A 72,089-nucleotide genomic window follows, 5' to 3' on the forward strand; every position below is an offset into this window, starting at 1 on the left:
CACTTCTTAACATATCCTGGTCCTAGCCCATTAGGGGTTTTAGAAATTGGCAATAGCACTTCAGATTAGGGATAGATGTATCTTTCAATTTGGATTTATCTCATTTTCTCATGTTTATCACCTTCAGTTTGTTTGCCCCAGATTGTGAGGTATTTAATATTTTCCCCTGATATTTGTCTGAAAATCCATATATATATATTTGTGTGCATTTCTCCTGATGCATGCGTTTTTGTTAGGGATGTCAGAGAATTCCGCCATGGATCTCGGTGAGGCCAAATGCCAGTGCATTCGGCCCCCCAAACTCTGTGGCGGAATGGCCTGCCCCCCCCACGGATCCCCCCTGGGACGAGACTTACCTGGGGTGGATGTTCCAAGCGGTGGCGGCGGCGGTTCCAGCGGCAGCTTCGGTGGCAGCTTCGGTGGCGGCGGCTGGTCTTCCGACTGGCTGCCACTGCTGCCATTTGCAGTCTTGTCTTTTTTTTTTACAGAGACGTGATAGGCTACATAAGTTTTTACATAGCATATCACGTCTCTGTAAAAAAAAAAAAAAGACAAAGAAAAATAAGGAACGCAAATGACAGCGGCCGTAGCCACCGCCATTTGTGTACGCATTTTTTTTTTTTTTTACCCAGACGTGATAGGCTGCGTAAGTTCTTATGTAGCCTAAAACATCTGGGTAAAAAAAAAAGGCATACGCAAATGGTGGTGGCTGTAGTTGCGTACGTGTGTTTTTTTCCTTACCCAGAGCCCTCTGCAACTGGAAATGCGGCTGCAGACGGCCCTGGCCTGGGCCTGGCCGGCTGCTCCGTGGAGCCGCTGCAGAGCACAGCTGGCTTTCGAGGATTCTGGGGGGGAGGACCGGATCGCCTCCCCCCCTGGTGAGGATTCCGGGGGGAGGGACGGAGCACCTTCCCCCCCAGCGGAACCCAGTGGAGCCAGGTAAGCGGGGTTTTGTACACCCCTAGTTTTTGTATGCAATTTTGCCTAATATACACGTTTGTGCAAGCAGTTTTTGTAATATACTGAATTTCCAGTGTTATTTTCACCAATCTATACATTTGTGTTTGTGTTTTTCCACAGTGTACTTTTTTTTTTGTACACACTTTTTGATTAGACAATGTCATTGCAAAATTCGGGAAAGTGTGTATTTTGAAGGATAACTGAGTTTCGGTTTGTGCATTGGTTCAAAAGCATGGCATTGTGTAAGTTTGCCTTAAGATGCAAAACAAACAAATTTCTCCTCCCACCACCACCCCTAATTTGAAGTGAGCCTGGAAACAATGTGGGAGCCAATGGAAATGGTGTAAAACCTGAGTTATGTGATATGATCCACAAGCCCTGGTTAAAACTCTGGCAGCTGCATTTTGAAGGATTTGAAGTTTCCAGATGCCAGTATTCAAACTGAATGATGCAGTAATGGTTATATTAAAGGATGCGGCCAGAGGCGTGTGGGAGTATGAGAATCTCACCAGCTCTCAGATGTGTGTGTGTGTGTGTGTGTGTGTGTGTGTAAGACCGACAGAGAGAGAAGATGAAATTCTAGCCACCAAGCAGCACAATTTGTTCTGCCCCCTACAATGCTTTACACATATTGTCAACAGCCTGGACATGAATTGGAGGTGCCTTTCTTTGCATTATATGATGCATGGCCTTCATTCTGTACCTCTGCCCCCACCCTACTCTGCCATATCCCATAACCACATAGCAGAGATATGCATTTGCTCAAAGTATGTCTGGCTGTGCTTCTATTACAATCATGATCAAAAGGCGGGTGATATATTGGAATATTTGCTCTACACAAATACATCTGTTATCAGAAGGGCCCCTTAACATAAATGGCGTATTTCCCCTAATGTTCTCTGCCTAATAAATGGTTCAATGGGAGCGTGAGAGCCAAAGTATGTGGGGAGGATGCAGTAATTTCTCTTTAAAATGCAGGAATTCTGAATGCAAGTAAACACGTGCCAAATTTTATGGCGTCTAAATCGGAATAATTGTATTTCTGCACCATGCATCTGGGAAGATAATAAAGCCACAAAACAATTTAATGGAATATATATAAAAAAATCAAATGACATTGCTAAATATTATAATATGCAGAAAATATATTTTGCATATTGTCACCTAATCTTTCATCCTGTGTGCTAACAAATAAGGGAGCCATAATTGAAAGTCTTATTATCCATCTTACTAAATTGAGCACAAATTTACCTTGTTTCCTTTTTCTTTGTGTGTGGGCAAATGTAAAAAGGGAAATTTATTTTATTGTTTTATGTTGGTGGCATATTTTCCTCATAATAATGAAGGTGACCAACATAACTCTTTCCCTCGTCAAATTATTCCTTATGCCACACTACGATTATGCTCCCCGGCTTGACACTTAATGAGAGGTAAGTCTCAGATGTGATGCATAACCTTCACTTTGCAAGATGAAAAGAGGTAATTCAAGATCACATATGAACAAGGTTTCAAATTTTTAACCCTTTTGAGAATAGCAAAATAGCACAGTAATAGACTGTGTCAGATACAACACAGTCTATTACTGGAGTGCCACTAAGAAAAGGTGGCGGCGGACGATGGGTGTGAGTGTGGATTTTAGACTACACTGCGTGATTCCTAAGGATGGGTGAGAATTTTGTTTCAGATTGTTTTTGATAATAATTTACCAACATCCATAGCTGCTGCTGCTGCTGCTGCTGCTGGTATTCAGGACAGAAAAAACTTGAGATGGGCGAAGAAAAAAAAAACACATGTAGAAGAAACCAAATCTGACAGATTTGTAAGGATGGACAAAAGTCCCTTACCTGGTCCCGCAGCTTGCTTCGCAGTGGGGGGGAGGCGTTCCATTTCTCCCCCTGAAATTCTTGGCAGAGGGAAGGCGCCCCTCCCCTCCCAGCCGAAATTTAGGCTGGGGGGGAGGTGCCCCATCCCTCGCCGCCGAAATTCAGGCCAGGGGGGAGCGCCCTGTCTCCCCGGCCGCAAAATAAAAAAGTAAATTGAAAAAAACAAAACATGATAGGCTACGTAACGATTTACGTAGCCTATCATGGTTAGATTTTCAAAGTCAGCCATGATAGGCTACGTATATCGTTATGTAGCCTATCACGGCTGACTTTGAAAGAAAAAAAAAGCACGTATGCAAATGGCGGCGCCCATGGACACCGCCATTTGCATTTCTTATTTGGGCACGGGTAGTCTACATAAAGATTTACGTAGACTATGGCGAAAATAAGGGCAACGCAAATAGCATTGCCCTTATTTTCATCGTAGTCTACGTAAATGTTTACGTAGACTACCCGTGCCCAAATAAGGAACGCAAATGGAGGTGCCCATGGGCGCCGCCATTTGTGTACGTGCTTCCCCCCCCCAAAGTCAGCCGTGATAGGCTACATAAGGATTTACATAGCCTATCACGGCTGACTGCAGGGATGCAAACGGCGGTGGCTACGGCTGCCACCAGTTGCGTCCCGGCCGGCCAGGAGGATTCAGGCTGGAGGGACGGGGCACCTCCCCCCCGGCCAGAATTTCGGCTGGGAGGAATGGAGTGCCTCCCCACCACCACGAAGCAAGCTGCGGGACCAGGTAAGTGACTTTCGTCCATCCCTAGTTTCTGGCCAGCCTACTGGTTCTATATACTGGAACAATTAAGTGGGTCTTCACACTAAGCATCCTATTGCTTAAAAAAGGGGGTGGGGAACCATAAATTACTTGGAAGTGTTTTTTTTAAAAAAGGAACCATGGCAACTGCTCTTAAAATTCTTGACTATACCGAAGAGTGAGCCATTGAACCTTACTTGTATCCTTGCCCTTCATCTCCTACAAAATCGGGCATGGTTCTTCTGCCTATTCCTATGCATTGTTTGGACCCAGCAGCACACCATCAAGATGATTCATCATGAATTGCTGAAAATGCATGGATGGACTCTCAAAGTGGTTTCATTTCTTTTAAATTAATTCATTTCAATACTTCATGGTCGGGAATAAACACAAACCTCTTTTGTTCCAGCTTGTTTGTTATTTCTCAAGGGCTGGAACTGAATACTATTGCTTTTTCTCCCTGCACCCCCTAGAAGAAAATCTCAGCTTTCTGCTGGTGGCTGACAGGTTGTCTGACTCATTCAGCATAAACAGAATCCACCATTTTGCACATGACCACAAGCTGCAGATCTAAGCAACTGCACACTGCTTGCTCCCATCTGAACCTGCCTAGTCATTGAGATCCTCATCAGGGGCCTTTCTGCAGGTGCCTTTTGGAGGTCAAAAACATTCCATATGGAGGTTGGGCCTTCTCCCTGGTGGTGCCCCACTTTTGGAACTCCCTCCCCAGAGAAGTTCATTTGACAGGCACCAACACCTTTAGTATCAGGTTAAAATCATGGCTACTAGTCAACATTTCTATGAGTGCACTTTTACACACATGTTCCCTAAGGTTTTCAGTTTTGTACACATCTTTCCAAATGTGTGCTTGTGTATGTATTTTCATGCTGGCTTTTTACGCCCAAATTATTGTACAGTATTTAATTACAATCTTATGATTATCACTCAGAAATTTATATTGAAGTAAGTGATTCATAAATATAATTCATTCATTCATTCATTCATTCATTCATGAAATCACAAACTGTTGCAGAAATGGGGATGGAATGAGCTTGTGCTTCAAAAAGTTTGAATGTTGTAGAACCTGAAAGAGACCATCCCTATGCAGTGCTCACAACATCCCTAATTCCATGTTCCTCAAACCTAGTCTATTACTTTCACCCCCCTCTCAGATTTCACATGGTTGTTTCCTACCCAGACTAGCAAAACAGTCCAAGGAGAGAAAGCAGAGTAACAGATTTGGTGAACATAGATTTCTGACCAATGGATTTGCCCGGGGGGGGGGGTAGTTCCCATCTATTGGTAGGCAAAGCAGGTCTGTCTGATGTGGCTGGGAACTGAGAGATATGTGGCATGCATTATATAACACTGAAGAGAGTGGGAGGGGAATCATTCAGGAATGAATGAATGAATGAATGAATGAATAAATAAATAAATAAATTGGAGTGCAAACTTTATTGTCAAGCACGGCTGTCACTTCATGAAACCACAGCCATATATAAGAAATATGTGACATTCTAATAGGAAGTAATTTACCCAAGGATGTGTTTGTGCCTTGAAGTGCATTCAACATTTTGGCTCGGAAAACTTTGCATGAGTGTCTGCAGCTGAGTTGTAGCTGTTTGGCTTTTATCGTGCCATTATACTTCATCTCATGGAAATAGGGATGTCAGAGAATTCTGCCACGGATCTTGGTGAGGCCAAATGCCAGTGCATTCGGCCCCCCGAACTCCATGGTGGAATGGCCTGCCACAGCCCCGCCCCCACGCGAATCCCTCCCGGGATGAAACTTACCTGGGGCAGATGTTCCGGATGGCGGCGGCTCCAGTGGCGGCTCCGGTGGCGGTGGCTGGTCTTCTGACCGGCTGCCGCCACCATTTGCAGTCTGTTTCCCCCCCCCATTCATGATAGGCTACGTAAAGACTTATGTAGCCTATCATGTCTGGGTTAAAAAAAAAAATGCATACGCAAATGGCAGCAGCTACGGCCGCCGCCATTTGCGTTCCTTATTTTTGGCCGCCTTAGTCTACGTAAATATTTACGTAGACTAAGATGGTGAAAATAAAGGGGAATGCAAATAGCTCCCACTACGCCATTTGCGTTCCCCCTTATTTTTGCTGTCTTAGTCTACGTAAATATTTACGTAGACTAAGACGGCCAAAAATAAGGAATGCAAATGGTGGCGGCCATAGCCGCCGCCATTTGCTTATGCATTTTTTTTTTTTAAACCCAGACATGATAGGCTATGTAAATCTTTACATAGCCTATCACGGCTGAATACAGGGACGCAAATGGCGGCGGCTATGGCAGCCGCCATTTGCGTCCCTGCTAGCCAGCAGCCGGATGTCCGGCTGCTGGTGGAGCCGGCTGGCGGCTCTGCAGAATCCCCGTGGAGTGGAGCCGGCCGGCGAGGATTCCTGGGGGGAGGGACAGAGAGCCTCCCCCCCATCGAGGATTCTGGGGGGAGGGATGGAGCGCCTCCCCCCCTACGCGAAAGATTCCACGAAATGGTAAGTAGGAGAAATCCTCCACAGACCCTAATGAGGCCAGATTTTATTGAATCCGGTCCCCAGAGTCCATGGAGATTGGATCTCCTACCTCCGCCTCCCTGCAAAGTCCCTCGCTGGCTGGATCCTGCCTGCCACTAGCTCCAAAGCCCCAGCGATATGGTCGCCATTGCCATATCGCTGGCTGGACTGACGGACTGTGGATGCAAATGGTGTCCGCTACACCATTTGCATCCCTGCTCTTTGACGTGATAGGCTACGTAAATCTTTACGTAGCTTATTATGTGAAAAAACAGGGACGCAAATGGCATATTTGCATCCCTGTTCCTTTGCATGATAGGCTACGTAAAGATTTACATAGCCTATCATGTCAAAGAACAGGGACACAAATGGCATCTGCTGCACCAGACACCATTTGCATCCACAGTATGTCAGTCCAGCCAGCGATACGGCAATGGCGGATGTATCACTGCTGCTTCGGGGCTGGCTGGCGGCTCCACGGAATTGCTATGGAGTGGAGTTGGCCAGCCAGGATTCCAGGGGGGAGGGACGGATCACCTCCCCCCTACCAGTGGACACCACAAAACAAAACGGGGTGAGTATTTCATACACCCCTATAGTGAGCAAGTCATACACTTAAGAGTCTCACAAAGGAAGTGTGTGGAAGGTAGGTATGGCTGTGATTATTTGGGCCTCCCCCACCCCCAAATAGAACGGCAATAGTTTAAAAGTAGGTTTCTGGCTTCTGTGAGATTTCAGCTCCTTTCTCTCTGAGATGCCAAGAGAGGATCTTTTCTTTCACTTGCCTCAGTGTCTCTTTATCTCTGGTCACCCAGAGATTTGTTGATTAAGAAGAGCCCTTTTGGATTAGACCAAAGGTCTGTCTACCCCAGAATGCTCTTTCCAACAGCATCCAGCTAGAAGTCTCTGAAAGCTCACATGTAGGCCATGAAGATGACAGATTTCCTTCTGTTTTTGGTCTCAGACTTCAAAAGTGTACCGCTGCTGTCCATGGAAGTTCCTTTCAGTTTTACAGCCTTATCTAAACTCTTCCTGCTGCCCTCTAAACTCCATTGATGTTTTCCTCAGAAGGAACCCCCCAATTCACCTGAACGTTTTGACTGGGCTGTAAGTGATGGTGTGTGTGATTGTCCTGTCTTTCATTGTACAATAATCTCTGTGGCACCCTGTAGCCTCTACAGCTTCCCACAATTCAGTTAGAGCTATTTTGAGAAAGACATAATTAATTAATTCCTCCCATGCCTTTTTTTTTTCCCTTTAGGAATGGCAGATGGCCTGGGGGGCTGCAGAGCAATGGAAAGATGTGTAATACAGAGAGAAAACACATACAGCCCCCTCGGCCACCTTGCAGTGATTGGGTAAGCTCAAAACCCCAAAGAAATTCAAAATTCTGTCTCAGAAAAGTGGAAGCCTCCACATAGCTGCTATTGCCACTTGCAGAAGAAGTGCAATAAACCAAAAACCAAAGGGGAAAAGAAAGAACAGGTGCGACAACCCCTACCAATAGTGAGCCCTATCTGTGAGAGACTGGTGGAGAATGTCTTGTCCCCTAGGAGAAATTCGGTGAAATTGCCCTGCCAATTTCTTTGCCCACAAATACAGTGGAAAATTTTGAGAGGCCATTTGTGCACAGCTCTAATACAAATCACAACTGAAAAGAAGAAGGTCTGTACTATTCTTTAATCTATTCCAGTTTAATTATGAAAGTTATATAAGTATGGATCTCTCTCTTGCTATATTTCCACGCCAAGAAGCTGTGGTTGAAATGTGTCCATCTAACAGACTGCCTATTACATCTACTTGTACTTTTTTAATTTTATAGTTACCTCTTAAAAAAAAAAAAGTTTACTGCCATTCTGCTACTCCAGTTGTTGATCTCTTAAAATTGACATATAAATTGAAATCTGAATCCCAATTAAACCTCATCCAGAATTAATATAATTGCCCTGGGCTTGCAGGATGCAAGGGTTTGGATCTAGATTTGGTCATAATTAAAGTAGACCCACTGAAATCAATGGGTTAGTTGTGACTAACTTAAGTGCCATGGATTGCGATGGGTCTCCTCTAGGTATGATGAAATCTGGATCCATCCAACACAATGAAAACACATGCTGGTCCATTCATCAGCCATGGGGCCAAAGGCCACTGATAAACTTATGTCCTGCTTCCTAGGGAAAACATCACAGGAAGAGGAAGGCCAGTGTGACCCCATGCATCAGCAAGAGAAGGAGCGGTGGCAGGGATCTGGGCTCCCTCTTCCCTGCCAGAAAGAATGTGTGGCTCCTAGGGATGTACGAAAATTCTTCCATGGATCTCGGGGAGGCCGAATGCCAGCACATTCGGCCCCCCGAAATCGGTGGTGGAACGGCCTGCCCCCCCGCCCCCCCGGATGAGACTTACCTTAGGTGGATCTTCCTGGCGGTGGTGGCTCCGGCGGTGGCTCTGGTGGCGATTCAGCGGCGGCGGCCGGTATTCCGACCGGCTGCCACCGCTGTCATTTCCAATAATAATTAAAAAAAAGTGATAGGCTACGTAAAGATTTACGTAGCCTATCACAGCTAGGTTTTTTTTAAAAAAGTAATAGGCTACGTAAATGTTTACATAGCCTATTACGGCTGACCTTTTTTTAACAACAACAACAACAACGCTTATACAGAAATGGCGGCGGCCATGGCCGCCGCCATTTGCGTTCCTTATTTTGGAACGTCTTAGTCTACGTAAACATTTACGTAGACTAAGACGGCGAAAATAAGGGGAACGCAAATAGCGTAGAATAGCGTTTTTTTTTTTTTAAGTCAGCCGTGATAGGCTACGTAAACATTTACGTAGCCTATCATGGCTGACTGCAGGGATGCAATTTTGCATCCCTGCTAGCCAGGGATTTGCATCCCTGCTAGCCAGCGGTCGGATGTCTGGCTGCCGGCGGAGCCGGACGGTTGCTCCGCAGAATCTCTGCGGAGCACAGCTGGCTGGCCAGGATTCCAGGGGGGGGAGAGGAACGGAGCGCCTCCCTCCCCGGTGAGGATTTCGGGGGGAGGGATGGAACGCCTTCCCCCCAACCATAAACATAATCCGCAAAAGGAAAATACCTTTCGTATATCCCTAGTGGCTCCCAGCTAGGGATGTATGAAAGTCACTTACCATTTTGCGGATCTGCTTCATGGTGGGGGGGAGGTGCTCCGTCCCTCCCCCCGGAATCCTGCCCAGCTGGCTCCGCTCTGCGGGGATTCTGTGGAGCTGCTGGCTGACTCTGCTGGCAGCCGGACATCCGGCCGCTTGGCAGCAGGGAAGCAAATGGTGGCGGCTGTACACGCCGCCATTTGCGTCCCTGTACTTCACTGTGATAGGCTATGTAAATAATATTTACGTAGCCTATCATGGCAAAGTAAAAAAAAAACACAAACACAAATGGCGGCGGCTACGGCAGCCGCCATTTGTGTTCACTATTTTTCGCCATTCTAGCCTACGTAAATATTACATAGGCTAGAATGGCTAAAAATAGCGAACACAAATAGCGGCCGCCGTAGCCGCTGCCATTTGCGTAGGCTGCGCCCAGCCACGGCAGGCCAGGAGACAAGCCGCCCGTGCTCCCGCCCCCACTGCCCCCGCCGCCCCCACCTCCACTGCCCCCGCAGCAAGTGCCACCCCTGCTGCTGCACCCACCACCGCCGCCCCTGCCACCGCACCTTCCGCCGCCACCAACGCCCCTGCCGCACCTGCCACCCCCGCCGCCCTGCTGCCCCCACCGCTGCCCCACCACCACCCCCGCCACCCCCGCCGCTGCCGCCCCCGCCGCTGCACCCACTGCTGCCGCACATGCTGCCCCTGCCACCACATCTTCCACCACTGCCAACGCCCCCGCCACCACTGCACCTGCCGCCTCCCCCGCAGCTGCCCCCACCACCACCGCACCTACCACCCCTCACCTTCCGCTGCCGCCCCTGCTGCCCCTGCCGCCACCGCCGCCACCCCTTCCGCCTCTGCCTCTACCACCGCCCCTTCCGCCACTGCACCTTCCACCGCCGCTGCCGCACTGCTCCCACTGCTGCCCTGCCACCAAAGCACTGCCGCTGCATCCGCTGCCGCATCTGCCGCATCGGCCCCAGGTAAGTGCTGTCCCAGGGCGTTCCGCAGGGCAGGCGGGGGGCAGGAGGCCATTCCGCCACAGATTCTGGGGGGCTGACTGCCAGTGCATTCGGCCTCACTGGAATCCGTGGCAGAATTCTCCGCCATCCCTACTCCCAGCTGCCACTTGCCCTGGGACTGCACTGCTAAGAGGAAGCCCACTCTGGTGACTGGGTGTGTTCTGTTTTGTGTTATTTCAATCTGTAGGAAGCTGCTGTGAGGATCTTCCAGTCAACAGAAGGAGTATTAATCTTCTAAATCAATCACTCAATGTAATGATGTGTGTGGTCCATGTCAACAGTGGTTTCAGGCCACACCACATCTGAGGTGGCAGATACATGGTTGAAAAAAGGGATGTATGAGCAATTCATTTTAGTTTGCAAATCACCCCAAAATGCCCTGTTCACAATCCTGAACAAGGATGGGAGGAGGGCATGTTCTCCAAAAAATATTTGCGAATTCCCAAACTTGCCATTTGCATTTACAAAATGTGCTCTTGACAAATGCAGAACTTCCTCAAAATGTGCAACTTCCCCATTTGAGAACACCAAAAATAGAATTAGAATAGGAGTGAACCAAACCGAGTTCTGAGGATTTCAGTTCGCTTGCACATCCCTGGTTCTCCCATCCCTAGTTAAAACTCCTTTAAGTTCATTTGGTTTTGGTTTTAAAAAACAACTGTACAGTAGAGATAGATCATTTCCCTCTAGCTTGCATTGAATTTGGCCCAGAAAATGTCAGGAAATAGCTCAGCTAATTTCGGCACCAAAGCTGACTCGATTGATCCTTTCCCCCACCCTTTGGTGGGTTGACCAATGGCAGCGAGTGGCCACAAGGAGAGGGAAGACAGTTCTTTTGCAAACATATGCAGGAGACAAGGCCCCAGTGGTTTCTGGGAAGGAGCCTGGACTGAAATTCTTCTCTGGCTTGGAGTTTGGCTGCAAGGCTCAAAGCAGCTTAAGCCTCTGCCCCCATCTTTCTCTCCTTGATTTAGATCTGGAAAATAGCTCCAGTTAAAAGCAAAATGTGAACCCTTGTGGCTGCATTAAAGTAACAATCACAATAAGAACTGGAATTCCAATCATACGTCTCCTATGTCACTCTCATATTGTCAGCCCTCAATTTGAGCGGACCTGGGTTTAAATCCCAATTCTATTTTCAACCTGCTGTGCAGCCTCGGGCAATCCACTAGTCACCCACTTCCATTCACCATCTATAAAATGAGCACAGTATTAATCATAGTGGCATTTGAATTAAATCTGGCAACCTCACCCTGTGCATCTTCACTTGGAAGGAAGCCCCACTGATACCAGTGGGCCTTGTTTCCCAGCAAGTGGTATTGGACTGCAGCCTAGCTAGAATATACTGGATTTAAATTCACAGGGCCCCCAAAATATCCAGTGCAAAACGCCAGACTGAAGTTTTCAAAAATGAACATCAATCAATCAATCAATCAATCAAATGGAGATCCCAGCTTTCCACCACAAATAGTGCTCAAGGCTTCCCTTTTCAAATGTTGGTAGAAGTCATGGAAGGCTGCAATAAGTAGCGGAAGGATACTGCAGCAATTCCCAGGTTTTCCTTGTTGTTGTTTGGTTGTTATCAAGTTCAGGTGTTGTTGTTTTTTTTTAATGTTGAATACCTATGTCATCTGGGCAGTTGAAAGGAAACAAATCTTCACACCATGAACAATGATGTTTGTGAACCACCCAAACAGCTCTGGCTACTGTGTAGTCTAGAAATGTAATAAATAAAGATACATGAGGACACAATCTTACTAGATCGTCACCCTCGAGATGGTAGCTGCCGATCTTGGAAGCTTCTGAGAATCGGATGACCTGCCGGGCTGCTGCTAACAAGGCGGGATGAGCAATGGCAGCAATTTTCACTTTTCCGTCCTCCTTTACAGTGTTTTCTATTAGATGGGTCTCTGAACCCATCTAGTGGAGTTGTGCTGCTGGGCCTTGAGGCACCTTTGGATCTGGTGGATCCTTGGCCTCTCCTCTCCTTGTTGCACCCACCAGCATGCCCCCTCCCTCTCTGACCTCGGGTGAGAAGACACCCCTGAGCTTCCCACAGCAGCTGGGAGGGGCTGGAGAAGGGGGAGATCCATGATCACATCTTCTCTGAGGCCAGAGCTCTGCCTCTGGCCCCAGTGGAGGGGGTCCACAGCATCCTGAGGCATCCCAGGTGCTGTTTAGGGGCCATACAATTGCTCTGCCTACAAGTTATATTACTCACTACTTATAGATCCAGTTAGTGTGCTGGCCAGAGTGTTGGACTTGGACTAGGAGAGAGAAGATGAACTTGGGCTAAAAGCATCAAGGAAATCATTTTAAATAAGTAAATAGATAGATACCTCAGTCCTCCGCCTAATCTCCCTCACAGGGAAGGTTGAGAATCAAGCGTGGCAGAGCTAGGGATGATGGAGAATATGTACTGCCGCGGACTCAAACGAGGCTGGATTCCAAAGAATCTGTGGCAGAGTGGCCACACTTACCTCTGGGTCTGGAGGAGTTCCCACAGAGTGGCTCTCCAGCTCTCTATATGATGAAATATGCTAATGGCAGCCGCCATTAGCCTATCGTGGGGGGAAATGCAGCTGTAAATGACATATTGTACACCATTTGTGTCCATAAGGCACTGACTTTGACCTAAATTGCAGCTGTTCATGGCTGTATTTATGGCTGCATTTCCCCCCCCCCCGTGATAGCTAATGGCAGCTGTCATTAATGTATCACGTTGTATGGGGAGCTGGAGAGCTGCTCCACCAAATCCAGTGGGAGTAGCTGGGCTCTGGAAGATTCTGCAGGGTCCCAAGTGGCCTGAATTGCCCCTTCACAGACCCACACCCACACCCACACACACACACACACACACACACCTGGACTGGACAGTGGGACTGTTACACATCACTAGACAGAGCCACATATACTACCCTGAGTTCTGCAGAAGAAGGGTGGAATAAAAAGTAATCCATAAAATAATGCTACAAGGTGCAGTGATAGTCAATGACTTTTTTTTAAAAAGGATGTCAAACATGATTAAACAGATTCATCGTTCTGTCAACAGCCATTAGTCATGATATCTAGACAGAACCTCCATTTTCAAAGGCTGCAAAGCCCTAAATATCAGATGCTGATGATCCATCTAGCCCGGCATTGTCAACGCTGACTGGCAGCAGCTCTCCAAGGCATCTACCTGGAGATGCTGGGAACTGAACCCGGGACCTTCTGCATGCAAAGCATGCGCTCTGCCACAGAGCTACATAATGAACTGTGTGGAAACATCTCAGAGACATCTGGCTGTGGCTGGTGGCCACTGTTGGACGGATCAATTGATGGATGGTCCTTTGGTGTGATCCAGTAAGAATATTTAACTAAGCTGGACTTTAGCCCCCAAAACTCAAGCTTTGATATGAAATTGCAGTTCTAAAACCTGTAATTTAGATTCCAGCCACTGAGTTCAATTTACCCCAGCCTCTTAGGAAAAAAAAAGAAAAGAGAAACGAAGCTCTGAGTTTAAGCCATAAACATAGGCCATTACCTGAGGTTGGCAGAGCAGGGTTGAGTTGGAGTAATTATGATTTTAAAGCTGTTTAGCCATGTCCAGAGGAGTGAACACTGCCCAGTGACAGCTCTCAAGTTCTTTTAAGATGTATTGATCACACCTGGTAAACAAAAGCAAGGGAAGAAAAAAAGAAAGAAATTTGCATATGTGAATGATAGCCCATAATTGTTTTTGTTTTGTAGTGAGGAAGAGATTCAATGGTTGCTTACATGGGAGGGGAAAAATAAGAAGAATTGTATTTGCTTTGAACTCCCTGGAACAAAGTGCCTTTTGTATTTAATAAAAGGCATTGCTATGGAAATGAATTAGTTTACATTTAATATGCGACAGTTTGGCGTAAGGGCTATTAACCTACTCTGCACTCTCTTTAAACAGAAATAAATTGCAGTTGTATTTGCATGAGTTTGGTCAACTAGATTTGATTGGAGTACAAATAGGCCATGACAGGATGAGAAATGGATTCGTTTTGGGGGAGAAAGGAGGATCCATGGGATGAATCAACCAAAATTTGATGCTGGTGTTTTTTTTTAACCGACAGCATATTTGCTTTATGGGATGGCACGAAACTTGGTGGGGGGAGAGGGCTCAATCAAAATGTGACAAAAGCACAAGGGATCTTGCTTCACCAACCTGAGTCCTCTATATTTGCAAATAACAACATTTGCTTGGGGGTGCTGCTGCTGCTGAAAACGTTCCCTGGCCCTTCCCCTTCTCTGACTTCAGCAGCTCCTTGAACCAGGCATGGTGTGGATGTCTGGGTGGGGCTGGAAGCCTGGAGAAAAACCGCCAACGCAATTGCCTGGATGCCAGTCCGCTGACCCCAGCACTTGCCTGACTCAGCGCATGCTGAGTTGGGCAAGTCCGCGGGCTCCTGATCCATCAGTAAGCCACCTGTCGCTACCGCCACTGTAGCAGGGACATGAGGGGGGGAATGGAACTCCTCTCCCCTCCTCTCTCTACCCCTATTACAGAGATGGTGGTGGCAGCGGGACAGGCCAGTCCTTATGCATAAGTGTAAGAGACTTAGGTAAAAATTACCAGCCTGTGCCTGTTGCTGCTGCAGGGATGAGAGTGGACGTGTCCTGGACTGCTCATCAAGCCCTCCAGGGCTCATGCAACCGAGTTCACCATGGCAGGTGGCAGCAGTGATTCATGATTGCCCGTGATTGGCAGGCACAAGTGAGTCTGTCCATCCCCACCTTGAAGTAGGGATGTACGAATCCCTTACCTGGCTCCATTCCGGGGCATCTGCGGTAGGGGGGAGGCACTCCGTCCCTCCCCCCGGAATCCTCCCTGGCCAGCTCCGCTCCACAGCGACTCCGCGTAGCCACTGCCCAGGGCCGGCCGCAGCCGGACTTCCGGCCACTGCCAGGCTGCTGCGGCCGCAAATGGCAACCAATACTCCGGCCACCATTTGCGTCCCTGCCAAGCCGTGATAGGCTACATAAATACTTTGCATAAATATATGCAAAGAGCAGGGGTGGAAATGGCGTAGCGCCCGTATTTAAGTAGCCTATCATGGCAAAAGGCAGCCACGCAAATGGCGGCCACTATGACGGCCTCCATTTGCGGCCGCAGCAACCCGGCAGCAGCCGGAAGATGAGCTGGAGCTGCTGCCGCATCCGCCGCCAGGTAGGCTCCATCCCAGGGGGATTCCACGGGGTGGCAGAGGGAATTGCTCCATTCTGCCATGGACTCCGGGGGGGCAGATTCTTTAGAATTCTTTAGGATCTTTAGAATCCTGCCTCACTGGAGTCCGTGGCGGAATTCTCCAACATCCCTACCTTGAAGTGACAATATATGACTCTGGCATGTCTACAGAGGGAAGCTGAGAACTTGGCAACCATTATTTCATGCAGGTTTGATCTCTGGCCACATGTTTAATTTTACCAAGAGCAGGAATATAAACAACATTGCCTTTTGCTGTTAACTAGGTCAGAGTCAAAGTGTGTGTGTGTGTGTGTGTGTGTCTCACTTTTCACGCTTGAAAATCAGCAAGGCTCTCCTTTCAATGAAGTTTGGGCAGGAGCTACATCAAATGCAGGACATTGCTTGCAGTGTCGATTGGCTTCATTTGTCCTCAGTGATATCGTTGTTGGACTAAATCAAATTCGCTACATAGCAAGCTAAAGTAATAATATGATCCCTGATTGTTTGGGATCACTTGAGGAAGTGGGGAGGGGGGATTTAGGAGATAAAATAGTTGCAAAGAACTGCAAAAAGTCACGAAAATGGTACCCCCCCCCTGAAAGCACTGATCCCATCCCCCAAATAAAGTTAGCAAATATTTGGCATAGTTCTCCTGGTAAATATTTGGCACAGTTTTACTGGTAAATATTTGGCACAGTTCTACTGGTTTCAGCTTAGCTCACAAAATGCAAGCATCTGAAAACCAGTGACATGCTTCTTTTTATGTTCTGAACTCTGGGAAGATGACAGAATAGACCTCTGCTGATGAGTGTATAGCTACTGATGCATTTTTACGAGTATCGTGGACTGCAGTCAATTTGGATCCTCAAGAATTTAATAAGCCTAAATGCTTGAAACAGGAATGTCTTGCACTACAGCAAAACCTACAAACGTTTGGAGGTTTATCCTTCATGGCTATAATTCACAGCCTATCTGTTTACCTCTGGTGCAGATGGTTCCTTTTGGCCAGCTCTAATGCTGTTTTTTCCATTTCTCTCTCTCCCCCACCTCCTCTTAGTCCATTGTAGTGAATATGAACATGGATATAGCCATATGAGCTCAGATATTGCCAACTGAATAAATATTTGCTGAGATCAATGAATCCTGCCCCCCTTCCATGCACACACACACAAAGGCACCACTATATTTTACTGCAACCACTCAAACAGAAAAGATATATTTAACTGCTGGGGAAGTAGCCCTTTCCTGTTGCATAGAATCATTGCAGCGTGTATATCAGAGGAATACAGCACACCAAAATCCCCCTGAACATGCAGCCTCAGCCTGTACCTTAAAAGGCTGGTACTCAATGGTGTGCATGGCTACATCCAAGAGTGTATTTTAATCATACACATGGAGGGGACCCCAAAGGCTCATCAAGTCTAACTCTCTGCCTAAGATAAGTCACCCTATAATTTTGTACACCTCTATCTTGTCTCCCCTTACCCTCCTTTTTTCCAAGCTAAACAATCCCAGCTGTTGTAATATTCTGTCATAGGGGAGATGCTCCAGTCCCTTGATCATTTTACTTGCCCTTTTCTGCACTTTTTCCAGATCTTTTATTTATATTTATATATATGGTGTGCTGACCAGAACTGGACAGGAATGCTCTGTTGTCCACTGTGATAAATTTGCCAAGCACTTTGATGATAAAATTGCTCACCTCTGCTCTGGGTAGGGATGCTGGAAATATTTGAGATGGACTAAAATTAGCTCGGATTTCTAAGAATCTGCTCTGTCCACTGCAGAGCAACCCCCTCAGGCTGTGTGGAGTCCATGGGCTTTCGGATTTTTTTTTTTAACTTTTCCAAAATGCACGCATATTTATTCGTAGGAAAATAAGCATGTTTCTGATGAGGAAAAGTTGCATGGAATGGAGGACAATATACGTAACATCACATCACTAAGGTCAATTATGTAAATTGTTACCAGACCTCTAATGTAATTATCTGTGTATTTTTCCACATGACAGAAAAACAGTTGTATCAGTCTGTGAGTGGATGATGGAACAAAAGGCTCATGACAATCCATGAAACACAGATGGAGTGGATTTTACACAGTCCATACATCCCTACCTCTGGATTGACTTAGATGCCAGATTTCAGACAGACCCAAGTGTGGTGATGACCAAGGTACCATCTATTCCAGTTTCATGGGATCCATTTCAGTTGCTGCACACTGACATCATGGACATGGTCCTTGTAGCTGCAAGGCTGACCATTTGCTTTCTCAACCCCTGCTTATCATGGCTAATTAAAGCTGGCCAGGTGTTGGCTGACAGGATCCAGAGGATGGTGGATGCATCATTGCATTAGAGGGTGGTGTCAAGAGGAAGTGGTGCCAACCACCCTTAAAAAGGGTTGTTGTGCAACCACTTCTGAAGAAGCCTCCTCTGAACCCAGAAATATCAGATAACTATCAACCAGTTGCTAATACCCCTTGTCTGGAGAAGGTTCTTGAGAGAGAGTAGCAGCCCAACTCCAGGCACTCTTGGAGAAAACCAACTTTCAGGACACATTTAAAAGTGGATTCAGACCTGGTTTCAGGACTGAATTGGCATTGGTTGCCCTTAGAGATGACCTTTATCAGAGAAGAAGGACAAGGGGAGTGCAACCCCATTATTTCTGCTCTATCGCTCAGCTGTTTTTAATACCATTGACCACAGTATTTAAATATGTACAGTTTGGAGTGGGAAAGCTAAATAAGCACAACATTAGAGGTATTCTACATCCAATATTGTGCTTATTTAGCTTTCCCAGCTCCAAACTGTGCATATTTAAATATGCACATTTTTTTTAACTTCCTGTTTTACATTGCAATCAAAGGCACGGAAATGGTGGGCGCTCACCGAACAGGATCGCGGTGAGACTGGGGAACTCATCAAGCTCGTGGGCGGCCAGAGCGTGGGTCGGGGGGGGTGCACATGAGGGCACCTCTTCAGCAAGCGCCCAGAAAAACTGAGCTAGGGTGAGTTTTTACATCCCTACTACTGGGCCAGGCTGGTATTACCCTATAAAGCCCTAAACAACTTTCAACTGGGATACTTCACAGAATCTTTTGTCCCAAAGCATGATGGGGAAGATCTCCACCGGGAGCGACATTCGGGAAAGGTAAGTCCCATCCTGGGGGGGGGGCGGGGGGGAGAATTTCTCCCCGAAACTACTTCAGGGGGCCAAATACGTTGGCACTCGGCCCCCCGAAGTTTCGGCGAGAAATTCTCTGACACCCCTAGTGACACTCCTTCCCAGGGTTCAAAGATATCCCTAGGGGAATAGGGAATGGGAATGAGAAATAGGATATAGGTTCCAGCACTGGAAATTTTGCATGGAAGGCAATAAGAAACCGCTACCCATATTGTGCTCACATTTGTCATTCTTCCATTTATTTCTTTTAAAATATTTCTTCTTCTTCACAGATGTTTCATTCCCCACCCGCCACCCCATTATATCATAAAAGAGAATAGGTTTTCAAACCAAGTTGTCTTGCCTATAGTTGTTTTGTTAACTGACACTTGCATCTAGGGTAGGGATGGCAGAGAATTTCGCCATGGATTTCAGTGAGGCCGAATGCACTGGCACTCAGCCCCCCAAAACCCATGGCGGAACGGCCTCCCACCCCCTGCCTCCTGCGGAATCCCCCCCAGGACGAAAGCTTACCTGGAGCTAGGGATGTACAAAAGTCACTTACCTTTCCGCGGATTATGTTTATGGGGGGGGGAGGCGTTCCATCCCTCCCCCTGGAATCCTCGACGGGGAGGGAGGCGATCCGTCCCCCCCCCGGAATCCTCGAACGGCCGGCCGTGCTCCACTGCGGCTCCAAAGAGCAGATGGCCAGGCCCAGGCCAGAGCTGTCTGCAGCCGGATTTCCAGCTGCGGAGGGCTCTGGGTAAAAAAACAACAACCCCCCCACGTACACAAATGGTGGCGGCTATGGCCACCTCCATTTGCGTTCCTTATTTTCAGCCATCTTAGTCTACGTAAATATTTACGTAGACTATTACGGTGAAAATAAAGGGGAACACAAATATTGCCTGCTATGCTATTTGCGTAGATATATAACACAAATAGAGCCCTTTATTTTTACTGTAATAGTCTACGTAAATATTTACGTAGATTAAGATGGCCAAAAAGAAGGAATGCAAGTGGTGGTGGCCGTAGCCGCCGCCATTTGCGTACGCGGTTTTTTTTTTTTAAGCCAGCCGTGATAGGCTACGTAAATCTTTACGTAGCCTATCATGTCTCTGTAAAAAAACAAACAACCCCCCCCTCCAGACTGTAAATGGCGGCGGCAGCCAGTCGGAAGACCAGCTGCCGCTGCTGCTGAAGCCACCGCCGGAGCTGCTGCCACCTGGAACATCCGTCCCAGGTAAGTCTAGTACCGGGGGGGATCCGCGGGGGGGCAGGGGGGTGGCAGGCCGTTCCGCCACAGATTTCGGGGGGCCAAATGCACTGGCATTCTGCCTCACTGAGATCCGTGGTGGAATTCTCCGACATCCCTACCTGGAGTGGATGTTCTGGCAGCAGCGACTCTGGTGGCAGCACCAGTGGCAGCGGCGGCAGCAGCAGCTGGTCTCTCGGCCAGCTGCTGCGGACTCAAATGGTGGCCACCATGCCATTTGCCATTCACTTTTTTATTTCGCGGCCTGGGAGACAGGGCGCTTCTCCCCGGCCTGAATTTCGGCCGGGCTAGGCAGGGCGCCTCCCCCCCGGCCTGAATTTCGGCTGGGCGAGGTGGGGCGCCTCCCCCCCCAGCCTGAATCTCGGGGGGAGAACCAAAGCACCTGCCTCCCACCGCAAAGCAAGCTGCGGGACCAGGTAAGTGACTTTCGTACATCCCTAACCCCTCAATCTTCTCTTCTCAAGGCTAAACATGCCTAGTTCTTTCAGTCTCTCAGAGTTCTTTCACTCCAAGAGACTGAAAAAACTAGGCATGTTTAGCCTTGAGAAGAGAAGACTGAGGGGGGATATGATAGCACTCTTCAAGTACTTGAAAGGTTGTCACAGAGAGGAAGGCTAGGATCTCTTCTCCATCATCCCAGAGTGCAGGACACAGAATAATGGGCTCAAGTGACTGAAAGCCAGGTTCCGGATGAACATCAGGAAAAACTTCCTGACTGTTAGAGCAATACAACAATGGAACCAATGACCTAGGGAGGTGGTGGGCTCTCCCACACTGGTGGCATTCAAGAGAAGGCTGGACAGCCATCTGTCAGGGATGCTCTGATTTGGATTTCTGCATTGAGCAGGGGGGTGGACATGATGGCCTTGTAGTCCCCTTCCAACCCTACTATTCTATGATTCTATGATCCCTTTGGGTTGTAGTATTAAGAGAGAGGAGCGGGAGAAAAATGTATCCCAATCCACTTTCTCCACACCATGTATACTTTTATACACCTCTGTCATGTCTTCCCTTACTCATCTTTTTTTCCCCTAAGCTAAATCCACCAAGACTTCGTGACCTTTCCTCATCGGGGATTTGCTCCAGCCCCTTGATCATTTAGTTGCCAGGATTCTGTAGTGAACTGCTCCTCGACGTATCATTGCTGCCAGTTTTTTATAAATGGTACTTGGCTAGGTGGACTAAACAGCTGACTCAGTAGAAGAAGGCAGCGTTGTGAATAAATCTTTTAAAAAGGTGGGGGGAAATGTGTTTGTAAATACCTTTAAAATTATTTGTCTTGAAAGGTCTGATGCATTTTGAGCCCCTTCTCAGGCCCTTCCTAGAAAATTCTTTAAAGTTTTACAAGGAGAGCTAGCACACTGATCCATCCCTATCTAGATTGGTGCCAAGAAATTTCTCAGAATCCCCCCCCCCTCCCCTGAATAGGATCCTGTAAATGTGTTTGGGCAAAATTTGGTGGCAACTCCAGTAAGACGGACAGTGTGCCATGCAATCTGTATTCATCCAGTTTAAATGAAAGGGATAGGGTGTCTAGCAGATTTCTTATAAACCTCATCCTTAAGGTCTGGATGTTCCTTAGCCTATTCACATGTGCCATTTCCTGTGGGGGTTCATGGGATTTATAATTTCCTCTGTCTCCCCGACCAATTCTTTGAATCAAGAGTCATGGGAAGCTACAAAACCCATTCCCCGCAGCTGTAAATTACATCAACACCTTAAGGATGAGTGTGATAAGGCCTCTCCTATGAGCTGTCTGCTTGACACTGGTCTGCCCTTACATAAGGTTAAAGTTGCTTTAGAGTAGGGATGCATGAGAATTCCATTTGGGGGATGAAATTCAACAGATTGTACCAGCTTGGCCCTGGGAGATGTCATTCCATTTCTCCCCTCTGGCATCGACTTGGTTTGTACTGAGTCATCTAATGCACGGATTTGGGATATTTTTAATGGTGGCAATTTGCATAAATAGAATTCTTTCAAAATGTGCTAACATTTATGCAAATAGTGACACCGTTCCAAATTTATGCATTTTTTTTCAAAATTGCACAGATTTGGGCTGAACTGCACAAATACTCCTGGCAAGTTATGTTAATTATTCTGAATCTGAGGTGAGGTAAATTTGGATTTGTGGTTCTCTTTGTTTTCTTTACTGCACTAATATTTCCCACTGATTGGTACTGCATTTGTTTATATTTCTTCCCCTTAACATTAAGTTGTCTTTAAATCCATTAGTGAGGATGATAATGATATAATAATAATCATAATAATATCCCATTTGCACTAATCACAATATGTTTTTATTGTTGTTGTTGTTGTTATTATTATTATTATTGATAAATGTGTCTGCCTTATGTGCACAAATCACAGAACCTGAGTGAGTGAAGGCAAGTGGAGCACCAAAGAGGAGAGAATGAAACTTGCAATGGCAAGTTCTTTGAAAAGTACACAGTATGGCTCCCTGGGCTAAACAAAATTGTGTGAGAGGATGAAACTGACAATGATATTTAAAACAGGAACATGCTGTTGCTGGGGCTGCATAGTGGGCGTGCTAAAATGTGCACTTGCAGAAGACTCCTGATAATAAAATGAAATAAACATTTGAAACAGCATGACCCCATTTATGCAAATTTAAACATCCAGGAAACAAACAAAACATTTGTGCAAATCACGTTGCATAAATTATGGGGCCAGGGCAAGGGAACTGTGCAGTTTTAATGTTGGCAAAGAAATGTGCACACTTCTAGAATCGGGGCGGGGAGGGGATCACTACAGTCTGCCTCAGCTTATTGGACCAGAAACACTGTGGAATCCCGATGGTCTCAAATGGAATGGAATTTCCAGCATCACACATCCCTACTTCAGAGCGATGGGTTAATAGCGAAGGGTTGGAGCAAAATTCCCCAAGGCACAGTCCTTAGGAGAAACTAAAACAGACCAGAGCTTTCTCCAAGAGTTATCCAAGAGAGTTGAAAGCAAGAAAACAAAAATGAATTAATTATGAGGTGAACATGCCCATGAGTAGTAGTGGTCAAGAATGTAGCTATTGTTGCCTAATGTCCAAATCATGAGAAGTAATAGTTTCACTCTATTCTGTGCTGGCCGTACCACATCTGGGGAAATGTATCCAGTTCTGGGCACCGCATTTTAAGAAGGACACTGTCAAATTAGGTTGTGTCCAGTCAAGGTTGGTGAGTCAGGATGGTGAGGGGTCTGGGACCAAATCCTATGAGGGATGGTTATGTTGAGCCTGTAGAAGAAAAGATTTAGGGAAGACACGGGAGTGGGCTTCAAAATATCTGAAGGACTGTTTTGCAGGAGATACAGCAGACTTGTTCTCTATTGTTCCAGAGGACAGGGCTATAGCCAATGGATCATGATTATTCCAAGGAAGTCATTTTTGGCTAAACAGTAGGAGAACTTCCTAATAGCAAAAGCTGTTTGAAAGTGGAACAGACTAACTTGGGAGGTGATGAGCTTTTCTTCTCTGCAGGTATTTAAGCAGTGGATAGACACTGGACAGCTATCCGTCAGGGAAACTAGTTGCAAGATCCCTTCATTGAGCTGGAAATTACACTGGGTGGGCTCCAAGATCCCTTCAAACATCAAAAGTTTATGACTCCATGAATACAAATCGTACTTACTCATCTAAGACCATACTAAAATATTTCCTAGGAACCATGATTCCTGAACTCATTGCTCCCAAGACATCCCTGCATTTGTATTTCATTTTAACTTTCCATGGATACTTTATTTCCCCTGGGGTTGGCTTCATCAATAGGTAGGCAACCCAATAATCTCCTTCCTGATTGGTCACTTCTGTAACTCGTTTCTCTTTATTACGAGAGGTGGTCCCAAAAAAGAATATACACTCTTGATCAATATAATGAACTGCAAGCAGTAATATAGTATTTATTATTCAACCCATTTCACGTCTTTACCCCATAGTAAATGCATGATGGATAGAGACAGGCAGCTCCCTGTGAGTGGCAGGAGGAAAAGCAATCTCCCAGAACATGGAGAGCAGACATTTTATTTAAGGAAATGGCAGCAAAACCAGTTCTAATAAATAAACCAAGTTGACTTAAGCACTTAATGCCAATGTCTGTGATAAACAATGGAAACATTAATATCAAAAGCTTCACCATAAACAAGTACGGTCAAGTTGAGGATGATGTATTGTGCCTCCTTGGTTGGTCACATGGCATGCTTTTAAAGTGATGCAGATACTCATTATGGTTTGGAGCAACAGTAGGGGGAAATAAGAGGAAGAGGAGGAGGAGGAGGAGGAGGAGGAGGAGGAGGAAGGATAGAACAACAAAGAAGTTAATCTGCTAAAAAGGAACAACAGGGTTTTTTTGATAAGCACTTGTCTTTGTGCCTATCTGCAACTAGGCTAAAAGGAGGGACACTTCTTCTGGCTTCATCTCCTTGGACTTCCACACAGGTAGGGTTGGCAGAGAATTTCTCCCCGAAACTTCGGGGGGCCGAGCGCCAACGTGTTCGGCCCCCCAAACAAGTTTTGGGGAGAAATTCTCCGCACCCCCCCGCCCCCCGCACCACCCCCGGAACGGGACTTACCTTTCCCAAATGTCCCTCCCAGCGGCGGGTCCTGGCGGCGGTTCGTTGGGTCTTCGTCAGGGGCGGGGGCGGCAGCCGATCTTTCGACCGGCTGCCGCCGCCGCCGCCATTCCAATAACATTTTTTTTTAAAAAAGCCCCCGTGATAGGCTACGTGACGATTAACGTAGCCTATCACGGCTAGATTTGCAAAGTCAGCCATGATAGGCTATGTAAATCGTCACGTAGCCTATCACGGGTGACTTAAAAAAAAAAAAGCGCGTATGGATAATGGCGGCCCCCATAGGGAGCCGCCATTCACGTTCCTTATTTGGTCGCTGTAGTCTACGTAAATCTTTACGTAGACTACGGAGAAAATAAGGGCAACGCTATTTGCATAAAGATTTACGTAGACTACAGCGACCAAATAAGGAACGCGAATGGCGGCTCCCTATGGGGGCCGCCATTTGCGTACGTGCTTTTTTTTTTTTTTAAAGTCACCCGTGATAGGCTACATGATGATTTATGTAGCCTATCACGGCTGACTTTGCAGATCTAGCCATGATAGGCTACGTTAATCGTCACGTAGCCTATCACGGGGGCGTTTTTTTTTTTACTTTTTATTTCGCGGCCGGGCAAGGCGAGGCGCCTCCTCCCCGGCCTGAAATTCGGCCGGGCGAGGCGGGAAGCCTCCCCCCCCCGGCCTGAACTTTGGGGGAAGAGCAGCGAAGCGCCTCCCCCCCACCACGAAAAGCTGCGAGACCAGGTAAGTGGGTTTCATGCACCCGTACACACAGGTGGGGGGGGAGAAGGAATTACACTGATTTTTTCTTCATCTTCCTGTGGCAATTGTTTAAAACTCATGTTGGGTCAAGTTTACCTCAGAATTAAAGCTGCCTTGGACATCCTCTCCCCCCCTCACACAGAGAATGTAGGCTGCCTTTTGGGTTACCTCCAAGGATGGCAAAGGCAGTACTATCAATATTTTCTCATGGCAATGAGATGATGGCAGTGTTGGCTATGAGATGACGAAAAAGTAATTGCCAGTGTGCTGCAGTGGTTAAAGTGTCCAACGTAGGCCAGGATGAATTTCCCATTCAGGCAGGAAGCTCACTGGGTGATCCTAAGCCAGTTTCTCTTAGCCCTGCCTCCTTCACAGGGTAGTTGTAAGAATGAAATGAGATGATCCAGCTTTTTACCATCCTGAGCCCCTTGGCAGAAGGGCAGGATATAAATGTGTTGAGCCAATCCTCCTTTTATTTTGACCTCTTGAGTTCCAGATAGTTTTGACCCTATTCTAGAGAATTCCTTCTCTTTTTTACAGCACACGATATGCAAAGTTATACACATTTGGATGGACCCAGACAACGTCATGCTTAGAGCAGACCCACTGAAATCATTGAAACTTGTAAGTCATAACTAACTTAAAGTCACATTGATTTGGATGTGTCTACTCTACACATGACTAAGTCTACATGACTTCCCCAGCTATTATTTAGCCTAAGAAGAAGAAGAAGAGGAAGAAGAAGAGAAGGAGCAGCAGCAGCAGCAGCAGCAGCTTTAAACCTAGGTTTAAAGTTTTTCTGTGGCCCTCCAGATGTGTTGGCCAACAACTCCCATTAGCCTTAGGCTAGCCAACCTAGCCAACGGTGAGCGATCGTGGAAGTTGTGGGCAAAAACAGCTGGTCGCTGTCAGAAACAGGATACTGGACTGAGTGCCAGCTTCCAGTCTGAGGGGGGCTCAGGCAAAGCAGTTTCTGGCAGGCTAACCCTCTTCATTACCTGGCCCTTTACCCCTGCAATGGTGAGCCATCACCCCTTTAAGGCGGAACATCAGATTTGCGGAAGTAACCAAGCCATGATTTCTGCACACAATTGCTGCTCAGCAAGGGGATGGATGGTGTTGCAGCACTTCCTGCTGGATGCCAAGTGGGCAAGCACCCACCCACCCTGTAGCCTGGCGAGTTGGGTCTGGGTGGTCAGCCGAGGGTGGGGAGTCTGCTGGACTCTACCCCATTCTGGACTCTCGCACCTTCCCTAGTGGCTACATCCAGCTATCTGGTGCTACTTGGAGTGCCGGGCCAGGGGGGAAAAAAATCTGAAGGGGACCCCAGGTAAACATAAGCAGTGTGCCCTCCCAGGGAGCTGGTGCCCTGGCAGCTGCCCAGAGATGCCAGACACTGGTGCTGGCCCTGGCTGGACTAGATGAAGCTTTGGCCTAACTGATCAGGGGGATCTCTCTGTGCTCTTATGTAGGCACAAGGGAACCGCGAACTCCTAACAACTTGGGCAGGTTCTCAGTCATAGAACGCACAGGCCTAACACCAGATGTCAGTGCTGATGCCACACCCAAGGACCAAGCAGAGGAAGAAGAGAGGAGAAGAGAGCAGATTGTCTTAGCAGCCTTAAATAAAGGGCGATCTGCTGAGAAATAAACACATTCTGACTAGGGATGTCAGAGAATTCCACGATGGATCTCGGTGAGGCCGAATGCCAGTGCATTCAGCCCCCCGAAATCCATCGCGGAACAAAGCCCCCGCCCCCCTAACCCACGAAAGATGCGTGGGACAAAGTCCTCACTGCCCCTACCCCACGAAAGGCGCACAAAACGGAGCACTTACCTGCTCCCATCCGCGTTGCTTTGCAAATGGCGGCCTTCCTGGCCGCCATTTGCTTCCTCCTCTTCAAGCCATGATAGGCTACGTAAATACTTACATAGCCTATCACAGCTAACACAGGGACACCATTTGCATCCCTGCAGAGGCTGTGATAGGCTACGTAAGTATTTATGTAGCCTATCACAGCGGGGGGGGGGAACCCAGCATACGCAAATGGTGGCGGCTACCGCCATTTACGTATGCTGGGTTTTTCCCCCCCTGCCGTGATTGGCTACGTAAATACTTATGTAGCCTATCATGGCTCAATACAGGGATGCAAATGGCGGTGGCTACAACAGCCGCCATTTGCGTCCCTGCAGGGCTGCCCAGCAGCCAGATGTCCGGCTGCGGGCGGCTGGAGCCGGCCGGGCAGGATTCCGGGGGGAGGGATGGAGCGCCTCCCCCCCCGTTGAGGATTCCGGGGGGAGAGACAGAGCACCTCCCCTCCACTGCAGATGCCCCTCAGCGGAGCAAGGTAAGGGATTCGTACATCTCTAATTCTGACCTGACGAAACAGATTGCTTTTTATCTGATAGCCATAGCCATTACCATATTCCCCAGCTGCGACAAAACACAATTATAAATTTGAACAGAACAGATGTATTATATGGAAATGTTTTAAAAATTATTAGGAACAGCTTTTGAATTAGTGGTAATAAAGTGATACCTGCAGCCTTGACTTGATTTGCCGAGTCATTCAATAACAAAAGACCAAAGAATAAAAGAAAAGAAAAAGTGTGTGTGGGGGGGGGAGTGAGAAAGGCATTTAACACACTTTTATGTTGATTCCTTTTTCATGTGCATGCACTTCAGTATATCTGATGGTCTGCTGAATGTGCCACCTTTTCATTTTTATTTTTTTTACATTTTATTTTTTAAAAAATGTATTAGCCCTCATAGTCCCCAGACCAGAAAAACCTTCACTACTCAGTTTTTAACCTAGGACCAACCTAGACAAGACAGTGGGAGATCTGTGGTTATTTTTGTCTTTCTTCACCCCCACCCCCCATTTTCAAAGGCCACTGGTGGGGTCCAATTCAGTGTGGGAGATGAGCCACTCTTTTCCCTCCACCACTTACCTGGTTGACATTTTGATGAAAATGTTGTGGTTGACATTTTGTGAGGAGGCACACATGGCTGGTGACTCGTGTTTAAAACTGAGACAGAGAAATGGAGCTTCCATGTTCAGAGGAAGTGTACCATTGCCAACCAGTAACTTGGGGATGAATAACAATGGGGGGCAAACAATGGGGGACCTAGCAGCCAGGTCAAGGCAAACACATTTCTTTTAGCCTGGCTTTCATGTGTGTGTGTGTGTGTGTGAGAGAGAGAGAGAGAGAGTGAGTGTGTGTGTGTGTGTGTGTGTGTGTATACATATATATGCAAGCAAGCAAGTTCACGACATTCTGTAGTAGTAGTGGTTTCATTCTGGTAGAAGCCTGGCCTGATTTGCTCTGCTGTTTTATACTTCTCTGGCTGCCTAGCCAGGGGACTGTCTGTTTATGTTCTGTGAAGTTTGCCAAGCCCTTCACTTTCTGGATTCAGCCTGCTTTATTCAGTCACTTCTGCTAAAAGGATCCTCATTGTGATTCATCATCATGCACATTCTTAAGAACTCACAGGTTTCTGAATGCTAATCTTAACAGAGCAACCCTAATATCTAGATCTGCTGACAGGATGGGGTTAGGAGGATGGGGCAGGAGTGTCTCTTTGCTGGTGGAAAGGAGCTCCACTGGTGTGTGTGTGTGTGTGTGCGTGTGTGTGTGTGTGTGTGTGGAGGCAGTCTGCCCTGGCCATCTCTGCCCATAGAAAGCTTTGCAGACCTAGTTCTACACCAGCAGAGTTTCTGCCAGGAGAGAGGACCTCAACTGGCAAGAGGAACCTTGGCCCTGGTAGTCCCCAGTACACTTCTGTAAACCTCTGCAGGTGCAGATCTACCCCCAGTGGTTCTCCGCTGGCAGTAGCCCCCAGAATGGGGAAATTCAGAGGTGGAGCAGAAGTAGCCTTAGATCATATGGATGCAAGTCCCCTTTGTTCCCTTGAGGGGCCCTACAGTCGAGACTTTCACTTCAGCCGGCCTGGAGGGAAAATAAAATAAAATCTGCCAGGGAAGAAAAATGGTCTCTCTCTCTCTCTCTCTCTCTCTCTCTCTCTCTCTCTCCCCCCCCTCTCTCTCTCTCTCACACACACACACACACACACGCTCACACACCCCTCTGTAAGTCTTTGGAAGTCTTCCATCTTTGGAAGTGGAAGAGAATCTCCTCCTACTCCATTTCCCCACCACACTTAGGTCATTGTTGTGGTCTTTAGCATTGTCACAGGAGTGGACATAGTCATGGAGGAGATGTCTGTTAAAAACTATTAATCATGATGGACAAATTGAATTGCCATAATACAGTAGGGATGTACGAAAGTCACTTATCTTTTCGAAGGGTGACATTTGTGGTGGGGGGAAGGCGCTCTGTCCCTCCCCCCGAAATTCTCTCCGTCCGGCTCCGCTCCGTAGAGATTCTGTGGAGCCGCCAGCTGGGTCCGCCCGCAGCCAGACATCTGGCTGCTGGGCAGCCTGCAGGGATGCAAATGGTGCCGTCCCTGCAGGGATTTGTGTCCCTGTATTTTGCCATGATAGACTATGTAAATATTTACGTAGCCTATCATGGCAAAAACAAAACAAAACAGCGGGCGCAAATGGTGGCAGCTATGGCGGCTGCCATTTGCGTTCCCTTTTTTTTTGCCGTTTTAGCCTATGTAAATATTTACGTAGGCTATTACGGCAAAAAAAAAAAAAAGGAACACAAATGGCATAGTGGCCGCCATTTGCGTTCCCTTTTTTATGCCATAATAGCCTACGTAAATATTTACGTAGGCTAAAACGGCAAAAAAAAGGGAACGCAAATGGCGGCCACTAGGGAAAAGTTTTCCCTACGTTGCTAGGCGAAGTGGAAGGCAAAAGGAAGAGGGGCTGACCAAGGGCAAGATGGATGGATGATATTCTGGAGGTGACGGACTCGACCTTGGGGGAGCTGGAGGTGGCGACGGCCGAAAGGAAGCTCTGACGTGGGCTGGTCCATGAAGTCATGAAGAGTCGGAAGCAACTGAATGAATAAACAACAACAACAATATTTACGTAGGGTAGAATGGTGAAAAATAGCTAATGCAAATGGCCTCCGCTGTAGCCGCCACCATTTGCGTACAAGTTTTTTTTTACTTTGCCGTGATAGGCTACGTAAATATTTACATAGCCTATCATAGTTAAATACAGGGATGCAAATGGCAGTGGCTATGGCCGCCGCCATTTGCATCCCTGCTGCCCAGCGGCCAGATGTCCGACTGCGGGTGGAGCCGGCCGGCGGCTCCGCAGAGCCCCCCCATCAAGGATTCCCCCCCATCAACGGAGCCCCCCCATCAAGGATTCCAGTGGGAGGGATGGAGCGCCTCCCTCCCACCGTGAAGCAGATCCGCGAAATGGTAAGTGACTTTTGTACATCCCTACCTATAATACAGTGTACATGCTGAGTTCCTTTTTTGGGGGGGGTATTGGAGAAGGGGTGTTGCCTTCATGCCATACATGTGGGCTTCCCAACAGCATCTGGCAGGCTACCGTTGGATTCCAGATGCCAGATTAGTTTGTAACTTGGTCTCAGTTGGTCTGATCCAGCTCTTCCTGTGTACTTACCTCTAGGCAATATTCACATACCAGTAATCCATGCCACAGGTGTACCCCACACTGGAACCAGCAGCTGTCATTCACACAGGTAAGTCTCTTTGACAAGCCCAGTGTTGGTTTTAAATTGACCCAAGGCCATCATCATTCCCAAGAAAATCCAGATGGCTCACAACTCCTGCAAATCCACATCCAAAACATAATTGGTAGCTGAAGGTGACGGCCTGAATAATTATCCCTTCCAACTAGCCCATGTGTACACTGGGAATTCCTACAGAGCCAAGCCCTGGCTGGTTGTTTCTGATCTGGAGCGGAAAAGCGAGTGTGACATGATGTAAACCTTCATGTCAAAATTATGGGGGTACACAGATTTGCTTTTAAGCCTGGCCTGTTAGGGGTCTTTGCAGCCAGTCAGGGCAGCAATGCTCCCAGAGGAATTATTAGCCGACATCACGTCAGCCAACCTTTCCTCTTGATTGACTCAGGATCCAGGGCCTTAGAGCAAAAAAGCAGCATTTCTCTTCTCTTGATTTCCCCTTGCCAATATGGGGTTGAGGGCACCAGGCCTTGTGTAGCATCTTACTGCCTAATAATAGATGGCTCTGTGTACTGGCTAGCAGTATCCAATTATTCACTGCAATCTCCGTGGGGGCATTGAAGGTGGGGGGTGGGGAGAGTGAGATGGAATAGAAGGCAGAAAGGGGAGGAAGAGAAAGTTGCTGTGTTCATTATGGCTTGGCCTTAAGAAAATGTGCCCGTCAATCCATCAGGAATGAATTTTGTTCTCTAATATTAATGTTTAAGGCGATGCTCTTCTGGCGTATTGATTCTCCATAGGCAGGAGGAGGCTGGAAAGGAAACAATTTTCAAAATGTAGTTTTCAGTTTCTTTAATATTGTAGTTCATCTTATGGCAGAAAATGGCTTTTTGCCTTCTGCCTGTTGTGTGTGTGTGCGCATGTGTGTGTGAAAGAGGGAGAAAAAAGGCACAGAGAGATAGAGAGAGAGACAGACACAGACACAGACACAGAGAGACAGAGTCAGACTGATGGGGAAGAAACAAACAAAAGGATTGAGAACTAACTGGAAAGAAATCAAAATATCTTCTGTACTTATGTTCTACTTATCCACATGTCTGTCTGCCCTCATTCTTCTCCTGATGCAAGGATACAAGCAGAATGGCATAGCCAATCACCTCCCCCCCCCCCGATATGCTGATGGCAGACGATAGGTTATACTTGGAGGACCATTCTCATGGGATCATGCTCCCCTCCCCCATCACATAAGGGCTGGAGTTCAGTAGAAGAGCATATAGCTAGCATGTTGTAAGGTCCCAGGCCGGTAAGCAAGCTAACAGTAGTTGAGAGTTGCTTATAGATCCATAATGCTTTCTGCTTTGGTTCATTATTAAGCCCAATTTTCTTGCAAGTGGGCTCCTTGGCTTGTAAGATGAGTCAAAGGTTGATATAGCCACCTAAGCACATTCCATGCTAACAAGCTCTGGTACCGTTTATCTTATGAGAGTCTCAGATGTGCCTGGAAAGTGGAGCTCTGTTTGTCTTAAAGCTACAGGTGTCTGTGCTGGGAATATTCTGATAGTCTTGCTTCTGCCAAATATGTTACTAAGCCCTGTTAGGCTATGTTGGGAAAGTTGCAGATGAACCCTAATTAACCCTTGATGCTGTCATGTTGCATCACTACTAATGTGTATGGTATAAAACCCATCTTGCACCACAGCTCTTGGTTCAGAGAAGCTGTCTGATCCAACCATAGGGTATGCCATGCCTGCATGCTGTAAGTACTCAATAAAGACTCCTTGTAAGTAAACCTGGATCTGGTTTATCACTTTCTTGGCACCTGTAAATCTTGGAAGCCCACGGCCGGGGCATAGACATGCAAAAAATCCCAGTTTCAGTCCCAGGTATCTCCATGTAGGACTGGAGAAGATTCCTGTCTGTCTGGAAGCATGGGTTACTGGTGCAAGTCAGGGTAGAGAATTTTGAACTATATGGATCTAGGGATGGTGAGAAAAGTGCTCCTTCAAGGTTTTTTTTTTAAAGGATTTACCCAGTTTGCACCTCTCAAGCCTTTCAGTAAACTAGATGTGCACATTTAATCAGACATATTTTTCCTACTCAGCAGAACACATGGCAAGTCTTGAAATGTAAGGATTTCTGAATGCAGAGTATGTGGATGGGGAGACATTGTTCTCCCCCTCTCAAAATACTAGAACCCAATGGGGTCATCCCATGAAGCTGATTGCTGGAAGAATCAGGAGAGACAAAAAGAAGTCCTTCCTCACACAGCACATAAACTATGGAATTCGCTACCACAGGATGTAGTGATGGCCACCAATTTGGATGGCTTTAAAGGGGGGTTGGACAAATTCCTGGAGGAAAAGGCTACTAGTCTTGATGGCTATGTGAATGTGCTCCCTCCAGTACTAGAGGCAGTGAGCCTCTGTACACCAGTTGATGGGGAACATGGGTGGGAGGGTGCTGTTGTGCTCATGCCCTGCTTGTGGGTTCCCGGTTGACAGCTGGTTGGCCACTGTGTGAAGTTTGAACAGAATGCTGGACTAGATGGACCCTTGGTCTGATCCAGCAGGTTCTTCTTATGTTTTTATGTTTTTATGTTCAATTCATCCAAATTGGGAAAATACCAAAATACTAATAATAATACATCTGATGGATCAGATTCCTCACTAGGCATGTATAAATCAGAACAACTCAAGCTCATTGAGGTTCTCCAAATTTCAGCTCAAACTCATTCCAACTCATGATTGTGAGTTGGGACCTCACATGGTTGTGAGATTGTGATATCAGATTGTGAACTTTGCTTTTTTTCTTTTTGCACACACATTTGAACATATTCCATCCATATATTTTTTTCAAAATTTACGCAACAATTGTGTTCATTTTTTTAATGTACACATTTTTCTCCCATTGATTAAAGCCTGTTTGTGTGCATTTTTCAAAAGTACCCCATTTTTTCATGCACATTTTTTTCAAATGTATACATTTTTGAACACTTGTTGTTGCTGCTGCTGCTGCTGCTGCTGCATGAATCTCATAGCATGCTCATAAATTACAGTCTTTGACCACAGATTGTGTTTGGGTAAGCGTTTGGGATGCGGAGATGTGAACTGGTTAAATTCTGATCCAAAATGAACTGAAACTTTTCCCCCCACACACATCCCTATTCACTACTATCATTCCCATATAGAAGCTTCAGGGTATGAGCATAGCAGGGGTGAAGTTCCAACTGTAGACTTCCTGATTTGTAGCTCAGTCTTTTTAGATGCTACGACACCACCATATTACAGTAAGGGTGGAATTTTCTGCATGAAAATTGGGTGTGAGCAACTTCAGGATGCATAAGCTTAAATTGTGCCATTGAGCATCAGGACTCAGAAGAGAGTGCATATTTGCCCAGTCCACATTTATTTATATACAGAAGGTCTCCAAACAAAATCTTCCAGAAAACAATGTGATTACAACTGGAGTAGCTGACAGACATCTGTCTTCCTGAGCCAGTGAAATGGCTGAGGTGATAAAAATTGAATATACCATGTTTATAAACTCTAGTAAAACTAGATCTAAATGACATCTTTTTTGAAAGGAGAGAGAGAGAGAGCAGTATATTTATAAACTGTGTTTCCACACTCAATAAAAGTTTGAAGGCTAAAAGCGTGAAAAGCCTTCTGGAGAACAAACCACGCAGAGCATAACTTAAGTGCATTTAACAGGCAATGCCCCCAGACCTCTCATCTGGTTCCCAGAGCTCAGCCAATGGCAGGGCCATTTAGTTAGGAGGGCATTCTGGAACTTCACCTGCAAACTGCCACAGTCTAAGAACTCTGGCCTCATAGAAGAGTTCTGATTCTGAAGAAAGAAGGAGAAAAAGAAAGGCAACCCAGTGTTTGGACCACTTGTGTTAACGCATGAAGGAAATATGATAGAAGTAGTGATATGGGGTTAGGGCTAGGGATGGCATGGGCACCCGATTCCATCCAGGAATCCAGTGGAGCCACCCCTGCTTGCACCCCTGAGCCCCGCTCACCGAGCCCCTGCCCCGCTTGCCCCTGCCCACACTCGGTGAGCGGCCTGCACTCACCCGAGTGGCCTCAGCGACCTCTGCAGTCGCCATTTTTTGAAAAAAATAAAATGGCAATCGCAAAATGCAGAGATTGATGCAAGTGTGAAAATGCACATGTTTGCAAAACTTCGTGTTTTCGTCCATACACAAATATGCACATTTTTGTGATCGCTATTTAATTTTTTTTTTTTTAAATGGCAACTGCAGAGCTCGCTGAGGCCACCGGTGTGTGTGTGGGCTGCACGCCAATGTCAGGAGCGCCCTAGCTGCCTCTTGAACTCCCCACCAATAGCCAATCCAGGACACAGATGATGAGGAATTCTTTCCGAGACTTTATTCCGTTATTACTTCATGACTCTTTCAGATACTAATCACTAGCGACAAAGCAAGGAACAGCACTGGGGAAAGATAGCAGAGTAGCCTAAGCTCCAGGTAAGGCAGTTGGTCCCCGTTTGAAGGAGAACCACGGGAAGACCCTGAACTTATGGGCTAGGGAGAGATCCTCCCTCTTACCCTTGGGTCCTCGGGACGTGACTGTTGTTTGCGCTCCAAGCGAGCACTACGCCTCCTTCCAGCAACCTCCATCTGTCGCCGCTCCCTGCGTCTGTGCCGAGCATCCAGCAAGCCCCCCTCCAGTGCTCTCTCACTGGCAGGGTCACTATCTATCCCAGGAATGCTGGCAGGAGGAATCTCTGCCACTGCTGTGCTTGTGAGAGATGAGCGAGCTCCTCTCCCACAGATTGCTGTTCCTCCTCAGAATCAGAACTGCTCCGGGGCTCTATTGGCTCAGTTTCCACCCTGACAGCTAAGCATGGAAGGGCTCGAGTGCAGTCCGGGGACTGGCAAGCAGGGGAGGGGTTGGGTGGGCACCAGGAGAACCTGGATGGGGTTGGGTTTGCATGTCCCTAGTTAGGGCATTGGCATTTTCTGTGAAGGAAAATTTTCCATGAGTGTCACAGACCACTTCTGAAAGGGACCAGATAGGGATGTATGAGAATGTGGTGCTGGGGGATTATTGCTCTTTGCAATGGCAATTGTGCCATGGCAATTATGCCATGGGGTTCCAGGGCTCTGTTTTATCCCCCATGCGGTTTAACATCGGCATGAAAATGCTGGGGGAGGTTATCTGGAGGTGTGGGCTGAAGTTCCATCAATATGCGGATGACACCCAGCTCTACCTGTCTTTCTCATCAAACCCAGGTGAGGCAGTGGCTGTTCTGAATCAGTGCCTGGGCATGGTAATGGACTGGATGAGGGCCAATAAACTGAAACTCAATCCAGACAAGACGGAGGTACTGTTAGTGGGTGGTTCGTCTGCCCAGCTAGGTGATATTCAACCTGTTCTGGAGGGGGTTGCGCTCCCCCTAAAGGATGACATTCGTAGTTTGGGGATGCTCTTAGATCCAGAACTGTCACTTGAGGCACAGGTGAACTCAGTGGCACGGAGCACTTTTCATCAGCTTAGGCTGGTTTACCAACTATGCCCTTATCTGGACAGAGAGAGCCTAGCTACAGTTATCCATGCTCTGATAACTTCTCATCTGGATTACTGCAATGCGTTATATGTGGGGCTGCCTTTGAAAATGGTCCAGAAATGTCAGCTGGTCCAAAATAGGGCAGCAAGATTGTTAACAGGGACTGGCCAGCAAGCTCATATTATGCCAGTACTTTTCCAGCTGCACTGGCTGCCAGTCCATTTCCGGGCCCGATTCAAAGTGCTGGTATTAACATTTAAAGCCCTTAACGGCTTGGGGCCAGGTTACCTGAAGGATTGCCTCCTCCCATATGTGCCTGCCCGGACCTTAAGATCATCCTCAGTGGCCCTTCTCTGTGAGCCCCTGCCAAAGGAAGTGAGGCGAGTTGCTAGTTGCTACTAGGAGGAGGGCTTTTTCTGTTGTGGCACCCCAGCTGTGGAATGAGTGAGCTCCCTAGTGAGGTTCGCCTGGCACCTACATTGTATTCCTTTCAGTGCCAGGTGAAGACCTTTTTATTTTCCAAGGCATTTTAGCATTTTAGCTTTCTAGACTTTTAGCTTTGCTGTTTTAAGTCTGTATTTTAAACTCCTGCACTGCTGCTAGGTTTTATTGTGGTTGTATTGTTATATTGTGGTTTTAATGTTCTATATATTTTAAAGTGTTTTATTGTGTGCCATTTGGTTTTAATTTTTGTGAACCACCCAGAGAGCTTCAGCTATAGGGTGGTATAGAAATGAAATAAATAAATAAATAAATAAATTCCATTTTGCTTTGTTTTTGACTCGAATTTGGCAGATCTGAACCTCCAAATATGAACATGAAAGTGAGCACATTTTCTTGGGAAAAAATTGCATGTTGTTGAACTTGCATTTGTGTTCCAAAAATGCATACTTTAAAAATGCAGGAAAAATTCAATCCCCCACCCCACCCTCCCCCCAAATGCTCATTTTCACACTTCAGTCTGGGGGGGGGGAGTGCACATTTAGGTGCACACTTTCAAAAAATGCTTTCCAAAATACTCATTTTTCCCCAATTAAAATGAGAAGAATAACAGACCATAGTAAAATAAATAAATACATGCATAAATAATAATAATAAAAAAACATGGGAGCACCAAGTTTCCAGCAAACTCCAAGATGCTCAATGAGCTCGAGTCTCACTGAAACTCCCAACCCAAGGAGTAGGAACTTGGGATGAGATTTCTTTGAGGGGGAAAGGGGAGAAAGGACAACGCAGGCTAGTTTTCTCCAACCTGGCACACTCCAGAAGTGTTAGATGATGGGATTTGTAGCTCCACAGATCTGGAGGCCACCAGGCAGGAGAAAGCTGCCTAAAGGTGTCGGAGGATGTTAGGGGTTTCCCCCCACCCCATAGGGATGGTTTCCTAGAGGACAGTTTGTGCACATGCATTCCTGCTATGGTTGTTTTTGGACTGAATCAGGGCTAAAAATAGACCTAGTTTATTTTATTTATTTATTATTTTTATTTATTTCATTTCTATACCGCCCAATAGCCGAAGCTCTCTGGGCGGTTCACAAAAATTAAAACCAAACAACACACAATAAAACAATTTAAAATATATAGAACATTAAAACCACAATATAACAATACAACCACAATAAAACCTAGCAGCAGTGCAGGAGTTTAAAATACAAATTTAAAACAGCAAAGCTAAAAGTTTAGAAAGCTAAAATGCTAAAATGCCTTGGAAAATAAAAAGGTCTTCACCTGGCGCCGAAAGGAATACAATGTAGGGAGCTCATTCCAGAGCCGGGGTGCCACAGCAGAAAAAGCCCTCCTCCTAGTAGCCACCCGCCTCACTTCCTTTGGCAGGGGCTCCCGGAGAAGGGTCGCTGACAATGATCTTAAGGTCCAGACAGGCACATATGGGAGGAGGCGATCCTTCAGATAACCTGCTTTGTTATCTAGTTTGCTTTGTTTATTTACAGTGCAATTCTCAGAATGCTTACTGAGAAAGATCCAACTGAATTTCATATCACTTAATCCCAAAGAAGAGAGAAATCCTAATTGGGGAGCAGTGCAGTAGGGGAAGGAGAAAAGTGGGACATCACCCACCACTTCCAAGCCCCAGCAGTTTATACCAGCCAGGGCAAAAGGTTGAGGTGGTAGTTTTACTGGACATTTTAGTCTGACAGACATTATTTTAGGGGATCCACCCCCACCAACTGAAACCGATGAGGGAAATTAGCTACAGCAAATCTGCCTCCAAAGTGTCCCTGGAATGCTTCACTTGGGGGGCCTTCTGATGGTGGGGCCGGAGCCAGAAGGAGATTTACAGCCATGGGAACTTCTGTGGGCATAATACGGACCTCCAAGGCAGACAGGACCCTCACTCAGCTGTCCAAGGGAGTGAGGTTTTCTCTACCCATGAGAGCAAGATTCCAGACTTGTTTGAAAATAGCCTTGTATTTACAAATCACCAGGCAGCCCACAACTGACCTTAAAACAACAAAAGCTGCAGCAGTGGTGAAGTAACACAAGCAGCGATAGAGCTCATAAATTATATACAGTGTAGATAGCAGAATAGGATTGCGCCAAAAGGCATCAGAGAATAAAGATGCCTTTTGCCAAAAACTCACTAGTGTATGCTCTCTGCATGAGACAACCCTCCTCAGGGAGATTGTTCCAAAATTAGGGTGCAACCACCAACAAGGCCCTCTCATTGGATACTGCCAGCCTAGCGTATCATATCTGGGCTCCTGGGAAAGAGCTTTCAATGATGGCTTTTTAAAAAAAGCACAAGTTCATGTGGAAGAAGGCAATTTGTTACATACCCAGGTCCCAAGCAGTTTAGGGCTTTAAAGATAATTTGCTCAAACTCAAAGGTTGTCACAGAGAGGAAGGCCAGGATCTCTTCTAGATCATCCCAGGGTGCAGGACATGGAATAATGGGCTCAAGTTACAGGAAGCCAGATCCCAGCTGAACATCAGGAAAAACGTCCCGACTGTTAGAGCAACAAGACAATGGAACCGATTCCCTAGGGAGGTGGTGGGCTCTCCCACACTGGAGGCATTCAAGATGAGGCTGGACAGCCATCTGTCAGGGATGCTCTCTGATCTTGTAGGCCCCTTCCAACCCTACTATTCTATGTTTCTATGAAACTCTCTCTCTCTCTCTCACACACACACACACACACACACATGTTCACAGTGTCTAAATGGATATTGAGTGAAGAGTAGTTGAAACATTAACAACATAAGAAGACTTCTGCTCGATCAGACCAATGGTTTATGTAGTCTACCATCCTGTTTCTCATAGTGGCTGATCAGATGCCCCTGGGAGCATGAGCTCTCCTGTTATCCCTCTCCCATGAGCTAGTCTTCTTTGGCATAGTGCCTCTGAACTTGGAGGTGGCCCTCTAGCCATCATAAGTATTAGCCATGTCCCTCCATGAATAACTGGGGATGCCATCAAATCACGAAATAAGAGAGCTGAGCCAAAAATCCTATCAATGTTTTCTGTGTGTGTGTGTGTGTGTGTGTGTCTGTGTTTTATCATCACTCTTATACATTCTAGACATTCCCAACAGTTCTTTCAATGTACAATTCTTGTTTGATTATTCACATTTAGCAAACACCCATTTTATCACAGTTGATGTAGCTGCCTGGCAGGGCCCAGACCCATTTCCCATAAGGTCTTGGAGTGCAAATGGTCACACTTAAATCATGGTTGCTTACATTTTAAAAGCAATGTGGGCCAAGAAACCCACAGTCCTAAGCACAGTGTTACTGAACCTTGCAGTTTTCTGCTTGCCCCATTTCCCCAAGAGGTACTGTAAAGCAAGTCTCTGGAATTTCAGGTTAATACCTTTTAATACACTCCACATTGGGTGAGGGACATTCTGCAGGCCCCCAGAGTAGCTGCCAAGCTATCTAAGAAGAAATATGTGAACTGCTGTTGGGCAGAACAACTCAGATTGCTATCAAGAGAGACACCCTTTGTAAGATGACTACTTTCTATGTAAATAGCGAGTGATTTACAGAGATATAACTGCAAGCATTTCTGAAAATGCAATAATGTGAAATGTATTTTATTTCCTGGTTGATCTCCATCATTTTTAAAGGAAATATCAAGAGAGGAATCATTGCACATGCTTGGCATGGACAAAGCTCTCAGTTCAGCTTCAACATCTCCAGTTAAAACAAGCTCAGGTGGCAAGTGGGGGATAGGGGGAATGAGACCTGTCTATTACCTTAGAGATCCATTTCTAGTTAGACCTGACAGTCCTGGAACAGATGAACTAATGATCTAACTCAGTATAAGGCATCTTCATATGTTCAGAGGAATCTTTAACTCTTTCAAGTAGTGGAGAACGGAAGGTATGACAGGAAGGATTCTCTGCTCAAAATATGGGGCTTAATGGTGTGTGTGTGTGCAATTGTCTTTCTCTTTTTGTGGAATATCGGTGTTGCAGCAGGTTCATAGACTGGGCATCACTAATTTCCACTCATGTGTCTGCTGCTAATGATGCCACCACATCACACAGAAACGTCTCAGATGACTTCTTGGAGTGGGGTGGGGTGGGGTGGGAGGTGAATGGAGACTGCCCTTTAGCAACTAGGGTTGGCTGAGAATTTCATTTGGTTTGTTGTTTGATAAGAACATATCAAAATTTGCAAATGTCCTCATGAACAGGAGGGGAACCACGTGAGATTTTACACATTCCAATGTGGGAGAAAACAGAACTGACCTATTCTTCCATCCACACCGAGGGCTTCAAGTAAGGATGGATGGACTCCCCCAAGTCCGCACTGGGTGGGCGCTCCAGGAGCCGCCACTGCTGCTCACCCGCACAAGCCGCTGGACGGCTCAGCAAGCGATCCGGGAGTGTCCTGCAGCCAGCTGCTGCTCCATACAAGCTGCCATTTTTACAGAAGATGGGGGCTCTAGATTTTTGTATGTCTAATGGTGCACATGACAGCGTCCATAAAGGGTCATTTCCTCAACATTAGACATACCCAAAGGTCAGAAATGGACCTTTATGGCTGCTGTTGAGTGCAGCATTAGATATATGAACATTTGAAGGCCCGTCTTCTGTAAATGGCAGCTTGGATGGAGGACAGACAGCTGCCCGGCGTGAGTGGATGGGTCTGGTATGTCTTGGCCACTCGCGTGGCTTGGTAGGTAGGGCTGGCAGCTCACTGAGGTGGGTGCAGGTGGGCAAGCAGGGGGGAGTCCAATGGATGCCCAGACCCAGTCGGCCACCCGCGACATCCCTAGCGTCAAGTGTTTAGACCTTAAAAGTCTGTGATTGACTCTCTGTGGATTCAGCCATGCTTGTGGTGCTAGGTTGGGGTGGCCACCTTTTTCCTTCTGACAGCCTCCTTATCTGTAACAGCTGTATGGGAGGCATAGTTGAATTTCGCTGGTGCAGAGGGCTGAGGATTTTGTCTGGCCTGCTTTCGATAAGGCTTGATCAAGATAAGTCTTCATATACAGAATGGAAATAGTGTCAGATTTTGTTTTAACGAAAGAGCAAGCAGATTCATCCATCCCTACTAGCAACCATTATGAAGAGTACTCATGGTCACACCAGTTTGGACCTCTTGAAAAATGGCTGAAATCCCCCCCACACACACACACACAAAATGTCACTTGCAAATAGGTCATCAAAATGGTGGAGGGCGGGGACAGGAACAATCAAATCTGTCCTCTCAGATTCAGAATGTCACATATGTAAGAATGAACTCTCAAATAGCCCCTTTAGGGTGGCCCATGTCCTCTTTTACAGAGAACAGCCCTCTGTTTGAAGATCTGCCAGAGAACTGTCCTCTGGTTTGAAGGAATCCTCTACTGGTCCCAAGACATGGACTAAAAACACATGAAGAAGCTATCTTGCTGAAGCTAAGCAGGTCTAGGTCTGGCAGAGACCACTTGCGAACCACATGTAGCTAAGGATGTCGGAGAATTTCTCCACAAATCTCCAATGCATTCGGCCCCCTGAAATTGGTGGAGAAACGGTCCGCCACCCCCCCTAGGATTGGACTTACCTTGGTCGAATGTCCCTGGTGGTAGCGGCTCCCAGCGGCTCCCGGCGGCGGTGGCCAGTCTTCCGACCGGCTGCCGTCGCCACCACTTCCAAGTGTAAAACAACAACAACAACAAAAGTGATAGGCTACGGAAAGATTTACGTAGCCTATCACGGCTAGATTTTCAAAAAAACACCATGATAGGCTACGTAAATGTTTAGGTAGCCTATCACGGCTGACTTTGTGGGGGAAAAAAAAAAGCGCGTACGCAAATGGCGGCGCCTATGGGCGCCACCATTTGTGTTCCTTATTTGGGCACGGGTAGTCTACGTAAACATTTACGTAGACTATGGTGAAATAAGAGCAACGCTATTTGTGTTGCCCTTATTTTCGCCGTAGTCTACGTAAATGTCTACGTAGACTACACGTGCCCAAATAAGGAAAACAAATGGCGGCGCCCATGAGCGCCGCCATTTGCGTACGCGCTTTTTTTTTTCCCCTCCAAAGTCAGCCATGATAGGCTATGTAAACATTTACATAGGCTATCACGGCTGACTGCAGGGACGCAAACAGCGGCAGCTATGGCCGCCACCATTTGTGTCCCAGCAGGAGACTAGATTCGTGGCCGGAGGGATGACGAGCCTCCCCCTGGCCAGAATTTCGGCAGGGACGGACGGGGTGCCCCCCCACCCAGAATTTCAGGGGGAGGAACAGAGCGCCTCCCCCCCACCGCGAAGCAAGCTGCAGGACCAGGTAAGTGACTTTCGTCCATCCCTACTTAGGGATGTTGGAGAATTTCTCCAAGAATCTCCGGGAGGCCGAATGCCAACGCATTCGGCCCCCTGAAATTGGTGGAGTACCGGTCCTCCACTCCCCTGCCACCCCCCCCCGGGATGGGACTTACCTTTGTCGAATGTCCCTGGCGGTGGCGGCTCCTGGCGGTGGTTCGGCGGTGGCGGTGGCCGGTCTTCCAACCGGCTGCCGCCGCTGCCATTTCCAAGTAAAAAAAAGAAACGTGATAGGCTACGTAAAGATTTATGTAGCCTATCACAGCTAGATTTAAAAAAAAAACACTGTGATAAGCTACGTAAATGTTTACGTAGCCTATCACAGCTGACTTGGGGGAAAAAAAAAAGTGCGTACGCAAATGGCGGCGCCCATGGGCGCTGCCATTTGTGTTTCTTATTTGGGCACGTGTAGTCTACATAGACATTTATGTAGACTATGGCGTAAATAAGTTTACGTAGACTACACGTGTCCAAATAAGGAACGCAAATGGCGGCGCCCATGGGCGCCACCATTTGCGTATGCGCTTTCCCCCCCCCAAAGTCAGCCGTGATAGGCTACGTAAACATTTACGTAGCCTATCACGGCTGACTGCAGGGACGCAAACGGCGGTGGCTATTGCCGCCGCCATTCGCGTCCCGGCAGGAGACGAGATTCATGGCTGGAGGGACGGAGCGACTCCCTCCAGGCCAGAATTTTGGCCGGAGGGATGGGGCGCCTCCCACCCCACCCAGAATTTCGGGGGGAGGGACAGAGCGCCTCCCCCCCACCACGAAGTAAACTGCGGGACCAGGTAAGGGACTTTTGTCCATCCCTACCTTAGATTATGTGGGTCACAACAAACTGTGGCAAATTCTTAAAGAGATGGGAGTACCAGACAACCTTACCTGTCTCCTGAGAAACCTGGACGAGCGTCAAGAAGCAAGAGTAAGAACCAGACATGGAACAACCGATTGGTTCAAAATTAGGAAAGGAGTACGACAAGGCTGCACATTGTCGCCCTGCTTATTTAACTTATATACAGAGTACATCATGAGAAATGACGGGTTGGATGAATCATAGTTCAGAATTAAGATTGCCGGGAGAATTATCAACAACCTCCGATATGCAGATGATACCACACTAATGGCAGAAAGTGAAGAGGATCTAAAGAGCCTCTTGTTGAGGGTGAAAGAGGAGAGTGCAAAAGCTGGTTTGAAACTCAACATTAAAAAAACTAAGATCATGGCATCTGGCCCCATCACTTCCTGGCATATGGAAGGGGAAGAAATGGAAGCAGTGACAGATTTTATTTTCTTGGGCTCCAAGATCACTGCAGACGGTGACTGTAGCCATGAAATTAAAAGATGCTTGCTCCTTAGGAAGAAAGCTATGGCAAACTTAGACAGCATAGTAAGAAGCAGAGACAGAGACATCACCTTGCCGACAAAGGTCTGTCTAATCAAAGCTATGGTTTTCCCAGTAGCAACGTGTGGCTGTGAGAGCTGGACTATAAGGAAGGCTGAGCACCGAAGAATCGATGCTTTCGAACTGTGGTGCTGGATAAGACTCTTATGAGTCCCCTGGACTGCAAGGAGGTCAAATCAGTCAATCCTAAAGGAAATCAACCCTGACTGCTCATTGGAAGGACACTGAATCTGAAGCTCAAATATTTTGTCCACCTAATACGAAGAGAAAACTCCCTGGAAAAGACCCTGACGCTGGGAAAGATTGAAGGCAAAAGAAGGGGACGGCAGAGGATGAGATGGCTAGATAGCATCACCGATGCAATGAATATGAACTTGAGCATGCTCCGGGAGAGAGCGGAGGACAGGAAGGCCTGGCGTGCTATGGTCCATGGGGTCAAGAACAGTCGGACATGACTGAACGACTGAACAACAACAACTATAAGGACTGGTGCCCATCAACAGTTACCACCACATGGACAAAATGCTGAACCAGCAGACACAGGTCACCTGGTCATAGTCTTCCACAGTATGCTGAGATTGACTGTACTTGTATTTAAATTATAATACTTATGTATATATTTGCACCTATACTAGCACATACAATTTTTATGCAAATCTGGGTCTGATGTGTTTCCTCTTATTTTGGTGATTCCTAAGTGGGCACAATACTGACAATGAATGGCCCAGACACTACCAGTGTGTTACCTATGCCTCTCCAGCCCACTCCAGTGAAGATAGCTCCAGGGTTGAGGGGAGAGGGCAATTTGTTTCTGGTCCTCCTTCCCACCCCATCACCAAATCAAATATATAAGAGCTTGGTTAGGGGGTGCACCAATATGGAATGCTGCTGCTTTTCACTCCCCATCCCAAATACAATTTATCTACCCCCGGAAAATGTAAGCGAGAGAGAGGGAGAGAGACAGAGAGAAACATACACACACACACACACACACACACAGAGGTCATATGAGATTCAACGGGTACTATTCCATGATAACTAACTGGGTCTATATTTTGCATTGCTTAACCTGTTCTTATGCATTACATAAAATAGAATTTGGAATTGTGCCGGAAGCCTGGAGGAACCCACTGTGAACTTTGGAGCTTTGGTTTAATGGAACATGAATGAATCTCGCTCCAAACGAAGCAGCCAAATGCAATACTACTACTAATAATAATGAGAGGAAAAAACTGCCAAACAAACATAAAGTAATGGGGGGAAAAGATGTGTATTGTTTGAACTGTTTGACATCATAAAAGAAGATGCACACTTGGGATGTTTATGCCCTAGATTGTTATTTTCTGATAATGTACCTGGTTAAAATAAAGTTTTCCCTCTGGATGCATATATAATGCCTAGATAAGAACAATTCACAAAATCCTATTATAGCTGCGCTGTACAGAAACAACATTTGCAGATGCGCTAGATAACATCAGATACATATATATGTGGAGGGGGGCACTGAAAAGGTATTTCAAGGAATATTATTACTTTAGTGCCGTATCTGGTTAAGTCAACACAGGTTTAGGGCCTTCGGTTGCAGGCAGCATTTCAAAAATCAAAAATACATTTGATTTCCTAAACTGACATTCTTTATAAAAATTGCATCTGTAATTTTTTCCCCCTCCCTCTCATTGAGTACTGGAAGTATCTCAAGGCAAAGGCAACGGTGTTTAGATTTTGCATTGAATCCACTGAAAGGAATAAAGAAAAAATCCAGAGCAACTTACTCTGTAGTGTAGGGCTCAAAGCTGAGGCTGGCTGTGAGAAGCAAAATATATTACTAGTGATGTACGAAAGGGACTTACCTGGTCCCACAGCTTGCTTCGCGGTGGGGGGGAGGCGCTTTGGTTCTTCCCCCAAAGTTCATGGCAGGGGGGAGGCGCCCCGCCTCGCCTGGCCGAAATTCAGGCTGGGGGGAGAGGTGCCCCGCCTCGCCCGGCCAAAATTCAGGCCGGGGAGAAGCGCCCCGTCTCCCTGGCCGCGAAAGAAAAAGTGAAAAAAAAACACCCCGTGATAGGCTACGTAACGATTGACGTAGCCTATCACGGCTAGATTTCCAAAGTCAGCCGTGATAGGCTACGTTAATCGTTACGTAGCCTATCACGGGTGACTTTGAAAAAAAAAAGCGCATACGCAAATGGCGGCGCCCATGGGCGCCGCCATTTGCGTTCCTTATTTGGGCCCGGCTAGTCTACGTAAAGATTTACGTTATGTACCATTTGCATACGTGCTTTTTTTTTTTCAAAGTCACCCGTGATAGGCTACGTAATGATTAACGTATTCAGTAAAGTATGGAACTTTTGCATTTTTTTTTTTTTTAACAGGCTCGCAAATTCCAAAATGCGGGAACATTTTCTCCAAAAACGAATGCTCTTTCGCAGTTGTGGTTGCAATTGAGGGTTGATTTACTGTTTACATGCTTTGAGGTTGGTTCGCAGAGAACTGACCTTCCCCCCCTTCTGCAGACCCCCCAAAATGTTTTTGACAGCATGTGTACATTTGAAGAATGCACATGGAAAAAATGCATACTTTTGAAAAATGTGTTCAAATACGCTTTAATCAATGGGAAAAGAATGTGTACACTTCAAGGATGTTCACAATTGATGTATATATTTGGGAAAAAAAATATACAAAACTATGCATTGATTTTCATGCAAAAAAACACACACCTCACTATCTGATACAGACTTGAGTAGGAATGAGCTTCAGCAAGGAATTTGGAGGACTTCAGTAAGCTCGAGGTTTGCTGATTCTCACATCCCTAAGTTAGATGGGCTGAAAAGCCTGTCTACTAGGGATGTCAGAGAATTCCGCCACGGATCTCAGTGAGGCCGAATGCCAGTGCATTCGGCCCCCCAAACTCCATGGCGGAATGGCCTACCCCCCCGCGGATCCCCCCTGGGACGAGACTTACCTGGGGCGGATCTTCCGGGCGGCAGCAGCTCCAGCGGCAGCTTCGGCGGCGGCGGCGGCTGGTCTTCCGACGAGCTGCCTCCGCCGCCATTTCCAGGCTTGTAAAAAAAAAAAAAAAAAAGACGTGATAGGCTACGTAAAGATTTATGTAGCCTATCATGGCTAGGTTAAAAAAAAACACACACATGATGTGATAGGCTAAGTAAATCTTTACGTAGCCTATCATGGTTGGGTGGGTTTAAAAACAACAACAACCGCGTACGCAAATGGAGGCTACAGCCGCCTCCATTTGCGTTCCTTCTTTTTGGCTGTCTTAATCTACGTAAACATTTACGTAGGCTATGATGGCGAAAATAAAGGGGAACGCAAATAGCATAGCAGATGCTGTCTAATATCTACATGAAACTGCTGGGAGAGATCATAGAATCATAGAACAGCAGGGTTGGAAGGGGCCTACAAGGCCATCGAGTCCAACGCTGCTCAATGCAGGAATCCAGGTCAGAGCATCCCTGACAGATGGCTGTCCAGCCTCATCTTGAACGCCTCCAGTGTGGGAGAGCCCGCCACCTCCCTAGGGAATGGGTTCCATTGTCGTATTGCTCTAACAGTCAGGACGTTTTTCTCCTGACTACGTAAAAATCTTTACGTAGACTATGGCGAAAATAAGGGCAACGCAAATAGCATTGCCCTTATTTTCGCCGTAGTCTACGTAATCTTTACGTAGACTACAGCGACCAAATAAGGAACGGAAATGGCGGCTCCCTATGGGGGCCACCATTAGCCGTACACGCTTTTTTTTTTCTTTAAAGTCACCCGTGATAGGCTACATGACGATTTACGTAGCCTATCACGGCTGACTTTGCAAATCTAGCCGTGATAGGCTACGTTAATCGTCACGTAGCCTATCATGGGGGCGTTGTTTTTTTTTTAGTTTTATTGGAATGGCGGCGGCGGCAGCCGGTCGAAAGATCGGCTGCCGCCCCCGCCCCTGACGAAGACCCGACGAACCGCCGCCGGGACCCGCCGCCGGGAGGGACATTCGGGAAAGGTAAGTCCCGTCCCGGGGGGGGGGTGTGGGGTGCGGGGGGGGGTGCAGAGAATTTCTCCCCGAAACTTCTTTGGGGGGGCCGAACACGTTGGCACTCGGCCCCCCGAAGTTTCGGGGAGAAATTCTCCGCCAACCCTACAAAAAAGATAAAAACAGTGAGGCTGTATGGATCACTCTCAGAAGAGAGTCTCAGAGTATCAGAGCAGCTTCAGCCCAGTTCCTCATGGAGGCCAATTTAACCCCACTATGGGATGTTTATTATCTATCTATCTATCTATCTATCTATCTATCTATCTATCTATCTATCTATCATCTACAGTATTTATACACTGCTCCACATCTACACAGATTCTGGAGCAGTGCATTTTTATTTTTTTATTTTTTTGTATTTCCAACATTTAAAATGACACTCTGAGCAGGACTTCATCAGAGGAGCTAGAGAAAATAAAATAATTTTAACTTATTAAAACACCAAAAACTAAGGGATTTAATTTAACACCTAAAATGACAGGGGAGAACATGTGAAATTAGTGTCTTTGATGAGCATATGGGTGCCACCACAGAGAAAATTTTGTGGAGGTGCAGGGAATGCTTATCAGATTTGCACATGACACAAAATTGGGCAGGATAGCTAATACCCTGGAAGGCAGAAACAGAATTCAAAGTGATCTTGATAGACTGGAGCGCTGGGCAGAAACAACGGAATGACATTTAATAGGGATAAATGCCAAGTTCTGCGCCTAGGAAAAAGAAACCAAAGGCACAGTTACAAGATGGGGGATATGTGGCTCAACAACACTACAAGTGAGAAGGATCTTGGAACTGTTGTCAATCACAAGCTGAATATGAGCCAACAATGTGATGTGGCTGCAAAAAAGGCAAATGCTGTTTTGGGCTGCATTAATAGAAGTACAGCTTCCAAATATTGTGAAATACTCATTCCTGTCTACTCAGCACTGGTTAGGCCTCATCTGGAGGAGGAATGTCGGAGAATTTCTCCACGAATCTCTGGGAGGCCAAATGCCAATGCATTCGGCCCCCCAAAATTGGTGGGGAAATTCTCTGACACCCCCGCCCCCCCCAGGATGGGACTTACCTCGTGCGAATGTCCCTCGTGGCGGCGGGTCCCGGTGGCAGTGCGGCGGCGGTGCGGTGGCGGCGGTGGCCAGTCTTCCGACCGTCTGCCACCACCGCCATTTCCAAGTAAAAAAAAAAAACAAACGTGATAGGCTATGTAAAGATTTACGTAGCCTATCACGGCTAGATTTTCAAAGTCAGCTGTGATAGGCTACGTAAATCTTTACGTATCCTATCACGGCTGACTTTGAAAATCTAGCCGTGATAGGCTACATAAAGATTTACGTAGCCTATCATGGCTGACTTTGAAAATCTAGCCGTGATAGGCTACGTAAATCTTTACGTAGCCTATCACGTTTTGTTTTTTGTTTTTTACTTTTTTCTTTTGTGGCCGGAGAGGTGGGGCGCTGCCCCCTGGCCAGAATTTTGGCGGGGAGGGACGGGGCGCCTCCCCACCCGCCAAGAATTTCGGGGGGAGAAACAGAGCACCTCCCCCCCCCCGAAAAAAGCTGCGGGACCAGATAAGGGACTTTCGTCCATCCCTAAACTGTGTCCAGTACTGGGCACCGCATTTTAAGAAGGATTCAGACAAGCTGGAGAGGGTTCAGGGGAGGGCAACGGAGATGATCAGGGGACTGGAAACAAAGCCCTATGAGGAGAGACTGAAAGAACTGGGCATGTTTAGCCTTGAGAAGAGAAGATTGAGCGGAGATAGGATCGCACTGTTCAAGTACTTGAAAGGTTGTCACAGAGAGGAAGGGCAGCATGTCTTCTCAATCATCCCAGAGCTCAGGACACAGAATAAGGGGCTGAAGTTACAGGAAGCCAGATGCCAGCTGAACATCAGGAAAAACTTCCTGATTGTTAGGGCAATATGGAACCAATTACCTAGGGAGGTGGTGGGCTCTCCCACACTGGAGGCATTCAAGATGAGGCTGGACAGTCATCTGTCAGGGATGCTCTGACTTGGATTCCTGCATTGAGCAGGGGGTTGGACTCAGCAGTCTTATAGGCCCCTTCCAACCCTGCTATTCCATGATTCTATTATTCTTGTCCCTGGTCCTGGAAACCAGCTGCCAAAGAGCCTAGAGCACAGCCTCAGGTGAAGAGTGGAATGAATAGGCAAGTTCATAAAGAGGAAGATGCTCCTTCCAGGGATGCTTGACAAATTTTGAGTGAGGAGCAAGTATGCAGCTGCTAGCTATGCCTTTAAAGTAATAATGTCTGAGAGCTGACTAGCGTTTGCAGTGCCATCTTATACGAAGTTACACAGAAGGTCGTCCAACTAAGTTCAATGGAAGTTGCTTTTGTGTACACCTATGGTTGACCCTTAATCAATGTCGTACTGCCTTCATTCATTAATTCCACCAATCAGGAAGCAACAGGTGAAATCCAAGTTCAAAGAAGTTAACTTCTGCTCGTACAATAGGACCTGCCTTTCCTCCCCCTGCCTCCAGCCCTTCAGTGTCCCATAAATGTACTCAAAATGTCCCACAACCCTCTGGAGAAGCTTTTGATGGTGTAGAGGGGCCTGTAGGGAAGAGGTGATTCATCCCCCTCCCTGTTTTGCTGACAAACACTGTCCTATCAGTGGGAAGGGGTAATTGGATATAGCCCATCTCCTTGAAGTGATAGGAAAAGGCCAAAGCATTTGATTTTGTTATTAAATTTCCAAATCCAAGAACAAACAAACAAACCTATGGTTCTAAGTAGAAAGGTTGTGTGATGGAAGCCATGGTCCATGGAAAAGAAAGATGTTAACAGTTTCCTAGGCTGTAAATCCATAATATGTGTACGAATGTCAATAGAATTGCTCTGGAGTGGTGTGGGAGGGGTGGAGATTGGAACCTTTCCTTTGGAGGATTTGATCCTACAGACAACGTTTTGCCACTACAAAGTCAACTGGAAAATTTGATTACAGCCATGAGCTATAAAAGTATCTTCAAAATTTCTGACATTTAAATGTCAGTAATTAAGAGTGTGTGGATTGGTGAAGGGATCAATAATCTCTTGTGGCTATTGATCAGCAGATGCTGGCCTGCCAATCAAAAAACAGAGCTGACCTTCCCCCACGTCGATCCCCCCTGTTGTTGCTGCTGAGTTGTGCCCTACACGTGCCTTTGATGGCTCATGGCAAACGGTTCCTAAGCAGCTGTGTGTGAGGGAGAGGCCATAGCTAAGCCACGAAACACATGTTTTGCACACAGAGGGTCCAAGCCTCCATCCTTGATGTCACAATTGAAGCAATCAGGTAACTGGTGATGAGAAAGAGTCAAATGGCCCTGTCTCTGCCTGAGACACTGGCACAGGGGTGCTGAACCTCTTGTAGCCTAAGGAGAAGCCCTCAGGGGGCCACATGCCAGTGTGGGTGAGTCCAAAGGTAAAAGTGTCAAGGCCCAAAATACCAAAACTTCCAGCATATTGTAGCTTGAAGCCAGGAAATCACCTGACAACCAGCTTTCAGGGGAAATGCCCCAACCCGGCGCCAGCTTGTCTGGCTGAAAGGGGGGGGCATTGAGGGTGGGTGGGGTGACAAGACGTAGGGGCCTCTGATTGGTGCACCCCAGTCAGGGAGGGGCAGGCTGAGTTGTCTTAAACTCGATCCCCCTCCCTATCTCAGCTCTTTGGCTCAACACAGCTCCCTCCCACCCTCCCCTAAGCAGTGTGGGTTCTTGCCGGTTGCCCCTTTGGGAGCCATGTAGGATTTTTTTGATTCACAGTTCAATTGGCCTAGGACTGTGGGTCTTTTTTGCCTACATCACACTGTTATGCGGGTTGCGTGTGTCCTGTAGGGGAATACGGTCTATATCATTGGTCACATTCCACTTGGAGGCTAGGACGGGCAAAACAGGAAAGGGAGTAGGGATGGTGTGCATGCAGAGGCACCTTATGGTGACAGGTGATGCCTGAGGCCCCCCAAACGGGTTGTGCGGCTTGGCGGGGGGATAAAGGGTTGCCTGGGAGACCAACCCTACTCACTCACCCAGGTGTTGTGCGGCACCAGGTTGGGGGTGACACTGGAAGATCTACCTCCCCCAGAAGGGGCAGTCCGGAGGGATGGCGAGATCACCGCCACTCCTCAGGCTGGGTGTGTTTTCGCCCAAGAAGTGCCAGCTAGCCGCTGACACAGTTAGATGCCTGTCCTAGTTACCCCTTTGCAGGTATTTCAATAAATGTGGCCCAATTTTCAACCCAAGCTTGTTATCTGCGTCTTCTTTGACCCATCTCTGCTCACAAGAGGATTGGTCAGGGGAAAGAGGAGGAATGTATGAGAAATTTCAGCCATTTTTTCAAAGGATTTACTAGGGATGTACGAAAGTCACTTACCTTTACGCAGGGGTGCTTTGCGGTGGGGGGGAGGCGCTTCGCTTCTCCCCCCGAAGTTCAGGCGAGGGGGGGGAGGCGTCCCACCTCGCCCGGCCAAAATTCAGGCCGGGGGGGAGGCGCCCCGCCTCGCCCGGCCGAAATTCAGGTCGGGGAGAAGCGCCCCGTCTCCCCGGCCGCGAAACAAAAAGTAAGAAAAACAAACAAACCCCGTGATAGGCTACGTAACAATTAACGTAGCCTATCACGGCTAGATTTCCAAAGTCAGACGTGATAGGCTATGTAAATCATTACGTAGCCTATCACGGGTGACTTTGAAAAAAAAAAGCGTGTACGCAAATGGCGGCGCCCTATGGGTGCCGCCATTTGCGTTCCTTATTTGGTCCTGGTAGTCTACATAAAGATTTACGTAGACTACGGTGTAGTCTACGTAAATCTTTACGTAGACTACCGGGACCAAATAAGGAACGTAAATGGCGGTGCCCGTAGGGTGCCGCCATTTGCGTACGCGCTTTTTTTTCCCCCCAAAGTCACCCATGATAGGCTACATAACGATTTACGTAGCCTATCATGGCTGACTTTGGAAATCTAGCCATGATAGGCTATGTTAATTGTTATGTAGCCTATCACAGCTTTTTTTTTTTTTACACTTTACTTTGTAATGGCGGCGGCGGCAGCCGGTCAGAAGACTGGCTGCCGCCCCCGCCCCCGACGAAAGGCCGACGAACTGCCGCCAGGATCCGCCACTGGGAGGGACATTTGCCAAAGGTAAGTCCCATCCCGGGGGGGGGAGGTGGGGGGGCGGAGAATTTCACTGCCGATTTCGGGGGGCCAAATGCGTTGGCACTCAGCCCCCCGAAGATTCGGCGAGAAATTCTCCGCCATCCCTAGGATTTACCCAGCTCGACCTTCCACACCAAACATGGGCTAGCCTAGGACATAATCTGCAGCTGCTGTTCATGCACTTTTGAGCGTGTAAGATGATTCATGGACCAAAGAAATGTGTTGGGCAGGATACATACATTGGAAAAATTCACAAGAAAAATGCAGACATTTGAAAAATGTGCACAAGTACACTTTAACCAACGGGAGAAGAATGTGTACATTTCGAAGATGTGCACAATCAATGTGACATTTTGGAAAATGTGCACAAAAATATGCACAGATTTCCATGCAAAAAGAAAAAGACAAAGCTCGCAATCTCAGATGGACTCGAGTTGGAACGTGTGTCGAGATGGAATTCAAAGACCTTTATCAAGCTCAGGTTCTTCTGATTTGCACATCCCTAGGAAGGAGCAATCGGGGAAAGAAGATGGGGCTAGGGGAATGAATGAGGTGTGGTCATCTGGGGAAATCTGGAGCGCTGATTTGGGACCGCAGGAAGGCTGGACTTGGCCCACAGGCCTGAGGTTTGATATCCCTGCTCTCAAGAGTTGCTATCATTCAAGGTAGATTAGGGGATGGACAGACTCACTAGGACCACCCATCTTCAGTGAGCCACCATTTTGTGTTGGAGTCCCCATTGCCACTAGGGGTGCACGAAAGTCACTTACCTGGTCTCGCAGCTTGCTTCACGGTAGGGGGGAGGCACTTCACTGCTCGCCCCGAAGTTCAGGCCGGGGGGGAGGCTTCCCTCCTCGCCCGGCCGAAATTCAGGCCGGGGAGGAGGCGCCTCGCCTCGCCCGGCCGCGAAATAAAAAGTTTTTTTTAAAAAAACGCCCCCGTGATAGGCTACATGACGATTAACGAAGCCTATCACGGCTAGATCTGCAAAGTCAGCCGTGACAGGATACGTAAATTATCACGTAGCCTATCACGGGTGACTTTTAAAAAAAGAAAAGCGCGTACGCAATAGGGATGGCGGAGAATTTCTCCCCGAAACTTCGGGGGGCCGAGCGCCAATGTGTTCGGCCCCCCGAACAAGTTTCGGGGAGAAATCCTCCGCCCCCCCCGACCCCCGCCCACCCCAGGACGGGACTTACCTTCCCTGAATGTCCCTCCCGGCGGTGGGTCCGGCTGGCGGTTCGTCCGGTGTTCGAGCGGGGCGGGAGCGGCAGCCGGTCTTTCGACCGGCTGCCGCCCCCGCCATTGCAATGAAAGAAAGAAAAAAAAAACCCGTCCCCTGATAGGCTACGTGACAATTAACGTAGCCTATCACGGCTAGATTTGCAAAGTCAGCCGTGATAGGCTACGTGAATCGTCACGTAGCCTATCACGGGTGACTTTAAAAAAAAAAAGGGTGTACGGATAATGGCGGCCCCCATAGGGAGCCGCCATTCGCGTTCCTTATTTGGTCGCTGTAGTCTACGTAAATGTTTACGTAGACTACAGCAACTAAATAAGGAACGCGAATGGCGGCTCCCTATGGGGGCCGCCATTCGCGTACGTGCTTTTTTTTTTTTTTTAAAGTCACCCGTGATAGGCTACGTGATGATTCACGTAGCCTATCACGGCTGACTTTCCAGATCTAGCCGTGATAGGCTACGTGAATTGTCACGTAGCCTATCAGGGGACGGGTTTTTTTGTTTTTTTTTACTTTTGTGTTCGCCGCCGGGCGAGGCGGGAAGCCTCCTCCCTGGCCTGAATTTCGGCCGGGCGAGGCGGGAAGCCTCCCCCCCAGGCCTGAATTTCGGCCGGGCAAGGCGGGAAGCCTCCCCCCCCAGCCTGAACTTCGCGGGGGGAACAGCGAAGCGCTCCCCCCCACCGCGAACAAGCTGCGAGAAAAGGTAAGTGAGTTTCGTCCACCCCTAGTACGCAAATGGCGGCCCCCATAGGGAGCCGCCATTCGTGTTCCTTATTTGGTCGCTGTAGTCTACGTAAATCTTTACATAGACCACGGCGAAAATAAGGGCAACGCAAATAGCGTTGCCCTTATTTTTGCCATAGTCTACGTAATCTTTACGTAGACTACAGCGACCAAATAAGGAACGCGAATGGCGGCTCCCTATGGGGGCCGCCATTAGCCATACGCAATTTTTTTTTTTTTTAAGTCACTCGTGATAGGCTACGTGACGATTTACGTAGCCTATCACGGCTGACTTTGCAAATCTAGCCATGATAGGCTACGTGAATTGTCACGTAGCCTATCACAGGGGCGTTTTTTTGTTTTTTTTTACTTTTCTTGGAATGCCTGCGGCGGCAGCCGGTCAAAAGACCGGCTGCCGCCCCTGCCCCTGTCGAAGCCCTGCCGAACTGCCGCTGCGACCCGCCACCGGGAGCGACATTCGGGAAAGGTAAGTCCCATCCCGGGGGGTGCGGGGGTGGGGGTGCAGAGAATTTCTCCCCGAAACTACTTCAGGGGGCCGAATACATTGGCACTTGCCCCCCCAAAGTTTCGGGGAGAAATTCTCCCCCATCCCTAATTGCCACCCACCAACCCCCTCATTCTCTCCTCCTCGCAAGGAGGGAACAAGTGGCTGGCAGGTGGCAACAGGACTACTCCCCCCACTGCCTGTCAGCCCCTCGTGGTCTCCATCCCAGGACATCCCTAATTTGGTGCATATTCACATGATCAAACAGCCTAACTACATTGACATTTATGAGAGAGACAGCAAAGCACACCGCACTTATAAGACCCATTTCAGAGCACCCACTGTACTCCAGTGCATTTGCAAAGGGAATTTGCAAAGCAGGAAATCCTAACATCAATCCCTAAAATTAATTCTGAAATTAGATTATGCACAGTTTCCCATAGAATTCAATTTTACTTTCATGTGCATCCCCCCCCCCCATGTAACTGATGTATGCATTCATTAAAATGCAGCTAAAGTGTAACAAATGTGATAAGCTGATTCTGCTGGGTTTATTTTGTATGGGGTTTTACTGATAAACGCATGCACAGAATTGCAGGGATGGCATCTAGGGATGTTGGAGAATTCCGCCACAGACTCCAATGAGGCCGGATTTTTTAGAATCTGGCCCCCAAAGTCTGTGGCAGAATGGACTACCCCCCACCACCACCCCAAATCCCCCCCGGAATGGACCTACTTGGTGGCGGCGGTGACTCCAGTGGCGGCTCTGGGTCATCTTCTGGCCGCTGCCGGGCTGCTGCAGCTGCAAATGTCTATTTGCAGCCAGCATTTGCATCCCTGCCTTTTGCCGTGATAGGCTACGTAGATACTTACGTAGCCTATCACGGCTTGGCAGGGACACAAATGGCAGCCGGTGTAGTGGCTGCCATTTGTGGCCGCAGCCCGGCTGCGGCCGGAAGTCTGATTGTGGCCGGCCCCCGCCAGTGGCTCCGCAGCCTTGCCATGGAGCGGAGCTGGCCAGGGAGGATTCCGGGGGAGAGGGACGGATTGCCTCCCCCTCATGGACCCCAGCGCACTGGACCGGATTGCCTCCCCCCTCCCGCGGACCCCAGCAGACAGAGGTAAGTCGGGTTTCGTACACCTGTATGGCATCAGGAAGGCTAAAGCTGAGAATGAGCTGAGGTAAGCGAGGGATGCTAAAAGCAACAAAAAGGCCTTCTTCAGATATGTGCATAGTAAAGACAGGGGAAAGAAATGATGGTTCAGCTACTAAATAAGGATGGCAAAATTATTACAGATGACAAAGAAAAGACAGAAGTGCTCAGTTCCTACTTTGGCTTAGTCTTCTCCCAAAAGAAGAGACCCCCCTGGCAAAGGCAAAGTACAGGCTGAAGAGGCAGGACTGCAGCTTGAGATCGATAGGCATATGGTCAAGGAACACTGAATTACTTTGAATGAGTTCAAATCTCCAGGGCAGATGAACGGCATCCTAGCGTAATAAAGGAACTGGCAGAAGAACTTCCAGAGCCACTGTCTATTCTCTTTGAGAAATCATGGAGGATGGGTGAAGTGCCAGATGACTGGAGGAGGGCTAATGTTGTCCCTCTCTTCAAAAAGGGTAAAAAGGAGGAAGCTGGGAACTACAGACCAGTCAGTCTGACATCAATCCCTGGGAAAATTCTGAGGCAGATTATGAAGCAATCCATCTGTAAGCACCTTGAAAACAATACAGTGATTACTCGACGCCAACATGGATTTGTCAAGAACAAATACTGCCCGATGACTCAGATTTTATTTTTGGATCAGGTAACCTCCCTTGTGGACTATGGGAATGCTGTGGACATCATTTCCCTCGACTTCAGCAAAGCTTTCAACAAAGTGCTCCATGATATCCCGATGAGCAAACTAGCTCATCAACGATCCAGTGGATCCACAGTTGGCTACAGAATCTGACTCAAAGAGTGCTTATCAATGGGATCTTCTCAACCTGGGGAGAGGTAATGAGTGGGGTACCACAGGGCTCAGTCCTGGGCCCAATGCTCTTCAACATTTTTATTAATGATGGATGAGGAGGTGCAGGGAATGCTGATCAAATTTGCAGATGACACAAAATTGGGCAGGATAGCTAATACTTTGGAAGACAGAAACAAAATTCAAAGTGGTCTTGATAGACTGGAGCACTGGGCAGAAAACAACAGAATGGTATTTAATAGGGATAAATGCCAAGTTCTGCACCTAGGAAAAAGAATCCAAATGCACAGTTACAAGATGGGGATACCTGGCTCAACAGTGCTACAAGCGAGAAGGATTGGGTTTCCCCATGTATGGTCCAGTTCTTGACCAGTTTTCTAACTTTCCCAAAGTTTGCACAAATTTTGTCACAGAAAAATACACAAGATAAAGAAAACCCGACCAAAAATGTGCATCTCCCGAATAGGCTAAAGCGTGAAAATGTGCATGTGTGTGGGGGGAATTCTGCATTTTTGCATGGGCAGTTTGCATAACTCTGCATTTTTCAAATGTAAAATTTGCACAAATTTGACAACCCCCCCTCCATCAGATTTAATTGATGGGTGGACAATGGAACAAAATGCACCAGAGAATACGTGAAACACAGACAGAGAGGATTTTACACAATTCATGCATACCTAGTTGCAATGTCCATGACCTCCAGTATCATAGTCAGTATGCCTATGTACATCAGTTGCTGGGGAACATGGATGGGAGGGTACTGTTGTATTTATGTCCTGCATGTGGGTTTCTTGTGTGCAGCTGGTTGGTCATGTGTGAAGAGAATGATGGACTAGATGATGGACCTTACATCTGATTCAGCTTCCATCTTTTTTCTTTTTCTTTTTCTTTTTTCCCTTCTTTTTAGGCTATTCATTATCTCACAGGCTTTCCTACCTCACGGGGTCAGTGGAAGAATCATGGGTGGGAGATTCAGGACAGATAAAAGGAAAGACTTCTTCACCTAGCACATAGTTAAACTATGGAACTCGCTACCACAGAATGTAGTGATGGCCACCAATTTGGATGGCTTTAAAAGGAGGTTAGACAAATTCCTGGAGGAAAAGGCTATCAGTGGTTACTAGTCTTGATGGCTATGTGCTACCTCCAGTCCCAGAGGCAGTGAGGGTATGTACACCAGTTGCTGCGGAACATGGGTGAGAAGGTGCTGTTGCATTCATGTCCTGCTTGTGGGTTACTGGTTGGCAGCTGGCTGGCCACTGTGTTAACAGAATGCTGGATTAGATAGACCCTTGGTCTGATACATCACCTCTTCTGATGTTCTTAATGTTGATACAATGAGACTGTACCATCACATCAAGATTGCCCTTTTTGCAGCATTGTATCAATGGACCTGTGTACATCTCTAATGTAGAGTTTGAAAGGGACACAACTGAACTGAAGGACCTTACAGATGTGGCAAATTTAGCATAGTCTGTCCTGTACAAAAATGGTGGTGGGTGGTGGTGGTGGGTGGATTGATGGAGAATCCCTGTTGCACTAGTTCCACCACAGGAAAGGAAAGTTTCCTCCTGTGCAAGCACCAGGTCATTACTGACCCCTAGAGGGATGCCGCTTGCACTGGCGTTTTCATGGCAGACTATAGCGGGGTGGTTTGCCAGTGCCTTCCCCAGTCATGACTACCTTTCCCCCAGCAAGCTGGGTACTCATTTTACCTACCTCGGAAGAATGGAAGGCTGAGTCGACCTGAGCCAGCTACCCAAGACCCGGCTTCCGCTGGGATCGAACTCAGATTGTGGGGAGAGTTTCGGTTGCAATACTGCCGCCTACCACTCTGCGCCACACAAGGCTCATCACAGACACAAGACCAAATAATTTAGGACTTCCAGGTCGGATGAGGAGTATTCTGGAACCACCCTGTGGAAAATAACAATAAAAATGGGGAAGTTCCTTCAGAGAAGGGGAACTCAGAGCATCAAAGCTTCCTTGACTCCAGCAAATTACCAATTTGGGGCAATTGGCTGCCATCCTGCTTACAGTAGCATGCGCACAAATACCAACAACATCAATAAGAGCTACGCATAGCTTTGCAGGCTAAATGTGCTGTATACATAACTCATCCTAATGATAGTGGTTGAGTGTTTGGACATTCAAATACCTGTTGCAAAACGATTTAGGGAGAGTGATGAGCAGAAACTTGAGATTTTGCTTTTATGATACATATAGTTAAGCTTTTGTCCTGATTTGCCTCTAGGCTTTTGTTTCCGGTTGCTTGAAATTGCAAGCGTTCACCAGGAGCCCGTAGGACAAGAGCTCAGTGGAGTTTGAGAGCATATTTCATGGGGAATCTGTCTTTGGCATGTCATCAATCTAAACTAGGGCTCTAATGTGGTCTGTCATATGCAATCCGGCTGGAAAGGCACCAGTGAAGTGCTGTCAATAGCAGGCGAACCAGGTGTAGGCAGGAATGTTCCTGGTTATTGTTTTACCCCAGGAGGTACTTAAAGGGAGATGAAACCTGGTTTAATAATTAAGGCATGGAGCTCAGGCATGACTTCCATGAAATCTATTCCCAATCACCGCTGCCAAATCACAACCTACTCCTCCATTCATGTTCTTCAAGATATGGTACCTCTGTTTTAGGCAATACTGTTGTTACTTCGGCAGGCTTTCTTAGATATGCTGGCCTGTGCAGCATGAATGATGGCATACAGTCCAGGAGATAGAGATGTTTCTCAATGTGAGGTCTAGATATTACCTCTATTTTTGCTTATAGAATTATAGAATTAGAAGGAATCTTGGAGATCATGTCTCTGTTCAATGCAGGCTAACTCCCATGACTTAGACAAAGCATTCCCAAGCAGCTCAAATATGACATGTGTACTGTTTTGTAGGAGCATTTCACACATAGAGTGTATTCCCTATGATGAACAGTTAAAAGGGGTGGTGGTTCTTCTTTAAGTGGGGGGGGGGAATGACCAAGGAGGGACATGGCAGGTATCAGTGGAGGCTGGTAACTCGGATTTTGGTGTGACTGTGAATGTGTTCTGGTTTTTAGTTTGAACTAGCCAGTACTCTAAAGAAGCTATCCAAAGTGCTGAACCTTATCCCCTAAATGGCAGTGAGGGATTGGGGATCCCCACACTTGCCCAACTTGGTGTGTGCAGAGTTCGACAAGTGGAGGGAGCCACGGACTCTTGCCCAGGGGGCGGGGGGAGCTTGCAAGAAATTGCCAAGCTTTGACCCCAACCAGATCATGCCTGTGACATCCCTAGTCTTTCATTTGTTGGATTCCATGACGGGATGCTCAAAGATTTCCTTCTGCAGCTTCTCCTAACTCTCTGTGTATCATTTTCAGGGGATGGTTTGGCTGCCTTGGGAAGGAGTGGGTCAGGAAATATACTTCCATGAGCCCAGTTGCTTGCACTTAAATGTGGATCCAACCCAGGGTGCACAGGCGTAGATTGCACAGTTGAGTTCTTGTTGTTATCTGGGAAGTCAACTGTATGGAACCAGTTTATGCACATAGGATATATTCAAATCTTGCAACCCGACCTGGATGACAGAAGATCTCAGTCCAGGACAGCATTCAAGGGAGGAAGATGCAGTCACTCTCTCTTAGGGATGGTGTGGGTGACCGACTGGGTCCTTGGAGTCCACCAGACACCCCCCTGCTTGCCCCCCTGAATCCAGCTCAGTGAGCTGCCACTCCTACCCACTGAGCTGTGTGAGTGGCCAGGACTTACTGGACCCTTCTGCTCATGCCCAGCAGCCCCCATCCTCCTTTCAAGCCACCATCTTTTATGCAAGATGAGGCTCTGGTTTGTTGTATATTTACTGTTGAGCACAACGCCAGCTGTGGAGGGCCATTTTCACAATATGAGAGACCTTGGAGTCTCTCATTGTGTTGTGGAAACAGCCCTTTATGGCCACCCTTGTGTGCAACAGTAAATATACAAAAATATAGAGCCCCATCTTGTGTATAAGGTGGTGGCTCACAGGAAGGAGCAGGCAGTCGTGGCGCACTCCCAGACATCCCCCTGAGCCCTCCAGGGTCTCGTGCAGCCTGGCTCATGCAGGTGAGCGGCAGCGGTGACAGCTGAAGTGGCCGCCGAGCATGGACTCCAGTGAGTCCGTCCATCCCTACGGATGGTAGGGCACCCCTCTGTCTGGGCTGTCCAGGTGCCCCCCCAGCTCCTGCCCCCACTTGTGCACACCAAGAACCACGCTTGAGCTCCCTGCTGCACGCCAAGCCACCTGCACTCATATGGGCAGCCTCATCAAGCTCTGTGATCACCATTTTAAAAAAGAAAGAGAATGGCAATCACAAAAAAGCACATAATTGCAGATACACAAAATGGGGCTGTGAATGGCCCATTTACGCAAGATTACAGGCAGAAAACACCTGTAATCTTGCCTAGATGGGCTATTCATGTATCCAGGGGGTGAGCAGAGGCAGGGGCTTGGTGAGCATGGCACAGGGGGGTGGGGGTGAGGTCTGCCAGATTCCTGGATGGAAACAGGCACCCTTGCCATCCCTATCCATCCCTACTCTCTCCTGCACATTAGAGCTGTAAGCAAATTCTGTCTCAAATTTTGGCTCAGCGCTCCTCCATGCGCATTGGTCCAATTGGGGAGATGTATTCATTCATTCATTCATTCATTCATTCATTGCATTTCTATCCTGCCTTTTTTCTCCCTTGCAAGGAACCCAAAGTGGCTTACATAATCCTCCTTCTCTCCATTTTATCCTCACAACAACCACCATGTGAGGTACGTTGGGCTGAGAGTCTGTGACTGGCCCAAAGTCGCCCAGTGAGCTTCCATGGCTGAGTGGGGACCAGAAACCTGGATCTCCCCGCTCCCAGTCCAACACTCTCACCACTACACCACACTGGCTCTCAGACATATTGTCTGATACAGCCCTTCCTTGCAAAAACCTCTCTCAGTGAAACATCACAGTCGAACAGAAGAATCTTGGACATCCAGCTATGAAAGGTGCTGCTCAAGGAGAATGTGGATCTTTTTACCAGGGGTGGAGTTTCACTTGAGGAAAATGATAAGAACCTCGTGTGCGTTAATGTTTCATATTGGCCAGTTCCTCCATTAGCTTCTTTAAAAATGCTAAAATACCCATCATGTCCAAAGACACTGATGTAGATTTCTCCTCCTCCCCAGTTTTTTGTTTTTTGTTTGGTTCAGGTTTAAGAACCTGCAATAAATAACAGAAGGGGGAGGTGCAATCTGCATATTTTGTAACAATCTAATAAGAAATAATCCAAGATAGCAGCTGCTACCAACCCTTCCTTATTGAAATATGACTGTAATATAGAAAAGATAGCTACACCAATATTAATGTCCTCAATGTTTTGTGGAATGTTTGCAGAAAAGTCTCTCATGTATATTATTTTATTTTTTATTAGAAACTGCATCATTAGCTTTAAAAGATTCTGTTGCTAAGAGGGTGAGGAGAATGATCTAGTTTGCCTTTCAACCTGAGTTCTTGTTTTTTTTGTTTGGTTTGGTTTTTGTTTGGTTTGTTTGTTTTTAAAAAAATCCTTTCCTCCTACTAGGAAAGGAGGTGGGGGCAGGAATAGAGATACTTTTTCATAAACATTTTCCCCCTCTGGCTGGAATATTAGGAGAGTATATTAAATTTTTCTCTCCCCCCACCCAAAAGAAAAACCAAGAAACATTTGCATGCTAATGTCTCCACTGAGGCTTTGACAGATGGGTTTCACTGACACAGACATACTGTTAGGGGGTTAGCGATAGATTAAAGTAACAGCAACAACACAGACTAACATAATAAAAGTGTATTGTAATGTACATCATAACTTGTGGCCAAGGTTAAATTTCCAGTTGGTGTATGAAAGTCATATTCCATTAGACAGAATAGACCCATCGTGCCGCAAAGAATTAAGGAAGAGTTGACAGAAACATTTTTCTTTTACCTCCGGGAGGTTTTCTACCTTCTGATCACGCACCTATTTAACAAGGAAAACAAATAAAAAACAGAAGCTACAATTAGGGTCATCCATTCCTCTTGCCCTACCATCTGAGAAGTTTTGCTATTACTTACTGTCTCAGCTTCCCTTAAAATGTCTCTTTTTTATTTTATTTTTTACAAGAGCAGAAACCTTCCCCACATTGTTGTCTCAAAATCAATTTTTGATTCCGGTGCCAGTGTACAGATATGGATAGAAACGCATAGACCCTGAAGAATTTGCCAAAGCAAAAACCAACCCATTTAGTTCATTTATTTATTTGTTACATTTATATCCCTCCTTTTCCTCCAAGGACACCAAGGTAGCACACATAATCCCCCTCCTCTTCATTGTATCCTCATAACAACCCTGTGAGGTAGGTGAGGCTGAGAGCTAATGACTGGTCCAAAGTCGCCCAGTGAGCTTCCATGGCTGAGTGGGGATTAAAACCTGGATCTCCTGAGTCACAGTCCAACACTCTAACCACTACACCATACTGGCTCTCTTTTAGTTTTGCTTTAGGCAAAATGTTGGTACCAATTCCACACAAAATATATAAGGAGCTGCCTTATTAGATAGGGATGGATGGGCACCCCCCCAGGTTCTCTGGGTGCCAGCCCAGCCCCTGGCCTTGCTCGCACATCCCTGTACCCATACTCAACCCACTCACATGCTCGCCAAGCCACCCACACTTACCCAGGCCCCCTCTGCTTCTGATGTGATTGCCATGTTTTGGAAAAAAAACCATGGCAATCCCAATGCTGTATCCATAGACTTATACGCAAAATGGCACCGTGAATCTTGCATGTATGGGCAATTCATGGTGCCATTTTGCATATAGGTGCACAAAGACAAGTTGCGGGTGGCTCAGCGAGTGGGGGAGGGGTTGAGCAGGGGCAGGGGCTTGGCAGGAATGGTTCAGAGGGTGTGGACACAGGCAGTCTGCCAGAATCCCGGACCCTGACAGGCTCCCACACTATCACTAATTCCAGGTTACACTATGCACCCAACTAGACAAGTATGGTCCACTCTATCAGGTTCTCCAGGGTCTCAGGTAAAGAGTATGTATTTACCCTCCATCACTTTATGTCTGCTCCTTTTTACTGGCGATGCTGGGGAATGAACAGAGCACTCCATCCCTAAGTGCATGGGATGATTTGATAGAGCTTGTCCAAAGAGCTCCTAGCTGACATTGATTATAAACACAGTCCAATTCTTTGTGAGGTGCCAAAACTGTGTCAGGGCTTTACCAGTGATTGCAGGTAGGGGCTTACATCATGACTCAGTGTTTCTCCATATAAAACATTTCCTGCATGGAGAAAACTAGCACATCGGGACTAGTTTTTGATAGGGAGAGATTTGTTTTTGCATGAAGGAGCATTTAGTCAAGTGTACCCATCCACCTGCACTGCAGTCTGAAGTGGAATAGCCCTGACACTGACTAAACATCTCAGACAAAACCAGGTCCACTTCTTAGAATCATGCAGATCAATTATCAAGGAGAGAAGGCAGTTGGTCAAGCGTTTCTCCCCTTGGAGATTTTTTCAGGGCTGGGCCATTGGCAGTGGTCTGAGGTGGGCTGGGATCTGGGAACTAGGAACTGTGGAACAAAGCCACTGTTCAGATCCGAAGGGCAAAAACCAGGAGGCAGGACCAAGAAGCAAGCTGAGAGCCAAGACCAAAAGAGAGACCAAAGACCAAAAGAGAGCTTCGGCTATTGGGTGGTATAGAAATGAATGAATGAATGAATGAATGAATGAATGAATACACAAAGGCAAATCAGGAGACAAGACCAGGAAGCAAGCCATATGTTTTGACCAATCAGCAAGTCAGGATCAGTATTTCCAGTTGTGGGATCTTTATCACTACATTCACCTGAAGGTGCTTCCAAGCTCTCTTCAGACCTTGTGTACTAGGCCAAAGCCTGCATAGGGCTCTTGTTGTTCCAGCAAAGGCTGACCTGGAACAGGAAGCCCTCTTACCCTCCTTCCTGTCCAGGAGACCTGAGTCAGTGCAGAACCTGAGGATGCTAAGCTGCCTAGGCCAGATGAGCTTCAGTGGCTCCCCACACTGGCCAGTCACACACAAACCCCAGGGTTGCTGTTCTTCAAACCCCAGCATTTCCTGAGAGATATGTTGACACACAGCCAGGGGTGAAAAGCCATAGATCCTCAGATGGCCATAAGGGAAGCGCATGGCCACTTTTGCGACTCTAAGATGCAGCCCTATTGGAAAGTGGTACATTTGATTTCTACGCAGGCACAACTGGCTGAAAGGATTGCTGCCAGCCTGGTACTCCCACCAGGGGGACCCTCCAATACAGGATGGCACTTTGCCAAGCACCCCTTTACACAAGCATAGGGATGCTAGAGAAATCAGTGTGTGTGTGTGTGTGTGTGTGTAGTTGGATGAGTTTTCCTAGGTTTGGCCCCCAGGCTTTGTTCTGGCTCCCGCTGCAGTGCCTAACTCAGTCTGCAGTGAATCAGGAGAGTTCACAGATTTTCTAGGCATTTCCCCCCTTTATTCCCCAGGTTCCACAACATGTGCAAATTTCAGAGCAATTTGCACAAATTACAGCCAAATTATTGGTGAAAATTGCTCAGAAATGTGCGTGAATTGCAGAACATGCAGGAAAAAAGGCGCAAAAAGGGCCTGAAGTTTGTGGAAAAGCCTGCAGCTTGGCTAGCAAATGCAAATGGAACCATACACACCACGGAACTCGGTTGAATAAAAACAGAACTGGGTTTTCCAGCGATGGACATCCCTACCCAAACACTTTGCCAAGGGCTCCCTGAGATCTTACCTAACACCAAGGCCCTTCCCCAGGTGCGACACATGGACTGCCAAAATCATATGCTTACCTAGGATGTGGATCCTTGTTTGGGCAGTGGAGTAGTCGATCCATGCTCCCCTCCTTCAACATGTCTAGGGAACATCTGACATGAATCCTCCACATGTAACCTCAGCACATACATTTATTAATACTTATTTATTACTTTTATATCCTGCCTTTTTTTTTCCTCCTTAAGAAACCCAAGGCGGCTTACATTATCCTCCTCCTCTCCATTTTATCCTCACAACAACAACCCTGTGAGGTGGGTTGGGCTGAGAGTCTGTGACTGGCCCAAAGTCACCCAGTGAGCTTCCATGGCCGAGTGGGGGCTGGAACCTGGATCTCCTGACTCCCAGCCCAACATTCCAGCCACCACACCACACTGGCTTTGCACGCCGTCTCTTTCCCTTTATGGGTGTGCTTGTGAATGGGGAACTGGTGGACTAAGTCTGCATGTGTGTAAGAATTGTGAAATGCACAAGTATTGTTCTCACCCTCCTGGGTATTTTTAATGCATTCTGGGGGGCTCGAGAGAGAAAGATTGGGCTATCTGGCTATAAATGCTCCTCTCAGAGCCCTGGCCTGGACTTCTAACTTGATCAGTCTTTTCTCAGCATGTGATTGTGCACACATAAAATAAGAACAGCTCTGCCGGATCATACTAAAGATCAATCTTGAGTAGCATCCAGTTTCCAAGAAGAAACAATACTTCCCTCCTTGGTGTTTGTCCCTAGCACCTGGTATGCAGAGAGAAGCTGCTTTGTTCTCAACATGGTGGTTCCATGGAGATACTAATAGCCATTGACAGACCAAGCCTTCGTGGGCTTGTCTAACTCTTTTATGAAAGCATGTTCATTTCCACATCTTGTGGCCCTGAATTCTGCAAGTTAATTATGTCTTGTTTGAAGAAGTTCTTTCTTGTTTCTCCCTCTAGCCCACTGGCAATTCAACTCCAATGTCCAGAGCTCGTCTTGTGTTATTAAAGATGGTTGAGAGAAAGGCCTTGTCCATCTTCCTTTCATCTCTCTCCCCAGCCCCTGACATTGCAAGGCATAGAGCAGCCTTCCCTAACCTCCCAGATTTTTGGATTATATCTCCCATCATCCACATCCAACATGGCCAATGTTGGGAGTTGTAGTCTAACATGTCTGGAGGGGACCAGGTTGGGTAAGGCTGGTATAGAACATCCATAATAATAAACAGGCAGAAATGAGAACAATTAAAACCTATTCCAACTGTTAGATAGTTTGCATGATGCTGTCTGAAATTTCCCAATAAGCATTTTTCCCCCTCCTATTGAAAAATAACTTGGGATGCGACATGAACAAGGTGTTCTAATTAAATAGATTTGTTTACATCTTGTGCCACGAAAAGCTAATTCAGGCTGATAAACTGTATATTCTGGTGCTATCTCTCTCCCACTCGGTATAAAAAGCACCCGTTTTTAAGTAGTATTTTATTTAAGAATGTTTTTAAAGGCTCCTTGATTAAGGAAACAGTGATTTAATGGAACAGGCTTCTAATTTTTTTAGAGGAGAATACACACACACACACACACACACATATACACACACATTATAATTGTAGAAATGTAGGGAAAGATCAGAGGGTTAACAATTTATCACAATATTTCCTCTCTCTCTCTCTCTCTCTCTCTCTCTTATTACATTACAAAGGTCCCTGACTTTGCTAGTCAGGATGTCTCAGAAGTACTCACAGCCTGTGGCTAGAACATATTTTTATTAAGTGAAGGTTAGAGCCAGGTCTGACAAAGTGAGTGGAAACAGGAAATACATATTTGTAATGCTGCTATGGACACAATGCCCCATCTATTAGTTAAGTGGAGGGGCAGTTCTGGGAAGGTCTGATGAAGCTAGGACTTCCGCCTGCAGTATGCCAGGTTCCAAATTGCCTTAACATTAACACACGTGACCCATCAGCCTAAACAGACACATCATTAGATGTCTGAAATAATGGAAACGAGGCAGAGGGCACATATTGTAGAAAACTCGGAGCAGATGGGTGATGGAATGGAAAAGAAGAAGAAGAGAAAAGGCAGAGACTGGCATTGGGGTGGACAACCTTATGATTATCATGACAACGTATTTATTTATTTATTTTGTGTGCCATTCATATCTCGCTTCTTGGATCAAAGAATGCTCCAGGCAGTTGCTGATAAGGAATCAATTGAAAACTGCACATGCATTACAACTGCAGGATATATTAACATTTCCTGCAAAGTCATTGCAACAGTGGCAGATGAACCAAACAGCACCCCTACCTCCCTGCCCCCCCCCCGCCCCCCACATCAAATGGCTGGCCATTCTTTTAAGGCATGAGCCTGCTCTAGAAAAAGTCAAAAACAGAGGTGCATAAGCAAGTCTCGTGGGGAAAAGCAATTCCCAACACAGGGCCCAACACAGAAAATGGCTGTGCTGTTGCCACATGATAATCTAATTCGAAACCTAACATAGATTGTCACATGGCAATCTAACTTTTTGGGTCAATGTTGTATAATTTTATTGTGTTTTATTAGTTGTACCTGGCTTTCAGAATACCTCATAATGAATGCAGGGAATAATAATGAATGAATGAATGAATGAATGAATGAAATGAAATGAAATGAAATTATGAAACTTGCTGTAAGACAGGGAAAGCAGTTCTTCCAGTGGGTGGAGAAGAGAACCAAAGACAGAGAAACTGCTTTGCCCAAAATTCTAACAGGCTCGCACCATCAGGGTGGAAGGGAGGGAGAAGTGGCATCCCCCCTCCACCAGCACACTTTGTTTTGTTGTTTTTCTTTTATAATTTATCTCCCATTGATTCCAATTGTGGGGGGTGGGGTGATACAGACCAGTCCTGGAGCTGATGTCCTGGATGTACATTTTCCCCAATTCCAGGTGTGTGCTGGGGGAATGGGAAGGGTATGAAGCCTTCCTTCCAAAGTCTTTCTTTGACACATCTGTGGAATGCCCCATTTTCACCTATACTAATTTTGGAACTCCACCATCACAGGCCACAGAAGTCTGGGTTTGTATTCATAGAATCATAGAATAGTAGGGTTGGAAGGTGACTATAAGACCATCAAGTCCAACCCCATTCCTGTGGATTCAATTGTATCAATTCCCAGGTAGGGTTGTCACCTCTTTTTTCCTTCCCCCCAGCTTTTTTTTTTCTTGACAGGCTCCACACCTTTAACGGCTACGTGGCAGGTAGGTATTTATTTTATTTATTTATTTATTTCATTTCTATACCGCCCAATAGCTGAAGCTCTCTGGGCGGTTCACAAAAACTAAAACCAAACAACACACAATAAAACAATTTAAAATATATAGAACATTAAAACCACAATATAACAATACAACCACAATAAAACCTAGCAGCAGTACAGGAGTTTAAAATACAGATTTAAAACAGCAAAGATAAAAATTTAGAAAGCTAAAATGCCTGGGAAAATAAAAAGGTCTTCACCTGGCGCCGAAAGGAGTACAATGTAGGTGCCAGGCAAACCTCACTAGGGAGCTCATTCCAGAGTCGGGGTGCCACAACAGAAAAAGCCCTCCTCCTAGTAGCCACCCGCCTCACTTCCTTTGGCAGGGGCTCACGGAGAAGGGCTGCTGACGATGATCTTAAGGTCCGGGCAGGCACATATGGGAGGAGGCGATCCTTCAAGTAACCTGGCCCCAGGCCGTTAAGGTACATTCTGGTCCTCTCCATGCTGGGAACAGCTGTACATATTGCATTTGCAGATGAGTGAGAATTTCAATTCAGTTCATTTTTGACAAAAAAATTACCAAAATTCACAAAGTTCTTCATATTCTGGAGAGAATGAACCTGAGCTTAAAAAAAAAAAAAAAATCAGATATGGGAGTATGCAAAGCTGACAGATTTGCCCTTCCCTATTTCTACATGCAAAGCATGAGGCTGGGTGGACCACTGTATGAGTGGAAGTCCTTTAAAAGTGCAATAATTTCTTTATTTTATTTATTTATTTATTTATTTATTTATTTGCTTATTTATTTGCTTATTTCATTTCATTTCATTTCATTTCTATACTGCCCAATAGCCAAAGCTTTCTACTTCTGCATGAACTTGTTTGCCAATTTGGATCTTTCTCAGAGGCCTTTTTTGGAGTGCTGCTGTTTTTCAGATGTTACATTGGTACCATATTAAAAAAACTCTGACTGGAGAGAAGGCCTTCTCTGTGGTGGCAAGGAATGTATGAGGAATTCAATTGGACCAGAATGTACCCAGATTGCACCTCCCAGGCCTGATCGCAGTCCGAATGCAATCTATGTGCACAGTCTGCACATTTCTAAGCTTGTGATGCATGGATTTTTTTTTAATGTTTCTTGCAAAATGTAAACATTTGAAAACTGTGCATGAAAAAGAAAATCATCCTTTTGAAAAATGTAGACAAACATTCTTGAATTGCTGGAAGAAAAATGTGTTCCTTTCAAAATTGTGCACAATTGATGGGTACATGTGAAAAATGGGAATGAAAATACACATGAATTTTCAGGTGGAACCTGCCCCCCCCCCAAAAAAAGGCTCACAGTCTGAAGTGGATATGAATCAGAATGAGCTTTCAGGTGGAATTCAGAGAGCCCAAGTTTGAGTTTTGCTGATTTCCACATTCTGAGTGGTGGTGCCCAATTTACAGAACTCCCTCTCTAAGCATGTTCACATGGCACTTCTATTTCTATCTTTAGATGCCTAGCAAATACCAGTCTCTTCTTGGGCTGGCTTTTTTTTTTTAGGAAAGCTGGCCCCTTTTAATTGACCAATTAATTTTAATCAGGCAATTCATTTAACTTAGATATCTCTTCTTGCAATCCTTGCTTCTTGTAACAAACGAGCAAGCAAGCACAAGCAAGCAAGCCAATTCAAAAACCACTAGAAGTTGGAGGAAAGGTTATTATAATTAACCTGGCACCTAAAGATAATCAAAGTTGGTACCAGCATACTCTTAAGGGAAGGGAATTCCACCAATAAAAAATATGGATCAGGGAGAAATTTGTTTCAATGCAAAGTTATCTCATTTCACATTTTGATCCAATATGCTAACAAAAACTCAGTTATTCTTCCCAATTC

This window comes from Heloderma suspectum, chromosome 2, assembly GCF_057233095.1.
Source record: "Heloderma suspectum isolate Gila_16-S chromosome 2, 16-S_ref, whole genome shotgun sequence".
Lineage (NCBI taxonomy): Eukaryota > Metazoa > Chordata > Lepidosauria > Squamata > Helodermatidae > Heloderma > Heloderma suspectum.